The sequence below is a fragment of the Oncorhynchus tshawytscha genome, unplaced genomic scaffold (genome assembly GCF_018296145.1).
Source record: "Oncorhynchus tshawytscha isolate Ot180627B unplaced genomic scaffold, Otsh_v2.0 Un_contig_2135_pilon_pilon, whole genome shotgun sequence".
NCBI lineage: Eukaryota > Metazoa > Chordata > Actinopteri > Salmoniformes > Salmonidae > Oncorhynchus > Oncorhynchus tshawytscha.
The window spans coordinates 1-72,089 of NW_024608950.1; the positions used below are offsets into that span (position 1 = coordinate 1).

Genomic DNA, 72,089 nt, shown 5'->3' on the forward strand with positions numbered 1-72,089 from the left:
TAGTATGCAGCGAAACTAGGCAAATAAGCAAGGACATACATAAGGTGGTGCTTCTAACCTTGTCTGGTGTGCATGGTGGGTCTGTAGGTGTAGTGCTATGTTTGGTGCGTGTGAGATTGAAGGGAGTGGTGCTAGGAATGTTATCAGGGATAGGGGTTGGGGTGAGAGGGGTTGATGCTTTAGTATGTGTTTGTTGTTCTATTAACCATGTGAAAGTGCCCAGGGACACCCCAAATATCAGTAGGAATATCACAAACAGTGGTTCAGATATTCCTAGCCTCACCCAGGGGGAGAAATGTCCCTCTAACTGGGCGAGGTTCCTTTATCAGGGTTAGAGGGGTTTGATGCCCCATTACCTGAGTCAGGAATATCTTCATTTGGAATCAAATTTAGGCTGTTCAAATCAGCTCTGACTTCAGTCAGTGTTCTAGAAGGAATTGGGGCTGGAGTGCAATGTGTAAGGTGGTGCCAAGGTGCGCCTGATTTACCTTTGACCTGGACTGAGTGTGAAGTAACCTCCTTCACTTCGTATGGTCCAGTCCACCTGGGTTCCATCCACTTTCTCTTGTGGACTTTAACCCTCACCCAGTCACCAACCTTTACCTTCAGTAGTGGCGTGTCCCCCGGCAGCTCCCCCTCCTGGACCTTGTGAACCTGGGTAGAGAGTGCTGCAGAGAGAACAGTCAGTTTTTTCACATAATTAGACATTACAATTTGTTGTACATCAAGAGCGGGCATATGACCTCCCTCCCTTGGTGGACCAGGCATGACTCTTCCAGACACTTTTGCTATCTTAGCTTTCAGCTTTTGGTTTAACGTTCCACCAGATTTTGGGACCGGGAGTGGTACACAGAACCAAATCTGTGTGTTATGCCAAATCTTTCTTCCACCTGTCTCAGGTGTTTGTTATTGAAATGTGAGCCATTTGTCAAATTTGATTTGTCTTGGGATGCCATACCTGGGTATTAGTTTGGTTTGTTAGCCACTTAACGACTGACCTAGCATCCCTCTTTGCTGTTGGTATTGCTTCTACCCATTTGGAGAACCTATCTACCATAACTAGGAGATAGCGTTTGTCTTTAGATACATTTTCGGGGCCCATGTCGGTGTAGTCTATACTAATGTCCTGAAAACATGCATTAGGTACTAAGTATGAGCCCATTGGTGTTTGATATGGTTTCTTTGGGTTGTGTCTGTCACAAACATTGCATTCGTCATAAAATAAGTCATCGTCATAAAAAAATAAAAATAATAATAATAATGAAAATCAGTCATATTTTCATGTGAGGGTGCCACTAGATGTGCGAGACCTTTTGAAGGGTCTTTAGTTTTCCTTCATGTGTGGGGCCATGTGCTTCTCGTAAAAGTTCTGGGTCCATCAGTGTGGACTCCTCCATGGGCATAGGCTGGGTCTGTATAGATATTCACAGTCTTTCCTTTTCCTCTGATGAGGGCCTGCGTCAATCCGATGATTTCAGCTAATTGGGCCGATGCTGGTTGAGGGATGATGGCTGATTGAAGGGTGACATCACGAGGTGAGCTGTTTTTTCAATAGCTTTTGCTACTGCAGGAACGTATCTGGAGCATGTTGTCTGTCCTACCTCAATGTGGTCAAGTTTGGAAGAGTGGTACATCAAGACCCTTCTCTCCCCCTCTTGTTTCTGGAATAGGACGGATGAGGTGAATCCTTCCTTTTCAGAAACATCCAAATGGAACTTGTTCTTGTGGTCAGGTGCAGTCAGAGCTGCTGCCGCTGATAGATCTGTTTTCAGGAGTGCTATGGCTGTTGATGCTTCAGCCGTCCAGGCCAGGGGTGCATGGAGGTTCCTTGATCGTAGGATGACCGGTGCTGCCACTCCCTCTGGGCCACACACAATGGTACAACACCTGATAGGTGGGGTCAGGTGCATCATGTCTTCGTCCCAGTCTTCAGTATAGGGACAGTCATCAGTGTCTCAGCTTGGGGAGTCTTATACGGGTGCAGAGTGTAGATTTGAGCTTTCAGTTGGTTGAACTTAAACTGGATGTGAGGGGTGGCAGGCCCTGTGGGTAGGCATTTTAGCCAGTACACTTCTTGGGTTTCAGACAGCGTGGGCGTCGGCAGGAGTGGCATCATCATAATTCTTACTGGGCGATCAGGTGTTGAAGAGGGAGGGTTGGTGGATACTTCCACTCCACTTTCAGTAAGATATCTGGTGCACCCCATTTTGCATAAGAGGTTCCGTCCTAGTAGATCGATCGGGCATTTTGGACAGTACAGGAACTGGTGTTTCAACTGAGATTTCTCCCAGGAGAATGTTAAAGGGATAGTGCGGCTTTGAGCCTCAGGTGATCCCGTGACCCCTACCACCAATATGGAATCAGATGACAGCATTTGAGGGAACTTGATAGTAGAATAGGTGCATCCTGTGTCTACCAGGAACTGATGGGGAACACCCTCAACTTCACATATCATAGTTGGTTCAGTGTGTAGTTGAAAATATCGGCTCCCTTCTCCTGCCGTGGGTGGTGGGCATCTTTATGGCCAGGGCATGGCGTTCCCTGCCATACCTTGGAACTGTGGTTGGTTGTAATCTTGCTGTTGGTTGTAATATAGATGAGGAGGGGGTCCTCCTCTTCCTCTCCCTCTTCCTCTTCCTCTCCCTCTTCCTCTTCCTCTCCATTGCTGTTGCTGCGGGGAGAGTGGTTTCCTGCAATCTCTGGCAAAGTGACCGGGAATTCCGCAGTTATAACACTGGTAGTTTCCCCCTCTGTATGGTCCAGTGTAGGGGCCCCGTTGAGCCCGTTGTGGCTGTTGCTGCTGCAGGGTATACTGCTGAGGGGGAGGGTATTGGGGTGGTGGGGAGTTGCTCACACACAATCTGTATGGCGGAGGTTCTGCTCTCTCTCTCTCTTTTCCCCTTCTTTTTGAACATGTATATCTTGTTCCTCTCAGTCTCACTTGCTTTTGCTCCCTCTAGCTCTCTCTGCATAATTTGGAGTTCCCCCCCTGTAGGAGGTCTCCCGCTAAAGTAACCTGCTTGTGTCCATTTTACTCTTATCACCTCCCACACTTCGTTCACTTTCCTGTACTGTTCCTTTCCTCCCGCTCTATCAGTCATGCGCTGTTCTAAATATTCATTGAACTTGAGTTTGGGTGTATTTGGGCCAGACATGTTATCACAAAATAATTACGTGAACTGCTAAGGTAATTATTAACGCGGTTAGGTAAGATATAACTAAGGCAGTGATTATCTGAAAAAAGGTCTTATTTGGCTCCTAATTCCTGTTCTAGCTCATCTGGTAATGTCTGAAATGTGTCCTCTAGGTTTGAGTCAGTCCTGTACTATGTCCTGTGTAATATGTGTTAATTTCCATCTTTGCATACTTAGCCCGTCCTTGGTCGAAACCAAGGATGTATTCGCGGTATCGGGACAGACTCAACTCTTGTACCCCACCCTCGTATTCAAAGGTTCTATCGGTATGTGATTACAGAATAGCTGTGTTTTCTCCGGTCAGTTTATTTGAATTTGTTAAAAGCATTTATTTAGGTATTTTCTAGAAATGATTCACGGTTTCTGGTTTGGAACAAATATTTGAATATATGCGTTCTATAACAATTGTCAGAGTAATTCTAGCTCTGTAGGAAATATAGATAGAAATTTAGAGAGCTAAAAGTTGTTCAGTGAATATTTAAATACTTTCTGCAAATAATTCAGTAACATATCCATTTGGAACTTAGTCAGTAAATGGAAGCAGTCTTAACAATTGTCAGAATAATTTTATCTCCTGGGGAATACCAACAGCGGACAGAGAAAAAAAGAAACTGTACTCAATATTTTGCATCCTTGGGTTACATGTATCACTAGCCACTTTAACTATGCCACTTTTTGGCTACTCATCTCAATCTTATATATGTATTCAGATACCATCCACTTATCTTGCAAATGTTTTCCTCTGAATTACCATCACTCAAAACTGGTTATATTATGTTATAGTGTGATGTGCAATGGTCACATCATTCCCGATCTCTGTCTTGTGGAACGCTAAATTCATAGTGGCATGGTTGCCAACTTCAATTGCATCATTTTCAAAAACTGAAGTTCATGGGTTAGATGACTGTCCATACTTGCTTGTATTTAGAATTGCTGCTATCATTTCATTGTAGTTTCAATGGAGTGGTGTATATAAAAAGTACATTGTATTAATATTGCATTTTATCTGCAAATAAAATTGGATCGAAGCTCAGAGGGGGAGTGCATGCTATTTTAGTATGAGGTCCTTGGTTCAATCCCAAGGTTCTCCACTGAGTATTTGTGTGCCAAATTCACATTACACAACTCCTACTTTCCAGAATGTTGAAATTCTCACAGGAAACTGAGATGTTATTTGTGTGCCAAATTCACATTACACAACTACTACTTTCCAGAATGTTGATAAATATCTTGCAGCATAGAGTGGCATGGTGGCCAAGCGGTAAGGCGTCAGTCTTGGAAACTGAAGATCATGGGTTCAAATCCCATCTGTACCTTACTGAAAGATAGCTGGTACCATGTGAAGGTTCTTTCACTGGAGGACTTTGAAAAAAAAAGATTTTTCAAAATGGTCAACCATGGTAGCCAACTTCAATTGCATCATTTTCAAAAACTGAAGTTCATGGGTTAGATGACTGTCCATACTTGCTTGTATTTAGAATTGCTGCTATCATTTCATTGTAGTTTCAATGGAGTGGTGTATATAAAAAGTACATTGTATTAATATTGCATTTTATCTGCAAATAAAATTGGATCGAAGCTCAGAGGGGGAGTGCATGCTCATCTGTTTTTTTAGTATGAGGTCCTTGGTTCAATCCCAAGGTTCTCCACTGAGTATTTTGTGCCAAATTCACATTACACAACTCCTACTTTCCAGAATGTTGAAATTTCAAAAAACAGAGATGTTATTTTTGCCATTACATTACACAACTACTACTTTCCAGAATGTTGTTCCATCTTCCAGCATAGAGTGGCATGGTGGCAAGGAAGGCTCGGTCTTGTAAACTCAGAAGATCATGGGTTCAAAGCCCATCTGTGCCTTACTAAATAATTTGCTCTTGTAATCTGAAGAACATGTGTTCAATCACTGGAGTACATTTTGTAACAAAGTGGCATGGTTGCCAACTTCAATTGCATCATTTTCAAAAACTGAAGTTCATGGGTTAGATGACTGTCCATACTTGCTTGTATTTAGAATTGCTGCTATCATTTCATTGTAGTTTCAATGGAGTGGTGTATATAAAAAGTATTGTATTGTATTAATATTGCATTTTATCTGCAAATAAAATTGGATCGAAGCTCAGAGAGGGGGAGTGCATGCTATTTTAGTATGAGGTCCTTGGTTCAATCCCAAGGTTCTCCACTGAGTATTTGTGTGCCAAATTCACATTACACAACTCCTACTTTCCAGAATGTTGAAATTCTCAGCAGGAAACAGATGTTATTTGTTGCCAAATTCACATTACACAACTACTACTTTCAGAATGTTGATAAATATCTTCAGCTGAGTGGCAGCCAACAAAGCCCGGTCTTGTAAACCCACCCAATCTGGTCCCCAAATCCCACATGCCTTACTGCTCTTAGCTGGTACCATGGGAAGGTTCTTTCACTTGCACTTTGAAAAAACTTTTTGTTCATGGTTGCCAACTTCAATTGCATCATTTTCAAAAACTGAAGTTCATGGGTTAGATGACTGTCCATACTTGCTTGTATTTAGAATTTGCTGCTTTCATTGTAGTTTCAATGGAGTGTGTATATAAAAAGTACATTGTATTAATATTGCATTTTATCTGCAAATAAAATTGGATCGAAGCTCAGAGGGGGAGTGCATGCTATTTTAGTATGAGGTCCTTGGTTCAATCCCAAGGTTCTCCACTGAGCAAATTTGTGTGCCAAATTCACATTACACAACTTCTACTTTCCAGAATGTTGAAATTCTCACACGAAACAGAGATGTTATTTGTGTGCCAAATTCACATTACACAACTACTACTTTCCAGAATGTTGATAAATATCTTGCAGAAGAGTGAAATTCTCAGCAGGAAAGCAGCGTCGGTCGTGCTAAATCATTTCCCATCTTGTAATCTGAAAGAACACCATGGGAAGGTTCTTTCACTGTTCGTACATTTATGTAACAAAAGTGGCATGGTTGCCAACTTCAATTGCATCATTTTCAAAAACTGAAGTTCATGGGTTAGATGACTGTCCATACTTGCTTGTATTTAGAATTGCTGCTATCATTTCATTGTAGTTTCAATGGAGTGGTGTATATAAAAAGTACATTGTATTAATATTGCATTTTATCTGCAAATAAAATTGGATCGAAGCTCAGAGGGGGAGTGCATGCTATTTTAGTATGAGGTCCTTGGTTCAATCCCAAGGTTCTCCACTGAGTATTTGTGTGCCAAATTCACATTACACAACTCCTACTTTCCAGAATGTTGAAATTCTCACACGAAACAGAGATGTTATTTGTGTGCCAAATTCACATTACACAACTACTACTTTCCAGAATGTTGATAAATATCTTGTTGATAAATATCAGCATTAAATATCTTGCAGCATAGAGTGGCATGGTGGCCAAGCGGAAAGGCGTCGGTCTTGTAAACCGAAGATCATGGGTTCAAATCCCATCTGTGCCTTACTGAAAGATAGCTGGTACCATGGGAAGGTTCTTTCACTGGATGACTTTGAAGAAAACTTTTTTGTGGCATGGTTGCCAACTTCAATTGCATCATTTTCAAAAACTGAAGTTCATGGGTTAGATGACTGTCCATACTTGCTTGTATTTAGAATTGCTGCTATCATTTCATTGTAGTTTCAATGGAGTGGTGTATATAAAAAGTACATTGTATTAATATTGCATTTTATCTGCAAATAAAATTGGAAAGCTCAGAGGGGTGTGCATGCTATTTTAGTATGAGGTCCTTGGTTCAATCCCAAGGTTCTCCACTAGATCATTTGGAAATCAACTTTCATTAATTTTTACACAACTCCTACTTTCCATGAATGTTGAAAACAGGCCAGAGATGCTCTTTTCTTGTAATCTACACTGGTTAGTCATTTTTACATTTATGTAGTAAGTGGCATACTGCCATCTATCTCAGCTCACTGGTCACGATAAAAATGAAGTTCATCCAGCAGGTATATCTCAATGGTCATCCCCATAGCCAACACCTCCTTTAGATTGCCTATCCTTTCAGTTCTCTGCTGACTTGTGACTGGAATAAATTGCAAAAATTGTTCAAAAGTGATTGTTTTAATCTGCAGTCGCTGATATTTAGTAAAGTATTCAGATGCATCTGAATACTGTGCAGACATTTTTATTTTACTCACTTTTTGTCTCTTCCACAATGTTATTCCTCACTCCTACAGTGTCCATCACAATTACATGCACATGGACAATTATGCAAATTCCAGAATGTGTTGACATCATTTAGCAACTTCTAGTGACTTTTAGGACAGCCAATGCTACTTTCCTTACTGAGGTGATAGCAACACTGCTAACTTTAAACAGGCTATCTGAGCAGGTCCCAGCTGTAAATTTGATCCCCATATTGTTTTAATTACTTTCTGCTCTTTGCACACCAGTATTTCTACTTGCACATCAGGCACAATTTGCTAAATTATAAATTTATCCTCAATCTACCTACCTATCCCCATATTGTTTTAATATACTTTCTGCTCTTTGCACACCAGTATTTCTAATGCACATCATCATCTGCTCATCTATCACTCCAGTGTTAATTTGCTAAATTGTAAATGGCTACTATGGCAGATTTATGGCCTTCCATGTGCATTGTATATAGAGTCTTTCTTTTTTTTTCTTGGGTTTATTTCACTTGCGTTTTATTCCATCTGTACACTTTGTGTTGTTGTTTGCATTGCGCAAAGGCTTTATCTTGGCCAGGTCAGTTGAATATCTGAGAACTTGCATTCTGCAACTAGAACCTGATTAATATTCAGTCTTTAAAAAATAAGAAAAAACAAATTCTTTTGCAGAATGGGGATCTGCTTTCCAGAGAATTCATTTGCATCTATGAGGTCCTGTTCAATTGAGCTTGTGAATCTTAAATTTTTGCAATGGCCAATCTCCTACTTTCCAGAATGTTGAAATTCTCAGCAGGAAAGGGATGTGCTAATTTTTCAAAAACTGAAGAACATGGGTTCAATCCTGTTGACAGTCCAAAGCAATCATTTTTAGTTTTGTTATCATTGTCCTATTGTAGTTTCAATTCAATTGTATTGCATCTGTCTATTTGTGTGCTATCATTTCATTGTGTTCAATTGGATTGTTGCATTTTATGTCAGGTCTGCAAATAAAATTCGAAGCTCAGAGGGGGAGTGCATGCTATTTTAGTATGAGGTCCTTGGTTCAATCAAGGTTCTCTCAAAGCACTGTGCCAAGTTCATGGGTTAATGGACTCCTACTTTTGTAATTTAAATTGCTGCTATCATTTCATTGTAGTTTCAGATCAGTGGTGTATATAAAATTGTATTAATATTGCATTTTATCTGCAAATAAAATTCAATAGAACAATACTGGTTTCAGGCCTTTTTGTGATGAATATGTCTGTTCAATCCTGGTTCTCCACTGGTCTGGTTGCCTCTACACAATGGCACAACTCCTACTTTCCAGAATGCCTGAAATTCTCAGCAGGGTTAAGACGTTTAAATATTTCTCACTTGTATGAAGAAGAACTGCTATGTTTCCGTTGCATTTTTCAGTGAGCACTGTATTGTCCTCAATTGTATTAAAAAAAGTTATTTAGTCTGCCAAAATAAAAGCAAGAATCCTGGTCCGTATTGCACTGTAAGGCTGGGTTTCTTCCTGTAGTCCGTGATTGACTGAAACATGCAACTTCACATTTTCTGTGCAACTTCTTTCACTGGAGCACTTTGAAATGTTGATTTGTTTTTCAAAATGGTGCTATTATTTGATTTTCAGCTAATTGAAATGCATTAAAAAGTAATCTTGTATATTTAGTTGTGAAATTAGCTTTTGCACAAGCTACTTTCCAGGGAATGTTGCATTTTTTTATTCAGGTCCATAGTTGCTAAGTCATCTGTTTTTGTAAACTGAAGCACATGGGTTCAATCCTGGCTTTTCACAGCCTTGTTGCCATTTATGGAAGGTAGATGATTATGGAAATGTACTTTCATTTGAACAGTGTAAAGAAATCTTCAATCATTGTATTGAACTGGCACACCTATCACCTGTATTCTCTATGTTGCTTGCCCTCGCATACATATTGTCGCCAGTCCACTGGTTCCAAGTCATCTTTTAGTCTATGCTAGGTAAAGCTCAGCCGTTTATCTCAGCTCACTGGCTTCTTGATAAAACACCTCTGTAGCAGCTTTCCAACAAAATATCTCACTGGTCTGTTTTCATCAAAGCCAACACATGGGGCAGGGCATCATTTTCCTTCCAGTTTATTGCGCTTGTTTCGCGGAAGTTGAGTAACAATGATCCAGGGTCTTTCCACCCCTCTTGCTGCAATCGATATGAATTGATAAAATTTTCTGAGTTCCAGTTTTAACTGAAGATTAGCGCTTATTTCACCCCTCTGAATACTTGCAGACATTTTCATTTTACTAAATTTTTGTCTCAGTTTCCACAATGTTATTCCTCACTCCTACAGTTCCATCACAATTACATGCACATCTGACAATTATGCAAAATAGGTGATGACATCATTTAGCAACTTCTAGTGATTTTAGTAGAGGTCCTTGGTTCAATACTGAGGTCTCCACAACATTGCTAATTTAAACATCGGCTTTCAGAAGTTGAAATTCTCAGCACAAAGCCCATCTGTAAATAGCCCACCCAATCTACCTACCTCATCCCCATATTGTTTTAATAGAACTTGTTCAATCCCTGTTCGTACAGTATTTGTAACAGAAGTGGCTGGCTGCATCATCTTCAATTTGCATCATTCCAGTCAAAGCCTGTTTTGCTAAATTTAAAGCTGCTACTGTTCAGTCTACTGATGTCTAAATAACTTTGCTATTTATTGCCTTACCTCCATTTGCACGCACTGTATATAGACTTTCTTTTTTTTCTTCGATTGTGTTATTGATTACGCTTGTTTATTCCATCTGTAACTTTGTGTTGTTGTTTGTGTTGCGCTGCTTTGCTTTATCTTGGCCAGGTCGCATAGTTGAATATGAAAACTTGTTCTCAACATTTACCTGTACTTTTAGAATGTGAAATTTTAAAAAAATACATTGTATTAAAAAACATTTTATTTTGCAAATGAAAAGGGGATGCAGCTCAGTGGCATGCATGCTATTTTAGTATGAGGTCCTTGGTTCAATCCCCAGCTTCTCCACTGAGTAGATCAAATTCACATGACACATCTCCTACTTTCCAGAATGTTGAAATTCTCAGCAGGAAGCAGAGACGTGCTAAATAATTTGCTCTTGTAATCTGAAGAACATGTGTTCAATCCCTGTTCGTACATTTATGTAACAGAAGTGGCATGGTTGCCAACTTCAATTGCATCATTTTCAAAAACTGAAGTTCATGGGTTAGATGACTGTCCATACTTGCTTGTATTTAGAATTGCTGCTATCATTTCATTGTAGTTTCAATGGAGTGGTGTATATAAAAAGTACATTGTATTAATATTGCATTTTATCTGCAAATAAAATTGGATCGAAGCTCAGAGGGGGAGTGCATGCTATTTTAGTATGAGGTCCTTGGTTCAATCCCAAGGTTCTCCACTGAGTATTTGTGTGCCAAATTCACATTACACAACTCCTACTTTCCAGAATGTTGAAATTCTCACAGGAAACAGAGATGTTATTTGTGTGCCAAATTCACATTACACAACTACTACTTTCCAGAATGTTGATAAATATCTTGCAGCATAGAGTGGCATGGTGGCCAAGCGGTAAGGCGTCGGTCTTGTAAACCGAAGATCATGGGTTCAAATCCCATCCTGTGCCTTACTGAAAGATAGCTGGTACCATGGGAAGGTTCTTTCACTGGAGCACTTTGAAGAAAAAAAAGTTTTTCAAAATGGCATGCTATTGCAACTTCAATTGCATCATTTTCAAAAACTGAAGTTCATGGGTTAGATGACTCCAACTTGCTTGTATTTAGAATTGCTGCTATCATTTCATTGTAGTTTCAGAATGTTGTATATAAAAAGTACATTGTATTAATATTGCATTTTATCTAAACTGAAGCACATGGGTTCAATCCTGGGTTCAAGCCTTGTTGCGTTTATGGAAGCTAGATGTATTATGGAAATGTACTTTCATTAGAACAGTGTAAAGAAAGGGTCAATTGTATTTGTATGCCACTGCACGACCTGTATGCTCTTTACCCTCGCTCACATATTCGTCGCCAGACCCACTGGTTCCAGGTCATTTTCCTGGAGAGTCTATGCTAGGTAAAGCTCCGCCTTATCTCAGCTCACTGGTCACGATAAGAACACCCACCCACCCGAGCACGCGTTCCAGCAGGTATATCTCACTGGTCATCCTGTGCCAACACCTCCTTTGCGCCTTTCCTTCCCTTCCATGACTGGGATTGATGACTTCCAGTTCCCTCTGCTGCTTGTATTTAGAATTCACAGTTTTCTTACTAAAGTTTTTTCTTCCACAATGTTATTTTCCTGACAAAGTGTCCATCCCTCACATGTTCCATGTAGGCAATTATGCAAATTGTTGGTGATCAATCCTATTCACTGACCCCTTTGTGACAGCAGCTACTTTCATTGAGTTACTCACTTTTTGTCTCTTCCACAATGCTAACTGAGCTCCTACAGTGTCCATCACAATTACATGCACCTACTTTCCCAATGTTGAGGATCAAATTAGGAATGACATCATTTAGCAAGTATTTCTACTTGACATTAGCACAGCTATACTACTTTCCACTGGGTGTTGTAACACTGCTAACTTTAAACATGGAGGCTATCTTTGGCAGCTAACTGATCGTAAGCTGCAGCTGTACAAAGCCCATCTGTAAATAGCCCACCCAATCTACCTCTCATGGGTTGTTTTAATATACTTTCATTGAACCAGATGCTCTTGCACATCATCATTATCACATCAGTGTGTAATTTGTTGTAAATATTGCTACATGCTCTGTGGACCTATTTGCCAGGTTGCAAATGGACTTGTCAAGGGTTCAGCCTAGGGTGGAGGTGATATGGAAAAGATGACTGTTCTTTTTCATGATGACGGATGTGTTATTGACTGAGGCTTGTTTATTCCATCTGTAACTTTTGTTTGCTGGCCCACCTCCTTTGCTTTCAGAATGTTGGCATTCTTGAAAACTTGTTCTCAGCTAGACCTGCTTAGGTTATCTGTGAAAATAAATAAGAAAAAACCTGGTCTCGTACATTTGCAGAAAGGGGATGTAGCTCAGGGCCTGCATCATTGCGCATGTTGACACTGGGTTCAATTAAATGTCCATTAACTTCGGCTTGTATTTGCAATGGAGAGATTGCATGCTCTTTCATTTCATTGTCAGTTTCAATTCTCATGGAAGCAGTATAAAAAATAATTTTGCTATGTAATCAAGAATTTTATGTTGGTCCGTGACTGGTTCGCTCAGAATTTATTAACAGAAGTTGATTGGTTCCAGGTTCTTCACTGAGTGCCAGTTTGCATATGTTTGCCAAAATATCTTTTCTGAGCCGTTGTTAGATTCTACTTTGCTTGTACTTTAGAATTTGTATCATTTCATTGTAGTTTCAAGGAATAGCTGCAGTACATTACATGTATTCATCATGCATTAGCCAGACATCTGATTAAATCAAAATTCAACTTCAGTTTCTCAGAAGGGGAGTGCCATCAATTTCCAGTATGTTTCCCATTGTGTTTTGGTTGCAATCCCTGGGTTTCCATTTCAAGCAGTAAATTCTATTAACATTTCACTTTCCAGATCTCATGTTATTTCTCAGAACTGATGTTATTTGTCAATTTGCTAACATTGTAAACAATCCACTACTATCAGCAGAATGTGACATAAGCAGTACTTGCCCATGCAAGTCAGCAATTCCACCAGCGTTGTAACAGAAGTCATTGTTTTAGTTTCTGCTCTGTAGGCAAAGATAGCTCACTGAATGTGCAAAATTCATGGAGTTGTCAGCTGAGGACTTTGTCAAAAACTGGGGCAACCCTTTTTATATTGTCGCGGAATTCCCACTTTAGAGTAACAATGATCCAGGGTCAGGTATTTCACTTTTCTTATCACAAGTGGAACCTGGCAGCTGTACAAAGCCCATGCAAATAAAATTTGAAGTCTTGTTTTCAGATGATAATCCCCAATTTTTTAAATATTTAGTCAATTCCACATTTGCACAACTCTCTTTCCAGAATTTGACATCAGTTCCAAAAAATTAGAGCCATTGACATTGTTTTGTAAACTGAAGATCATTAGTGCAATGCCTGAGGTCCTTGGTTCAATGTTCAGGTTTCCACTGATGATTTATGGAAATGTACTTTCATTAGAACAGTGTAAAGACTTTCAGAATGTTGAAATTCTCAGGAAGCAGAGACGTGGCCTAAACATAATTTGCCCACTAATTCCAGAACATGTGTTCAATCTGTTGTACATTTATGTAACAGAAGTGTTTTATCTGCACAACTTCAATTGCATCATTTTCAAAAAGTGAAGCCATGTTAGATTCCGCAGGTATATTGACTGGTCATCAATAGTTTCAACGTTACAGTCTCTGATTCCATTTCTGGGGAGTGCAGTGAATGCTACCCTTGCTCGAATTTCAGAGGGTATTTGTGTGCCAAATTCACATTACACAACTCCTACTTTCCAGAATGTTGAAATTCAAGTTATTTGTGTGCCAAATTCACATTACACAACTCCTACTTTCCAGAATGTTGAAATTTAAAAAAGTACAGTAAAAGATGTTTTTATTGCAAATAAACATTACACAACTCACTACTTTGCATGAATTTTGTATGAGGTCCTTGGTTCAATCCCACAGGTTCTCCACTCAGAATTTGTGTGCTTCACATTACCCAACTCCTACTTTCCAGAATGTTGAATCTGTGCAGGAAGCAGAGACTGCTAAATAATTTGCTCTTGTAATCTGAAGAACATGTGTTCAATCACTGTTCGTACATTTATGTAACAGAAGTGGCATGGTTGCCAACTTCAATTGCATCATTTTCAAAAACTGAAGTTCATGGGTTAGATGACTGTCCATACTTGCTTGTATTTAGAATTGCTGCTATCATTTCATTGTAGTTTCAATGGAGTGGTGTATATAAAAAGTACATTGTATTAATATTGCATTTTATCTGCAAATAAAATTGGATCGAAGCTCAGAGGGGAGTGCATGCTATTTTAGTATGAGGTCCTTGGTTCAATCCCAAGGTTCTCCACTGAGTATTTGTGTGCCAAATTCACATTACACAACTCCTACTTTCCAGAATGTTGAAATTTAAAAAACACGAAACAGAAATGTTATTTGTGTCAGCAGGAACTAGACTTGCAAATAATTTGCAGCATAGAGTGGCATGGTGGCCAAGCGGTAAGGTGTCGGTCTGAAGATCATGGGTTCAATCCCATCTGCCTTACTGAAAGATAGCTGGTACCATGGGAAGGTTCTTTCACTGGAGGACTTTGAACAAAACTTTTTTGTGGCATGGTTGCCAACTTCAATTGCATCATTTTCAAAAACTGAAGTTCATGGGTTAGATGACTGTCCATACTTGCTTGTATTTAGAATTGCTGCTATCATTTCATTGTAGTTTCAATGGAGTGGTGTATATAAAAAGTACATTGTATTAATATTGCATTTTATCTGCAAATAAAATTGGATCGAAGCTCAGAGGGGGAGTGCATGCTATTTTAGTATGAGGTCCTTGGTTCAATCCCAAGGTTCTCCACTGAGTATTTGTGTGCCAAATTCACATTACACAACTCCTACTTTCCAGAATGTTGAAATTCTCACACGAAACAGAGATGTTATTTGTGTGCCAAATTCACATTACACAACTACTACTTTCCAGAATGTTGATAAATATCTTGCAGCATAGAGTGGCATGGTGGCCAAGCGGAAAGGCGTCGGTGGCCAAGCGGAAAGGCGTCGGTCTTGTAAACCGAAGATCATGGGTTCAGATCCCATCTGTGCCTTACTGAAAGATAGCTGGTACCATGGGAAGGTTCTTTCACTGGAGGACTTTGAAGAAAACTTTTTTGTGGCATGGTTGCCAACTTCAATTGCATCATTTTCAAAAACTGAAGTTCATGGGTTAGATGACTGTCCATACTTGCTTGTATTTAGAATTGCTGCTATCATTTCATTGTAGTTTCAATGGAGTGGTGTATATAAAAAGTACATTGTATTAATATTGCATTTTATCTGCAAATAAAATTGGATGAAGCTCAGAGGGGAGTGCATGCTATTTTAGTATGAGGTCCTTGGTTCAATCCCAAGGTTCTCCAAATCTTGTTCAAATCAAATTTTTATTGTCACATAAGATGATGGTTATGCAGATGTTTTCCAGAACAGTGTGAAATCTTGTGCTTCTAGTTCCGACTGTATGCAGTAATATGGCTTTCGATATTGCAAGTATGGTTCTAACTAACAATTAGTCTATGCTAGGTACTACTGTCTCAGTGTGGGGATAAAGAATATGTACATAAGGAGCACGCGTGAATGAGTGATGGTACAAGCAACACCTCATGGGCAAGATACAGTAGATGATATCGATTGTACAGTATATACATATGAGATAATGCATGTAAACCAAGTGGCATAGTTAAAGTGGCTAGTGATACATGTATTACATAAGGATGCAGTCGATGATATAGAGTACAGTATCAACGTATGCATATGAGATGAACAATGTAGGGTAAGTCATTTTTATGTCTCTTACATTGTTTAAAGTGGCTAGCAATCCTACAGTTTACATCAATTTCCCATCAATTCCAATGATTAAATTGGCTGAGTAGAGTCAGTGTCAATTGACAGTGACTTTTGGCAGTAGCTACTTTGTTACTGTGGTGGCTGTTTAACTTGATGGCCTTGAGATAGAAGCTGTTTTTCAGTCTCTCGGTCCCAGCTTTGATGTAAACTGCCCAGCCTTCTGGATGGCAGGGGTGAACAGGCATACTTTGGCTTTTGTGGTTGATGTCCTTGATGATCTTTCATGGCCTTCCTGTAATTTGCATCGGGTGGTGTAAAAAGGTGTCCTGGACAGGTATTTTTGCCCCCGGTGACTGCGTTGTGCAGACCTCCATCTGTAACTTTGTGTTGTTGTTTGTGTTGCGCTGTTTTGCTTTATCTTACCCTCTCTTGAAAGAGAGCCTTACGGTTGAGGGCGGTGCAGTTGCCATACCAGGCGGTGATACATCCCGCCAGGATGTCTCGATTGTGCATCTGTAGAATTTTGAGTCTTTTGGTGACAAGCCCAATTTCTTCAGCCTCCTGAGGTTGAATGGCGCATGCTGCGCCTTCCTCAGAATGCTGTCTTGTCAGTGGACCAATTCAGTTTGTCTAAATGTGTTTGCCTTGGAACTTAAAACTTGCTACCCTTCACTACTGTTCCATCGATGTAACAGAAGAGGGGGGGTGCATTCCCTCTGCTGTTTCCTGAAGTTCACAATCATCTGAAGTTTTGTTGGTTGAGTGTGAGGTTATTTTCCTGACACCAACTTGAGGGCTATCACCTTTCCCTGTAGTCTTCAATGTTGTTGTGTAATCAAGCCTACCACTGTTGTGCATTTTATCTGCAAACTAACTTTGATTGAAGTTGGAAGAGTGCATGGCCATTTTAGTATGAGTCGTGGGTGAACAGGGAGCCAAATTCACATTACACAACTGAGTATCTTTCATTTGAAATTTCAATGGAGTTTATATAAAAAGCTGGTACAGGAGAGGGCTCAGATTAGCACCCTACTTGGGGCCCCAGTGTTGAGGATCAGCAGGGGAGGAGATGTTGTTGCCAAATACTTTTCACCACCTGGGGGCGGCCTTTCAGAAGTCCAGTACCCAGTTGCACAGGGCATGGTCGAGACCCAGGGTCTCGAGCTTGATGACAGTCTTGGAGAAGGTACTATGGTGTTGAATGCCGAGCTGTAGTCGATGAACAGCATTCTCACAAGGTATTCCTCTTTCCAGATGGGTTAGGGCAGTGTCTCAGTGTGGTTGAGATTATATAGTCTGTGGACCTATTTGGGAGCTAAGCAAATTGCAGTGGGTCAAGGTAATCAGGTTTTCTGGAGGTGATATGGTCCTGAAATTAGTTTTCAAAGCACTTTCATGTTGACGGATGTTTAAGGGGGCGAAATAGATGTTTAGCTCATACCTGCTTTCTGGGAACAGGAACAATGGTGGCCCTCTTGAAGCTTTCCAGAATTGGGAAAGCAGAACATTGTGTCGCCAGAAAGGTCATCTTTTTAGTCTATGTGGCTGGTAGGGATTGATTGAATATGTCCGTAGCCAACACCGGCCAGCTGGTATGGAAATGCGCATGCTCTGAGGGCGCGGCTGGGGATGCCGTCTGGGCCTGCAGGTCCTTGCGAGGGTTAACAGTTTAAATGTCTTACTCACTTCTGGCTGCAGTGAAGGAGAGACGCATGTTTCCGTTGCAGGCCGTGTCAGTGGCACTGTATTGTCCTCAAAGCGGGCAAAAAAGTTATTTAGTCTGTCCATCAAGACATCCTGGACAATGACTGGGCAAATTGGGTTTCTTCCTGTAGCAACGTGATTGACTTAGACCCTGCCAATAGCTTGTTCTGAGCCGTTGAATTGAGATTCTACTTTGTCTCTGTACTGGCGCTTTTTGTTTGATAGCCTTGCGGAGGGAATAGCTGCACTGTTTGTATTCAGTCATGTTACCAGACACCTTGCCCTGATTGTAAAGTGGTTCGTGCCTTCAGTTTCACACGAATGCTGCCATCAATCCACGGTTTCTGGTTTAGGGAATGTTTTAATCACTGCTATTTAACGACATCTTCAAGCAGTTCTAATGAACTGCACAGCCGTATCAGCCCATCTGTTGCCCACCCAATCTACCTACCTCATCCCCATTGTTTTCCACTCTGATGGAAGCAGTCTTGGAGTGTGCACATCATCATCTGCTTCTGCTCGGACCAGTGTTAATTTGGACAACATCAGCTACTGGGGCCTTTTTTGCCTTTCTGTCATTTGCAGGCACTGTCAACAAAATAGAAGTTTCTTTTTTTTTTCCGATTGTGTTATTGGCAGGGCTTTTTATTCCATCTGGAAGTTTGTGTTGATGTTTGTCTTTCCTGCTTTGCTTGTATTTTATCTTGCTGCTATCATAGCTTAAATATTTCAATGGAGTCTTGTTTTCAATTAGCTTACATTGTATTAATATTGAAATTTTGAAAAAAATCCGGAAAAATCAATTTCAGTTTGCAGAGAGGGTTAAATAAAGTTCGCATTTTCAGAGCTTGGTTCATCGATGTGTCTGCTTATATATACGGCTGTGATTATAATCGAAGAGAATTCTCTTGGTAATCCCCAGCGGTCTCCATTTGATTTGAAATCTCTACTTTCAGAATGTTGAAATTCTCAGCAGGATTTGACGTGCTAAATAATTTGCTCTTGTAATCTGAAGAACATGTGTTCAATCCCTGTTCGTACATTTATGTAACAGAAGTGGCATGGTTGCCAACTTCAATTGCATCATTTTCAAAAACTGAAGTTCATGGGTTAGATGACTGTCCATACTTGCTTGTATTTAGAATTGCTGCTATCATTTCATTGTAGTTTCAATGGAGTGGTGTATATAAAAAGTACATTGTATTAATATTGCATTTTATCTGCAAATAAAATTGATCGAAGCTCAGAGGGGGAGTGCATGCTATTTTAGTATGAGGTCCTTGGTTCAATGTTGAAAGGTTCTCCACTGAGTATTTGTGTGCCAAATTCACATTACACAACTCCTACTTTCCAGAATGTTGAAATTCTCACACGAAACAGAGATGTTATTTGTGTGCCAAATTCACATTACACAACTACTACTTTCCAGAATGTTGATAAATATCTTGCAGCATAGAGTGGCATGGTGGCCAAGCGGAAAGGTCATCATTTTAGTCTATGCTAGGTAAAGCTCCGCCTTATCTCAGCTCACTGGTCACGATAACAACACCCACCCGTAGCACGCGTTCCAGCAGGTATATCTCACTGGTCATCCCCAAAGCCAACACCTCCTTTGGCCGCCTTTCCTTCCAGTTCTCTGCTGACAATGACTGGAACGAATTGCAAAATTCGTTCCAGTGTTGCCAACTTAGCGACTTAGTCGCTGTATTTAGCAAGTATTCAGACCCCTCTGAATACTTGCAGACATTTTCATTTTACTCACTTTTTGTCTCTTCCACAATGTTATTCCTCACTCCTACAGTGTCCATCACAATTACATGCACATGGACAATTATGCAAATTAGTGTGAACATCATTTAGCAACTTCTAGTGACTTTTAGGACAGCCAATAGCTACTTTCCTTACTGAGGTGTTGGCAACACTGCTAACTTTAAACATCGGCTATCTGAGCAGCTAACTGATCGCTGCAGCTGTACAAAGCCCATCTGTAAATAGCCCACCCAATCTACCTACCTCATCCCCATATTGTTTTAAAATACTTTCTGCTCTTTGCACACCAGTATTTCTACTTGCACATCATCATCTGCTCATCTATCACTCCAGTGTTAATTTGCTAAATTGTAAATACTTCGCTACTATGGCCTATTTATTGCCTTACCTCCATTTGCACGCACTGTATATAGACTTTCTTTTTTTTCTTCTATTGTGTTATTGACTGTACGCTTGTTTATTCCATCTGTAACTCTGTGTTGTTGTTTGTGTTGCGCTGCTTTGCTTTATCTTGGCCAGGTCTCAGTTGAATATGAAAACTTGTTCTCAACTAGCTTACCTGATTAATCATAGGTAAAATTTAAAAAAATAAGAAAAAACAGTTTCTTTCTTAGAAAGGGGATGTAGCTCAGTGGTAGAGTGCATGCTTTGCATGTATGAGGTCCTGGGTTCAATCCCCAGCTTCTCCATAAAATTTTTGCAATGGCCCATCTCCTACTTTCCAGAATGTTGAAATTCTCAGCAGGAAACAGAGATGTGCTAAATAATTTGCTCTTGTAATCTGAAGAACATGTGTTCAATCCCTGTTCGTACATTTATGTAACAGAAGTGCAGCCAGCGGGTTTCTCCACGCATCACGCCGACAGAAACAAACATCTTTCTGGTAAGAAGAGGGGCGGGGGCGTATGCCTTATGGCTAACGAGACTTGGTGTGACGAAAGAAACATACAGGAACTCAATCCTTCTGTTCACCTGATTTAGAATTCCTCACAATCAAATGTAGACCGCATTATCTACCAAGAGAATTCTCTTCGATTATAATCACAGCCGTATATATCCCCCCCAAGCAGACACATCGATGGCTCTGAACAAACTTTATTTGACTCTTTGCAAACTGGAATCCATTTATCCGGAGGCTGCATTCATTGTAGCTGGGGATTTTAACAAGGCTAATCTGAAAACAAGACTCCCTGAATTTTATCAGCATATCGATTGCGCAACCAGGGGTGGAAAAACCTTGGATCATTGTGACTCTAACTTCCGCGACGCATATAAGGCCTTGCCCCGCCCTCCTTTCGGAAAAGCTGACCACGACTCCATTTTGTTGATCCCTGCCTACAGACAGAAACTAAAACAAGAGGCTCCCACGCTGAGGTCTGTCCAACGCTGGTCCGACCAAGCTGACTCCACACTCCAAGACTGCTTCCATCACGTGGACTGGGATATGTTTCGTATTGCGTCAGATAACAATATTGACGAATACGCTGATTCGGTGTGCGAGTTCATTAGAACGTGCGTTGAAGATGTCGTTCCCATAGCAACGATTAAAACATTCCCTAACCAGAAACCATGGATTGATGGCAGCATTCGCGTGAAACTGAAAGCGCGAACCACTGCTTTTAATCAGGGCAAGGTGACTGGTAACATGACCGAATACAAACAGTGCAGCTATTCCCTCCACAAGGCTATCAAACAAGCTAAGCGTCAGTACAGAGACAAAGTAGAATCTCAATTCAACGGCTCAGACACAAGAGGCATGTGGCAGGGTCTACAGTCAATCACGGACTACAAGAAGAAATCCAGCCCAGCCACGGACCAGGATGTCTTGCTCCCAGGCAGACTAAATAACTTTTTTACGCCCGCTTTGAGGACAATACAGTGCCACTGACACGGCCTGCAACGAAAACATGCGGACTCTCTTTCACTGCAGCCGAGGTGAATAAGACATTTAATCGTGTTAACCCTCGCAAGGCTGCAGGCCCAGACGGCATCCCCAGCCGCGCCCTCAGAGCATGCGCAGACCAGCTGGCCGGTGTGTTTACGGACATATTCAATCAATCCCTATACCAGTCTGCTGTTCCCACATGCTTCAAGAGGGCCACCATTGTTCCTGTTCCCAAGAAAGCTAAGGTAACTGAGCTAAACGACTACTGCCCCGTAGCACTCACTTCCGTCATCATGAAGTGCTTTGAGAGACTAGTCAAGGACCATATCACCTCCACCCTACCTGACACCCTAGACCCACTCCAATTTGCTTCCCGCCCAAATAGGTCCACAGACGATGCAATCTCAACCACACTGCACACTGCCCTAACCCATCTGGACAAGAGGAATACCTATGTGAGAATGCTGTTCATCGACTACAGCTCGGCATTCAACTCCATAGTACCCTCCAAGCTTGTCATCAAGCTCGAGACCCTGGGTCACGACCCCGCCCTGTGCAACTGCGTACTGGACTTCCTGACAGGCAGCCCCCAGGTGGTGAGGGTCATCTCATATGCATACGTATATACTGTACTCTATATCATCGACTGCATCCTTATGTAATACATGTATCACTAGCCACTTTAACTATGCCACTTTGTTTACATACTCATCTCATATGTATATACTGTACTCGATATTATCTACTGTATCTTGCCTATGCTGCTCTGTACCATCACTCATTCATATATCCTTATGTACATATTCTTTATCCCCTTACACTGTGTATAAGACAGTAGTTTTGGAATTGTTAGTTAGATTACTTGTTGGTTATTACTGCATTGTCGGAACTAGAAGCACAAGCATTTCGCTACACTCGCATTAACATCTGCTAACCATGTGTATGTGACAAATAAAATTTGATTTGATTTGATGTTTTTTCCACTATAGAATCATATTGCAAATGCACGTGCATTGTTGTGCAACTGGTGATTGAAAATAGGCACCTAGGAACCCAAAAATACACAATATGGTTGTAAATGCATTTACCGGGACTCCTATTGTCCATGCCCGCTATGGGAGTACCCTACTACGGCCCTCTATCCATGGGGGTCGTCCTGAGCGCTTTATGGACAGTTTAAAATATTCTGATGGATACGCATTGTTGTGCAACTGGTGATTGAAAATAGGCACCTGGTAACCCAAAAATAAAAATATGGTTGTAAATGCATTTACCGGGACTCCTATTGCCCATGCCCGCTATGGGAGTACCCTACTACGGCCCTCTATCCATGGGGGCCGCCTGAGTGCTTTATGGACAGTTTAAAATATTCTGATGGATAAAGATCATACTTTTTAACTATTAGGGTTAATGCCACACGGTCTAACGTTAGGCTTAGGAACAGGACCTTGAAATGAAACCACCTGAGGTCAAATGTGCTTCTCACCTAAAATCTTACCAGTCATACAAAATTTGCAAATGCATTGTGTCTGAGGCTTCATTTTGGGCCTACTTTGACAATGTAATCCAGACTGGTGTTTGTATCATCGAGCAACTACGGTCAAGCGGGATATCACTGATTTCAAAACTCGGCGCCCCTAGGGATTATGGTAATGCCATTGCCTGATCTCTGTGTCTTTAAGCCAGCCAGCCACTTTATCTTCCATCCTTCCTTTGTGTGTGAGGGAGTTTTCTTTGAGATCTTTGGGAGAAATGAAAAAAAAGTTCAAGGGCCGTAGTCAACATTGAAGTTTTGGAAACATACTGACTTTTCTAACCCTTCAAAACAGACAGTGTGACCAATGAAAGTCATCTTCCGGTTGTCCAGGAAGCCATTATCTCAGCCAATCATGTCTTGAAAGGTAGCCTTTTTCTTGGCAGAACCTGAGTTTTAAGTCTTTACGTTAACCTCTTGAGCTTACTTGAGACGCAGACGTCCCACCTAGAGCTCTAGAAATGCACATGCGCGACGCTACATGCTAATAGTATTAGTTAAAACGCAAACGTTCATTAAAATACACATGTTTGGTATTAAAATAAAGCTACAGTCATTGTGAATCTAGCCACCGTGTCAGATTTTTAAAATGCTTTTCGGCGAAAGCATGAGAAGCTATTATCTGATAGCATGCAACACCCCAAAAGACCTGTAGGGGATGTAAACAAAAGAATTAGCATAGTCGGCGCTACACAAACCGCACAATAAAATATAAAACATTAATTACCTTTGACCATCTTCTTTCTTTGCACACCTTGATGTCCCATAATCAATACTGGGTCTTTTTTTGGATTAAATCGGTCCATATATAGCCTAGATATCGATCTATGAAGACTGTGTGGAAAACGGAAAAAAGAGCGTTTCATAACGTAACGTCATTTTTAAAAGTTAAAAATTCGACGATAAACTTTCACAAAACACTTCGAAATACCTTTCTAATGCAACTTTAGGTATAACTACACGTTAATAAGCTATAAAAATCATCAGGAGGCGATGTAAATTCGATAGCCTGCCGTGTGGAAAAATGTCCGGAGAAAAAGACAGACAATGCCTCGGGTCGGTGGTCGGAGAGAATCGGTTCCCTTTGGGCGGATCTACCAAGAATCAATTCAGATTCAAATGAGGAGACTCTATAGATCCTGTGGTAGCTGTAGGTACTGCAAGCTCGGCCCCATATATTACGGTTCACCTTTAACAATTCATGGGAGTGGCGCATGGATACTTTTTTCCATCTCCAGTGATCAGATTTTCCTGCGCTTTTCGATGAAACAGACGTTCTGTTATAGTCACAGCCGTGATTTAAACAGTTTTGGAAACGTCTGAGTGTTTTCTATCCACACATACTAATCATATGCATATACTATATTCCTGACCTGAGTAGCAGGACGCCAAAATGTTGCGCGATTTTTAACAGAATTTCCGAAAAAGTAGGGGGGAAGCTTAACAGGTTTTAACAATTTTATTTCTATTTACAGATGGCATACAAGTTTGATTTTAAGGCACATGAAAGTTCACCTGTTTAAGAAGGAATTTCTGAAAAAAACCCGCATTTTGATAAAAACATTTTTTTTTTTACATTCAAACAGCTCTCCTGTGAAGTTGTGATTTATGATATATGCCTAGTTTCCCGAATCGGGTCAAATTTGAACAAAATGATGTAATCTTAGTGACAAACAAGAAACCTAAATTCAAAGTAGAACATACAATTATCAACAAAACAACCATAAATTAATGCTTAAGCTAAATGAATGGGCCTAATCCCATACCTATCCACCCCATCCTAAAATGTATTGTAAAATTAATCACGCAAACCAACAACAATCAAGAAATGCTAAACAAGTGGTGCAGCTGTACTTAACAAACATCACTAATGCTCACATGCAGTGTCTCACAAAATTATATTGCTACATGCCACAAAAAAATAAAATAATAATAATCAAATGAAAAATAACAAAATGTATTAAACAACCATGTTGCAGGTATTAAGAAGTTAGGCTGCGCCACGGTATTGGTAGGACAATTTTTTATTATTAAATGCGTATTTAACAAAGCGCTCTACCATAATTTAGTGATAGTTTGTCACAAAAACCTGTACTTTCAGTGCCCACAATTGTAAGTCTAACGTATCTCTGGCCCTCTATGGCATTGCAGCCTTCCCTCTCAGTAGAGGTGCATCAGGGGTGAGACCAGGACACTGAAGATGTTAACCATCACTAACAAGGGGAAGACCTTGCAGTAAAGGTCAAGACTAGATAACAGAGCGGTCCAACCAACAACCACCGGGATGGAGCTCGCCAAGATGATCACCAGGTTGATTAAGACGATCCCAAAAGCTCTCATCTTATGTGGATTTGTCGTTCCCTGTTTCTTCTCTCCCCCTCTGCCCCCCTCTATCTCTCCTGGACCAGGCTGCTTCAGCACACGCAGGATGAAGAAGCAACAGAGAGAAATGACGGCCAACCCAAAGCAATAGACACAACTGATTACATATATTCCAGCTTCATCATGACCCATTGAAGTGATAGGAGAACATGCAAATGCGAGAGACAACACCCAGATCAACGTTGAACTTGCCACCCTGTACCTCCGGAGTCTGTACTTGAGGAAAGCCACAGGTTGGACCACCGCTAGGTAGCGCTCCACACAGATGCAGCTCTGGAGCAGGGGCCTGCAGGTCCAGGAGAGGTAATACAGGACATTATTATTATTCCATAACATGACGTCCTTCGTGAATAAGTAGGTGGTCACCTCAAGGAGACCCTCGACACAGAACACCAGCTCCACTGCAAACAGGTTAATAGGGAACACCTGGGTGGATTTGAGACTTCCAGAGAGACTTCCACTCAGAGAGAGCCAGAGGCACCAGACCAGAGCTGGCGTCCCCAGTAGGAAGCACAGGGCCTGGACAGCATGGGCAAGCACTGGCGCAACATAGCCCTGGTCCAAGCAAACATCCCATCTGTCAAAGTAAGTGTGATTTCCTGAAGAGGCATTCATCCTTTTGGAACAAGAGATATGAGAGAGGGGAGATCACACTATTCATGACTTTATTTCAATATATTGTAGGCAAAAAAAACAGATTTAATATATTGATGCAAACATACATAAAAATACTTTTATATATGTAAGTCTACTCTCATGTCAGTCTAGACATTGTAGTTTGACTCAGAAAGTCTGAAAGACAACATGAAGAGGAGATGTAAAACAATTAGCCTGAGATAACATACTCAGAGATGTTAAAATGTAAAATAACTAACCTTAGTTGTTTTGGTAAGTCAGACCTTGCTATTGGATATTCGTGGTTCTCTCTCCTGCAGAAGGCTTAGTCCAACCCAATGGAATAACATCTACATGTATGAGTGATTGTGTCCAAAGCTCTCTGTCCTGTTTTCTTCCTAACAAGTCACGTGTTGTGTTATTTACATACACACACCTGTGGGCAGTGATGAATTGAGTTCTATTCTATGATAAGTTTACAGCAAGTCATTGTATTTGACTAGAAATCCTATCAAAGCGTATCATGAACAAAACACAGATGAACAAAATGCATATGCACACACACACACACACACACACACACACACACACACACACACACACACACACACACACACACACACACACACACACACACACACACACACACACCTGCTCAGGGATTTGCATTCTGGCATTGTCGGAAAAAAGAAGCATTATCACTCATTTCACTCAGCACCTGTCTTTCCCAGCCACAAGTCAGTCCAGCCAGCTGCAAGGACTGACTCTTTCACCTTACATAATCAAATCATATGGGCTTCAGATATACACAGTAATAGTGTTGTCTGGATTCAGGGTCTCTCTCTCTTTGCATAGTCAATCAAATCAATCAAATGCATTTATAAAGCACTTCTTACATCTGCTGATGTCACAAACTGCTGGACAGAAACCCAGTGTCACGCCCTGACCTTAGAGATCCTTTATTCTCTATTTTGGGTGGTCGGGGTGTGACTAGGGTGGGCATTTTAGTTTTGTTATTTCTATGTTGGCCTGGTATTGTTCCCAATCAGAGGCAGCTGTCTATCGTTGTCTCTGATTGGGGATCATATTTAGGCAGCCTTTTCCCAACTGTTTGTTATGGGATCTTGTCTATGTATAGTTGCCTGCGAGCACTACATTAGCTTCACGTTTCGTTTTTGCGCTTTATTGTTTTCTGTGTGTTTCACTTCTAATAAAAGATGATGGAACCATACCACTCTGCACTTTGGTCCGAGTCTTATAACAACAATCGTGACAGAAGATCCCACCACCCACAGACCAAGCAGCGTGCCCAGGAGGAGCAGGGATCCTGGGCCTGGGAGGACATCCTGGACTTGGGACGAAATAATGGCAGGAGACAAAAGCCTGCCATGGAAGCAGGCGGAAGCAGCGAAGGAGGGACAGCAACGACATCGGGTTAGGTGGCCACGACGTAGGTCCAAGAAGCAGCCTCAAAAATTTGGGGGGCACACGGGGTGGTCTGCGGAGCCGAGGGGTGAACCAGAGCCAGTCTGGGAGAGGAAGGTGAACTTGGAGGGGAGTGAAGGGAGTGAAGGGAGTGAATCAGAGACAGTCAGTGAGTTGATGGGGAAATTGGAGGAGAGAGTTATGAGACAGCTGTTGTGTTGGTGCATGAGGCACGACATTCGCCCTAAGGAGTGTGTCCTCAGTTTAAGGATACTAGAGACACGACACCACATTATTATTTCCTCATTAATGACGAGACTGCAACTGGAAATGTCAGAAATGTTAGAATGTTAGAAATGTTGACGTAGTTGGATGTGATTGAACACTTGTTCATGAAAGCGTCCTTAATAAACAGAAGTTAAAGCTCACCATCTACCAATCGAAGTTACTAAAACACGAGCCACATTTCAACTGGACAAAGGGTAGAGATCCTGGCTCTGGAAGGTATTACTGTGTGTGTCAAGTTCAAATCCGAGTTGAGATATATGTTTTTCCTTTGAAATGTAGAATTACATTTATTACAAAGAAAAGTGAAACCAAAACCTTGCAAAATTTAATGAGGAGCTTCCTGGAGTCCGTCTTTCAGATGGACACATAGGCTACTGCTTCATTAGTAATTGTCGCTACATCAAAGCATCAAAGCTGGGACCAAAATACTGAAAAACAGCTTCTATCCCAAGGCCATCACTGTGAAATAGACATCACTAGCTGGCTACCACCTGGCTACTAAACACCTTAGAGGCTTTAATAATGGAACACAAGTCACTTTAATAGTGGTTACATGCTGCTTTACTCATCTCATATGTATATACTGTATTCTATTCTATTGTATTTTAGTCAATGCCACACTGACATTGCGTGTCCTAATGTTAATATATTTCTTAATTCCATTATTTTACTTACAGATTTGTGTGTATTGTTGTGAATTGTTAGATTTTTGTAGCTCTGAGTCTCTACTTTTATCAATTGCAAAAAAACACCATTTAAAATGGTTCTACATAAGATTCAGCACAACATTCCTGGATGCAGAAATCTCTCTGTTGTATGTGTGTAGGGTTCATAGACTGAGATTGTGATTTCCGGACAGTGGCTTTGTCCGCTGGCTTGTACGACCAGGCCCCGTTGACGGTTTTCCACAGCAGGCTACAGGCAGACGTCCATACCGAGCTGGCCTGTCGTGATGAGGACCTCACGCTGGACAAGCTCATCGCCATGGCCTTCCGCCTGGATAATCTTATGCGTGATCATCGTTGCCCATCACAGGGGTTCAACGCCGCCGTTAACAGGGTCTTTCCTCCTACTGCTGGAGGTCGGACCACCTCTGGAGCACCTGTCTCAGAAGGAAAACCAGGCGAGGAAGCGACAGGCCGAGGAGTGCTCCTGCACCTTCCCAGGTAGGCATGGATGTGCCAAGCTCTTCTCTGTCCAGCCAGGCCATCCTCCTCCCTGTCACCTTCCCTGACTATTCTGGCCCCCACTGAGTCCTGCCCTAGTAGAGACAATCTCCTAGACCGGTCAGTGGCCTTATCATTATGCATTCCTCTAGTCCCTTTACAACCCCCTATCCCAGTCCTTGCTCTAGTCAACCGTCCTCTAGGAACATGACTGGTTTGCCAGACCACGATTCCCATTTCCCTCACAGTTACTAACAACTACCAAAAACGCATCACTTTCCTCATCTTACACTCTCTTGCACACCCTGTAGTTTTATGTACCCCTGGCTACAGTTGTCTCCCGCCGGACAGGCGGGAGCACCTGTAGGGAGTAGACAGAGAGACAGCCTGGTGCGTGGGGCTGCCAAAGGGCCCACCAGGCTGGGGAGACCTACAGGAGGCCTGGTGCATGGAGGAGGCACCGGATGGACCGGGCTGTGGGGGAGCACTGGAGCTCTGGTGCACAGCCGTGGCACCACTCCTCCAGGCTGGATGCCCACTTTAGCCCGGACCCTCCCGAGTGCAGGCACAGGTTGAACCGGGCTGTGGGTAAGCACTGTAGCTCTGGTGCATACCACTCGCACCTCTCCCTTCGGCTCAATACCCACATTCACCCGGCACGGGCGCAGCGCAGGCATAGAATACACTGCACCCTCCCAGCGCCCTGGAGACACAGCATGCAGTACCGGCGCAGGATACCCTGGAAACGGCGTACTGGAGACCAAACGCGCTGGGCTGGCACAACACGCCCTGGCTGGATGCCTACTCTCGCATGGCACTTGCATGGCACTTGCATGGCACTTGCAGGGGGCTGGGCGCGTACTGGCGACACCGTGCGTTTGACCGCATAATACAGTGCCTGACCAGTACTGCGCTTCTTCCGATAAGCACGAGGAGTGGGCTCAGGTCTCCAACCTGACTCTGCCCCACTCCCCGTGTGCTCCCCCCAAATCTGTTGGGGGGCTGCCTCTCGTGCCTGTCGCGCTGCCATGCTGCATTCCCCTTTTCACCGCCGCTCAGCTTTCGCTGCCTCCAGCCTCCAGCTCTGCCTTGGGGCGGCAATAATCCCCAGCCTGGGCCCAGGGTCCCTTGCCGTCAGTTATCTCCTCCCATGTCCAGGAGTCCGGAGATCGCTGCTGCCCGATACCACGCTGCTTGGTCCTTGGTTGGTGGGTGTTCCTGTAACGGATCTCGTCCTCTTCTGAGGAGGAGTAGCGAGAAGGATCAGAGGACCAAACCGAAACAGTCCTGTCTGGCGACATACACAAAGACAGAAAATAAACACCCACAAAACACAGGTGGAAAAAGGCTACCTAAGTATAATTCTCAATCAGACAACTAACGATACCTGCCTCTGATTGAGAACCATACAAGGCCGAACACAGAAACCAACATAGAAAAACAAACATAGACTGCCCACCCCAACTCACGCCCTGACCATACTAAAAGAAAGACAAAACAAAGGAACTAAGGTCAGAACGTGACAAGGAGGTTGTTGGGTTGGTAGCAGGAGTGCCAAGTGATGTATCTCTCTGTGTCAATCTGTGCGGGGACCTGTTCCGGGACCACAGGTGGCCTTTTTGAAGACTTGTGCCAAGTGCCTGCCCCCTTATCACCTATGGGACTGCACTATTGACCTACTGTCTGGTTCCACCCTCCCACGGGGGCACATTTACCCATTCTCTAATGCAGAGACCGTCAACCTCTCTGGCTGCCTCCAGCTTCTTTTTCGAGAAGAAGCAGGGAGAAGCAGGGAGGTCTACGCCCCTGTATCGATTACCGGACACTGAATACGGCTACTGTTCAGTTATCTCCTGCCTCTCATACCCAATGTGATCGTACAGGTGCTAAGTACTTTACTAAATTTGGGTATGACTGGAAGACAGTATGAGAGAGGTATGACTGGAAGACAGCCTTCAGCATCAGCACCCGTCTCCTTCATGGGCCATCGAAAATCCACAACGGGAGTGGTGATGGAAGAGCAGAGGGTCAGTGCGGTATGGTCGTGGCCTGTTCCACGACCAAGCGTTGCCTCGCTTCCTTTGTTTTGCCAACTATTTCAGGGGCTTCATTAGGGGTTTCAGTACAGTGGTGGCCCCTCTCACCTCCCTCCTGAAGGGAGGTCCTCAATAGCTGCGCTGGACTGGGGAGGCCAATGAAGCCTTCCATGCACTCAAGGAACGTTTTACTAACAGTCCTGTTCTGACTCACCCTGACACGTCTCTGCACTTCATCGTGGAGGTGGACGCCTCCGAGGTTGGAGTAGGGACTGTTCTCTCCCAACGCAACGGATCGCCTCCGAAACTCCATCCATGCGCCTTCTACTCATTTGAAGCTGTCTCCCGTGGAGCATAATTTAAGATATGGGGGATCGTGAGTCAAGAAGGCACTGAAAGCATGGTGACACTGGCTAGAGGGTGCTAAACACCCACGAACTTGGAGTACATTTAAAGAGGTGAAGAGGCTGAACCCGCGTCAGACCAGGTGGGCCCTATTCTTTGCCAGGTTTGACTTTATCCTCTCTTACAGGCACGTGACCAAAGAACGTTAAGCCCAATGCGTTGCATGACTCAGAGGATCGGAGGGAGAAAGTGACACCCATTATTCCGCTGTCAATCATTGTGGCTCCAGTCGTGTGGAATGTGGACGCGGACATTCGTCAAGCCCTGCGACAGGAGCCCTCAACTGCCCACTGTTCTGAGGGGTGAATATATGTTCCCTTTGATGTGCGGACCGTCTCCCCGCCTGGGCACACACAGCACCTGTGTCGGGGCACCCGGGTATAGCTCGTACTATCGACTGTCTCTCCACCAAGTACTGGTGGCCCACCTTGGCCGGGACATCCGGGTTTACGTATCTTCCTGCTCCACCTGCGCACAGAGCAAGACACCTAGACACCTCCGCTTTGGCAAACTCCACCTGCTGCTGGATCCACAACAACCCCGCTCCCATCTCTCCATGGACTTTGTCACTGACCTTCCCCATCAGAGGGTCACACCATCATCCTGGTCATTGTGGACCGGTTTTCCAAAGCCTGTCGTTTAATTCCTCTGCCTGGTCTCCGTAAGGCCCTGCAGACTGCGGAGGCTCTTTTCTCTCACACCTTCCAGCACTACGGGATCCCAGATGTCCTCAGTTCACCTCCCCGTGTCTGCAAGGCCTTCATGGAACGACTGGGGGGTCATGGTTAGCCTCACCTCTGGGTACCATCCCCAATCTAATAGGAAGGTGGAAAGGGTAAATCAGGGACTGGGTAGGAACCTTCATAGTTACTGTCAGTACCAGCAGGGGAGTGGTCTGTGTTTCTGCCTTGGCTATCAGCTGGGCCTGGCACCCTGGCACTGGAGTCAGATCGAGGCTCCTACGGTGGACAATTGGTTCTGGCTTGCCGAGGAAGTATGGAACCCAACGCACAATCGTCTCCAACGCATCATTCTCTGGCAGAAGGAGCAGGCCGATTATCACCGCAATGTGGCCCCAGTCACGCCGGTGACAGAGTCTGGCAGAGTCTGGCACACCAGCCTTCACTTTGGCTGGGAATTTTGGTTTACTAACTGAATTGACTAAATTTGCCCCACCTCTGATTGTCAAAATGTTCTTGATGATTGGTGGTTGATTTTTCAGTGTTGTGGCTGGTTGGTTGTTTGGGGCGCTCACCTCCAGGTCCTGGTGGTTTTTGTGGCTCCTGCTGAGGTTATTCTTTTCCTCATAATTTTTGCTGTAGAACTTAGAATACACCTTGCAGAAGAAGCATGTCTTGGGAACCAGAAACTCCATGCTTGATAGTGATCAAACAGACCAGAAACAAAACAAGCTTCAAGTATACAAATTACGTGATTATACTATTGGCCCTACTGTATGTAAACATATACACACCACACATAGCACCACACCTGATAATAGATCATCTTAACTATTTTATCATTAGAAATGCCCTAATCAATTTGAACAATTTGTTGATTGTCAATAGCAGCATTCTTTGTGTCTCAACGACAGGGCTGTGAGGGTTGAAAGGAGGGATGCTGCACTCTTTATAAAAGAAAGGGTTCTCGCTGTCTCCTCCTCCCCCTCCTGAGATCTCCTACTTTGCTTCGACGCCACTGAGAGATGAAAGAAAAGATGAAGGAAGGTGCAGGGTCTTCACTGAGTTGTGACTGATCTGTTTGTTGCTGTGTGATTAGTGTGTGTGTGTTTTCCTACTTTATTATAATGTCCTGACAAGGTAGGAAAATAATATATACTTTTAAAAAGTCAGGACTTTGTTTGTGTGTGGGTTAGTGTTAGGGTTAGAATTACATTAAGGGCTAGTGTTAGATTTAGGGTTAGGGTTAGGAGATAGATTTAGGTTTAAGGTTAGGAGCTAGGGCTAGATTTAGGGTTAGGGTTAGGAGCTAGGGTTAGGCTTCCCACAAGGTTAGTTGTACAAGACTGAGTGTGTATGTGTGTGTGAAAACTCAACAAAACATTAATCCCCCAAAAAATCACTGACACATTAAAAACTACCCAACTAATTCATCTTTACTACAACCTCTCAAAAAAACACAGCTTTGTGTGCAGATAAGCCACTCCTTGCCATGTTTAGATGACGAAGAGTGGAAACATTGGAATAAGAGCACAAACAGACTGGAACCCAGGCTAACATGAGCTGCTTTATGTATTTCATTCTTATCTACAATACCAGCCTAGGAACAGTGGGTTAACTGCCTAGTTCATTACAACAGATTTTTACCTTGTCAGCTCGAGGATTCGATTCACCAACCTTTCGGTTACTGGCCCAAAGCTCTAACCACTAGGGTACCTGCCGCACCTGCTTAGGAATATGGTTCTACCAAGAACTGTTTTGATCAGAATAATCCTTTTTGGAAGACAAGGGTTCTTTGTAAGGCAAAAGGTTCTAACTAGAACGTTTAACATCCTATAACCATTTTTTTGGAAGAAAGTGTTTTTTGATTATTCTTAGGAAGGCAAGAAAGGTTCTATATAATATTTCCCATGATGCTCTACTGCAGGGAGATATTCAGAATTGTTTGTTTTATTGTAATATCTGTGTTTTTGCATTGATTGGTCGATTAATTTTATGCTATACAAAGATAAATAACATAACATCTCCTAAACTAATCCAATCTGTTAGTAATTTGATTTATTGCACCCCTTACTGAGAGTTGTTCCAGCTAAGACTATTGAAGTAGTCTCAATATTCAATCTTCCCTACCCTGGCAGTCATCTAGTCATCTAGTGATTACCATATCTTCCACAGTTTAACATCTAGCCATCTAGTGATTACCATATCTTCCACAGTTTAACATCTAGTAATCTAGTGATTACCATATCTTCCACAGTTTAACATCTAGTAATCTAGTGATTACCATATCTTCCACAGTTTAACATCTAGCCATCTAGTGATTAACATATCTTCTACTGTTTAACATCTAGTCATCTAGTTGTTACCATAGCTACAACTTATCTAGATGCCGTTGGTTATCTGACCTCACAACAACCACTCATCTACAATGACCACAACCACTAATCTATGTAAACCAGGTTAGCATTCATTGACCACTTATCAACAAAAAGCGGGTGGCCACCTCAACCACTACTACGCATATGCAGTGGGCTGGCTACCATATCTCAACCACTACTATGCATATGCCGTGTGCTGGCTACCATATCTCAACCACTACTATGCATATGCAGTGGGCTGGCTACCATATCTCAACCACTACTATGCATATGCCGTGTGCTGGCTACCATATCTCAACCACTACTATGCATACAGTGGGCTGGCCACCATATCTCAAGCACCATTCTACCTAAGAGCTGGCTAGACTGTTGCCTTTCCTCCTGTGGCAAGGAAGAGGCTAGTTACATCAGAATAAAGGGCTCATCAGGGTGGTTTTCATTGGGCACCAAATGGAAGGAAATGAACTGAATAAGGGAAGGACAACCTGGACTTGTCCTGTAAGACACAATCCTGACTGACATAGAAAGTCCTCCTGTTTAGTATCGACCCCTGTCCATGTCTCTCCCTTAAAACTGATTGAGACAGTGAGTCCTTCTGTTCAGTATCGACCCCTGTCCCTGACTCCACGTTTAATACTGATTGAGACAGTGAGTCCTTCTGTTTAGTATCGACCCCTGTCCCTGACTCCACGTTTAATCCTGACAGAGACAGTGAGTCCTTCTGTTTAGTATCGACCCCTGTCCCTGACTCCACCTTTAATACTGATTGAGACAGTGAGTCCTTCTGTTTAGTATCGACCCCTGTCCCTGACTCCACGTTTAATCCTGACTGAGACAGTGAGTCCTGTCAACCAGAGATCGTAGTTACAACAGTCTGTCCTTGCCACCAATTGTAGTCGTAGAGCCGGCCGATGAGATGTCAAGTTTCGGTCTATCAGTCTTAAGATTAAGCTTAGGATCAGGTTTACACCCAATCAAGTCACCTGTGTTTCTCCTGTCTGTAAACTGATGCTGCTCATCACCTCACCAGATGGAACACACCTGACAAGCAAATGTTTTCCACTGGTTATGACAACACTAAGTGATGATCAGTATGGTTGAAGAGAATATGCGTTGGAGATTGTGTTGTGGATAGATAGGGCACTGAGTTTCTCAAATCAGCTAAGGTTAAAAGTTCATGAAAAACTCTATTACTCTGCTAACTCTATTACTCTATTACTCTACTAACTCGATTACTCTACTAACTCTACTATTTAATGCAATTTTTTGACACCATAATAGTTGGACCTGATCATTGACTTTAATAATAAGTATGTTGAATATTACTGTTTCATTTGTTAATGTAATTTGTATTATTATTCATTATAAATATACAGACATATAATTTATGTATCATCTTTAAAGTAATCAGATAGACAGGGAGCACCTTAATAAGTGTATTTAATCACATCAACACAACAATATCTACATTGTAACTTTCAACACAATCATCATCCATCATTTCAAAAGAAAATACATGTAAATGTTTGGTGCCAGTCTGTTTCTGCATTAGCCAGCAGAATGGTATATCTTTCTGACAATAAAACATCACGCAAATATTAAAACAGAATGACACCAGCTCAATTTACAAACAATATTATGCAAAACCATAATATTGACATTGAAAGGTAATTTCAGTGTAGCCGACATGTGCAGCGATTACAATGAACCCGATCTCTGTGAACATGGTTCCGTTGCCTTTATAATCTGCATTGTGTACAAGCTAGATCGGTTTGAATCTTGGCCTATATATCTAAATATTGACAATTTGAGAAGTTTGTGTGCTGGTTTACACTGTGTGAGTAAATAAACTGCAGACTCAACATTATCAAAACTAAATCTACAGCGGGAGGAATCTAACCATAATTTTCGAGCAGGGGTTGGTACCGAAATCATTTTCCAATTGTTTCATTCTGAATAGAATCATACTTCTTTTGTTCCTGTTCCACTTTTCCGACCATCAAAATAAAGTTCTTAGCAGGTTGGACTAAAAAAAAGTGATGTTTTTTATTGTTCATTTATTTTTTTAAACCTCTGATTTGTATAGTTGTTTTACATTTAGATCGACATTAAACGACTAAACCAATCAGTGCGGAGAGAGCAGCTTGCTATGGAGCAGGCAAACATCTGACATGTATTGGACAAATGTGTGTGGAAGGCTTGAGATAAATCTGACATTTTGCGGGTATGGAGAGAGCGAGAAATGTTGCAGCAGGAGGAAGCTTGGCTTTAAGCGCTGTGCATCTTTTTGTTAAGACATGCATTATCTGAAATAGACCCACAGAATTATACCTATGGAGGAGAGGCTTCTATGAAGGAATTGTGAATGTCTTTGAACTAACCAGAGAGTTAGCTTAATGATGCACCAGCTAGCTAACAAACTTGTGCATTCAAAGCACCACCCGAATTGATTATAAAACCCTACAAACCCTTTGGTAGTTAATGAATCCAATGTGAAACGTGATATCTACAGTATTCTTAACTAGCATTGAAATAGTTCATTCATTGTTCTCTAATTAAACATCTCTCTCCCTAAGCTTTGTTTTGGTTTTGCGGACATAAAAAAGAATATCGGAATGTGAAAGAGCATTATTAATCAGTTCTCATGCTTTTCAAAATAATGTTTCTGTTCTAGAACAATATAGATCAGTTTCATTCCCGGTTTGGATTCTTATTCTTCTGTTCTGTTCTATGAACTGGTTCCAACCCCTGCTATTAAGGCCACTGATTACATTGGAAATACATTCAGACACCAGGAATTGGAAAACAATCAAATCCATATGTGAAAAAAATCATACATTTAAAATCACAAATGATTATGGAAAAACATAAAACATAAATACAATGACATTTCCTACATTTTTAAAGGCACTAATGGGGTGACGAGATTTTACTTTTTTATCTTAGAGTCCTTTGATACAGGGCAGCTTTCCAACCCTTTGGAGGTAGAGGAAGGGCTGCACAAACCCAGAGATGACATGGAGGCAGAAACAAATGGCCATACCTGAATAAAAGTCCATTACAGTAATGTAACTTTGAGTCAGTGCCATCAATGCCAGTGGGAGTTGAGACACCACAGCATAAACCAGGATAATCAAAATGATCTTAAAGGCCTTCATCTTAATGCTGTTTGTTCCCTCCCTGTCCCCATCCCCTGGCCCTGGACGTTTCAGAGCCCAGAGAACTGAGAGGCAGCAGAATGACATCAGAGAAAAATAGATAATTGTCTGGACAAAGAGAGAGTAAACAAAAGGTGGTGAAAACAACTCAAACAAACATAGACAGCAAGACCCAAGAACCATCAGCCAGACAACACTACAACACCCCACCCTGTATCTCAGGGGTTTGTACTTCAGGAAGACCACAGGATGGACCACCGCCAGGTAGCGCTCCACACAGATACAGCAGTGGAACAGGGGACGACCAGAGAAAATTAACCCAAAAGAAAAATGAGAAGTTTTGTTGACAAAATCAGACTGGGTGTAGAGATCAGCCATGCTGACGGTATTAAAGAGGCAGAAGATGATCTCAGACACGGTCAGGTTGAGAGAGAAGAACTCTGAGGCCATTGTGCCTCCAGCTCCAGTCAGTATCAGCCACAGGATGTAGACATTGGTGGGGAGACCCAGGATGATGTTGATGGCATAGGAAGCAGTTAGGATGGGGACAAAATGTGCCACATGTACACCCTGTACACCTGGTTCAATGAGGGAGATAGTGGGAGGGGTGGACCTTTCATTGACTTCAGAAACATTCATCTGAATGATACATCTAAAAAAAGTTATTTTGAAAGTTCTTGAGATCTGTAAGGGAAAGAGCCAAAGAGAGTGAGAGGGAGAGAGAGATAGAGGGATGGGGATAGAGCGAGAGAGAGAGAGAGGGTGAGTGAGACAGAAACAGAGAGAGAGATAGGGGAGAGAGAGAAGCAACATGATCATGCAAAGTACTTATTCTCGATATATAATATCAGTCTTTATACATCCTATAAATGCACATATAATCATTATGTAACCACTGCAAAATCAAATCAAGTTTTATTTGTCACATACAACAGGTGTAAACCTGACAGTGAAATGCTTACTTACAAGTCCTTAACCAACAGTGCTGTTTTAAGAAGTGTTAACTTCTTGAGGCTAAGCGAGACGTTAACGTCCCATCTAGCCTCTAGCACAGGGAAATGCGTAGCGCCAAAATCATATAGTACCTGTTAAAACTCAAACTTTCATTAAATCACACATGCAGGGTACTCAATTAAAGCTACACTCGTTGTGAATCGAGCCAACATGTCAGATTTTTAAAAATAAGAAATAATAAAATAACAGTAACAAGGGGTTACGGGTACAGAGTCCATGTGATGAGTCACAAGTTAGTGGAGGTAATTGAGGTAATATGAACATTTAGGTAGAGGTAAAGTGACTATGCATAGATAATAAACAGAGAGTAGCATAAAAATGGGGGACACACACACATTGCAAATAGCCCAGGTAGCCATTTGATTAGCTGTTCAGCAGTCTTATGGCTTGGGGGTAGAAGATGTTAAGAAGCCTTTTGGACCAATACAGAGTAAAAATAAAAGTGTTAATTTAACTCCTGTAGAGTTGAATTCAACACTTTTTCAGACAACATTTGGTCCCAGCCTACATAGTGTTAAAGTTACTCTACAGGTATTGTCACCTTTTCAGAGTTAATTTGACTCAAAATGGTGTTAAAATTCCACTGAATTGAGTTGGATTTACACTGCAATGACTGCATAATTTTACTTTCTGATTTATTTCCGACACAAGAGCTCATTGACTCCTCACATGGTTGAAAATACTCATCCTGGGTTAAAATAAGTCAACCCTGTCATTTTTACATACCCTTTTTTACTGTGTAGGGTGTTAGGTGTGTCACCGCTGGTAGAAGAATACATGTAAAATGCTGAGTACCATAGGCAGCTGGAACCTGTAAAGCTAAATTAAGAAACACACAGAGAGAGAGAGAAGCAACATGATCATGCAAAGTTTTTATTCTCAATATATAATATCAGTCTTTATTCATCTTATAAACGCACATAAAATCATTACAATCTTACAATCCTTTGTAGATAATATATTCAATAGAGATGATCACTTTGTCAATATCACAAAATATCACAATTTGTCCATATATGTGCATAAATTGCCAAAATTCAAATAAAATATATACTTGTTTTACATCTAATGTATTTGACCATAAACCACATAATTCTATATCAATTGGGGTTTACATTTGAATTTAAAACGTTTTTAAATATGATTATTTTTTGCACAAAAGAAAGGTTTAGCTAACCTGTATTGACGCAGCGTCCCTCTCCCCTGGGTGTGGAGTGGTTGTGTCTGTCACTGGTGCTGTAATAATACTGTATATTCAAATCTCTGCCTGACCTGCCCTGCTCTGACACACCTGAGACACGTGAACGTGGTAATTTAGACTACGATGCATCCAAATTGGCACCCAGTTCCATATGGGCCCTGGTCAAAAGAAGTGCACTATAGAGGGTATAGGGTGCCATTTCAGACGCTGACTAGAGCACCAACAAGAGGAGTGTCAGTTTGTAGGCAAATAAGATGCACTCTTGGTTTAAAGCAGGTATGTGACAACTAGTTCAGCCAAGACCCTCTTAAAAACCTACAAATAATAATAAACTAAAGAAGAAACAACACATTTCACTCCAATTAACAAATGAACAGTTAGAAAGGTTTGGTTTTGAGAAACAGTAACAAAGGGACATCCTTTAGGTAACAAACTACTGTGATACAAAATGAACACTTGGGGGTATTTTATTGTAAGTATAGATTAAACAAGCTGATAAAAATCTAAATTGATTTACAATCAACGATTAAAGATAAACATCTTCAGTTTCTATCTGCTCTCGTTTGGCCTGATTAGAGATTAGACTCAGCTTCCCAACAGACCTGGGTTCAAATGCTAATTTACATATTTGACATGTTTTGAACTTTGCTCTAAAAGAGGGCTGTTCATTTCTGGTCCTGGAAGACAGAAACACGTCTGTTCCTCCTTTCTACCTGGTAGTTAATTGCACTCAACTGGTGTCCCAAGTCTGAAATAGTCCCTTATTAGAAGGTGATGATGAAAACCAGAAGTGTTTAGTTCTTCCAGGACCGACATTGAAAAGCCCTGATCTAGATGAAGGTGGGAGGAGGGTAAATTTGCTCCTAAACACTAATCTTGGCTCAGTTTATAATTTTTCCCCAAAAAGGTTAAGGTTAGGATTGGGGTAAGGCATGCTTCTCAGATTTCCCAATCTAAGTTTCTGTCTATGAAAATAATGAAGAGGTTCAAATAAATGTGAGACCTTGTGTCACCTCTTCCTCAGATACCTCTGATACAGGGCAGTTTCCCAGTCCTGTGGAGATAGGGGAGGGGCTGCACCAACCCACAAGCACAAGAGAAGAACATGGAAACACTGTCGATGACACAGTATACATAATCCTTTACGTTTCCAAACAGGAAGTGCATGATGATGAACGGGAGCAGGCACATTCTTCCGCTGAGTCCACTCTCCTCCTCCCCTTCATCCTCCTTTTCTCTCCATCTCTCCCTGCCCGGACTCCGGGTGCTTCAAGATGAGGAGGATGGAAAGGCTGCAGAACAGATCAACTATCACCAAGAGGATGTTGTATCCAGAAACAGGAACTCAGGGAGGTAAGTGTCAATAACAGGTTAACGCTGCTACATCTCTTTAGACCATTGTCACTGACCCCACCGTGTACCTCATGGATATGAACTTCTGGAAGACCACAGGGTGGACCTCCTCCAGGTAGTGCTCAAAACATATACAGCAGTAGAACAGGGGGCGGCTGCAGTAGACGACGGCATAAGGGAAGACGATGGTTTCAACCTAGTGTAGAAGGTCAGAGACGAGAAGTGGACAGTGGTTACAACCAGAAATCACAGGCAGATGACGAGCTCGGTGGCGACCATGTTTAAAATGAAGATCTCAGTGACAAAGAGTTGACAGTAGCGGTCAGCTACATGACGCATAAGAAGATGGGTATGCCGAGCACAAAGTAGACCATGCTGATGGATACTTAAACAGGATGATGGGTATGCCGAGCACAAAGTAGACCATGCTGATGGATACTTAAACAGGAAGGTTACTGGCACGGAAATCCCAGCGTTTTCAGAGGAATAGGAGGAGGCATTTCCACTTGGGTATTAATATCTTCAGAGGAAGGACTGGAGAGAATGAAAGATGACTTTAGTTTAGTTTCAGTATGCATGGCAGCTAAATGCTGAATACGTTTACATCAGGAAATCTAAGAAAACTAAATAAATCAAGAAAGGAAAGCAGATAGCTAATCAATGAAGTTCAGAAGTCATGGATGGATCATGGATCAGGGATGAAGATGGAGAGAGATAGCAAGTGAGAATTCTATACCATGATCTATTAGTGAGAATTCATATCACTGAAATTGTTTATTGGTGGAAGAAAATATCCCCCTTCCTTCTCTGTAGTATGAAGATAATTTAACCCTTGTGTGGTGTTCGGGTCTGTGGGACCAATTTTCAATGTTTGCTAAAATAAAAATGAGACAATTAATATTTTTGTTCAACCTGAGACTCATTGGCCTTGGCTCATTTTATGTGAAGAACATGTCAAATAACACATTTTCATTGAGGACACACTGTGAACCCTCCTACACATTTATATTACATATGTTGTCTTTGGGTCAACATATAGACCCGAGGGTATTAAAAGTGGAGAAAAGTATGTGTGTAGGTGAAAACTAGTGAAAATGAAAAAAAAGGTTTGCTGTGTGCCTTCACTCTGTCTTCCTCCTTCCTGGTTCTGCTGTTTCAACACCAAGAACATGTCTGTCTCCCTGCTTGTCTGCCTGTCTCACACTTTTCTCGCGCTCTTTACCCTTTGTAGGGTGTAAAACTACAAAATGTCTTGCGGGAACCTGCACAATGTTATTACAATAAATTATGTCGACACATTATATTGATATATTGTATAAAACAATCTGTATATTCCCTCACTCTACCCCAGCCAGGTGCAAATTGGGTGAGGGACAAAACAGTTAAATAACTTTGCATGTGTAATGAATTTGGCAAGAATTTTCTCAGCTCTGGGGGCCCTAGAAATAACTTTTGCAGAGAGGGAAGCAAGTGTGGAAGGAGGGTCTTCCACTTTGGAAGATGAAGAATTTTCAGAATATGAGAATCATGTCTCTTTCAATTCGGATTCTGACAGCGAGTTAGAACAAGAGGATGAGATTGACCCTCAACCAGCTCATCAGCAGCCTGCAGGAGGAGGAATATGGATGGTGAAATAGAATGGTCATCTTGCTCCAGGAAAGAGCCACCTCGCATGGCTGCCAACATGATAAGGATGCAACCAGGGCCATCGCGGATGGTGGTTAATCATGTGAGGACATAAAGTCTTCTTTTGAACTGTTCATCCCAGGCAACATCCAGAAACAAATTCTGGACCTCACTCATTTGGAGGGGCGACTGCAGGATGCTGGCCTTTAAGGCAGAGTTCCTCTGTCCAGTGGCTGTGTTCTTTTGCCCATCTTAATCTTTTATTTTTATTGGCCAGTCTAAAATATGGCTTTTTCTTTGCAACTCTGCCTAGAAGGCCAGCATCCCGAAGTCGCCTCTTCACTGTTGACGTTGAGATTGGTGTTTTACGGGTACTATTTAATGAAGCTGCCAGTTGAGGACTTGTGAGGCATCTGTTTCTCAAACTAGACACTTCTATGTACTTGTCGTTTTGCTCTGTTGTGCACCGGGGCCTCCCACTCCTCTTTCTATTCTGGTTAGGGCCAGTTTGCACTGTTCTATGAAGAGAGTAGTACACAGCGTTGTACCAGATCTTCAGTTTCTTGACAATTTCTTGCATGGAAGAGCCTTGATTTTGCAGAAGAAGAATAGACTGACGAGTTTCTGAAGAAAGTTAATTGTTTCCTGGCCAATTCAAAAATAAGGACATGTCTAAGTGACCATAACCTTTTGAACAATGGTATATACAGTGCCTTGCGAAAGTATTCGGCCCCCTTGAACTTTGCGACCTTTTGCCACATTTCAGGCTTCAAACATAAAGATATAAAACTGTCTTTTTTGTGAAGAATCAACAACAAGTGGGACACAATCATGAAGTGGAATGACATTTATTGGATATTTCAAACTTTTTAACAAATCAAAAACTGAAAAATTGGGCGTGCAAAATTATTCAGCCCCTTAAGTTAATACTTTGTAGCGCCACCTTTTGCTGCGATTACAGCTGTAAGTTTGGGGTATGTCTCTATCAGTTTTGCACATCGAGAGACTGAATTTTTTTCCCATTCCTCCTTGCAAAACAGCTCGAGCTCAGTGAGGTTGGATGGAGAGCATTTGTGAACAGCAGTTTTCAGTTCTTTCCACAGATTCTCGATTGGATTCAGGTCTGGACTTTGACTTGGCCATTCTAACAACTGGATATGTTTATTTTTGAACCATTCCATTGTAGATTTTGCTTTATGTTTTGGATAATTGTCTTGTTGGAAGACAAATCTCTGTCCCAGTCTCAGGTCTTTTGCAGACTCCATCAGGTTTTCTTCCAGAATGGTCCTGTATTTGGCTCCATCCATCTTCCCATCAATTTTAACCATCTTCCCTGTCCCTGCTGAAGAAAAGCAGGTCCAAACCATGATGCTGCCACCATCATGTTTGACAGTGGGGATGGTGTGTTCAGGGTGATGAGCTGTGTTGCTTTTACGCCAAACATAACGTTTTGCATTGTTGCCAAAAAGTTCAATTTTGGTTTCATCTGACCAGAGTACCTTCTTCCACATGTTTGGTGTGTCTCCCAGGTGGCTTGTGGCAAACTTTAAACAACACTTTTTATGGATATCTTTAAGAAATGGCTTTCTTCTTGCCACTCTTCCATAAAGGCCAGATTTGTGCAATATACGACTGATTGTTGTCCTATGGACAGAGTCTCCCACCCCAGCTGTAGATCTCTGCAGTTCATCCAGAGTGATCATGGGCCTCTTGGCTGCATCTCTGATCAGTCTTCTCCTTGTATGAGCTGAAAGTTTAGAGTGACGGCCAGGTCTTGGTAGATTTGCAGTGGTCTGATACTCCTTCCATTTCAATATTATCGCTTGCACAGTGCTCCTTGGGATGTTTAAAGCTTGGGAAATCTTTTTGTATCCAAATCCGGCTTTAAACATCTTCACAACAGTATCTCGGACCTGCCTGGTGTGTTCCTTGTTCTTCATGATGCTCTCTGCGCTTTTAACGGACCTCTGAGACTATCACAGTGCAGGTGCATTTATACGGAGACTTGATTACACACAGGTGGATTGTATTTATCATCATTAGTCATTTAGGTCAACATTGGATCATTCAGAGATCCTCACTGAACTTCTGGAGAGAGTTTGCTGCACTGAAAGTAAAGGGGCTGAATAATTTTGCACGCCCAATTTTTCAGTTTTTGATTGTTAAAAAAGGTTGAAATACCCAATAAATGTTGTTCCACTTCATGATTGTGTGCCACTTGTTGTTGATTCTTCACAAAAAAATACAGTTTTATATCTTTATGTTTGAAGCCTGAAATGTGGCAAAAGGTCGCAAAGTTCAAGGGGGCCGAATACTTTCGCAAGGCACTGTATACTAAAGTAGAGGTTTATTATTATTATTATTGCTAAAGGCAAAGCATAGGTGATTTTTGTTGTTGTTGCAAGAGATAGCACTTGTATATCCTAATAAAGAATCAGACATGTGCAGAAAGTAGTTTTGAATGCATTTTATTGAAGGGAAACAATAACAGCCTTGAACTTACTTGACAAAATAGTGATATATTCTTATATACTGTGCAATGAGGAATTCAACTATGAAATACTAGTATTCTCCCATTTATTGAACCATTGCCCCCACCCACAAGGTGTATAAACAACAACATTAAACCATAATAAAATAAGATAATAGATACAAAACAAAAACATGAAAAACATAAATCAATCAACTCTAATTAGCACATGTAGGACAGTATGCAAGTGTGTGTGCATGGACTTTGCAGATGTATTTCTCACATGTGCAGCACATAGTATTTGTTTTACAGTCCTTCTTTGGGGAGCAGAATTGGCATCTACTCCTCTTGCCTGCCCCAGCTGCAGCTTCAGGTGGATCAGGACAAGATTCAGCCCCCTGAACCCTGAACAGCTTTCACAAGCGCTGCAGAGGCTGCTGTGCGGGGGAGGCTCTCCCGTCTTTGAATGTGTGTGGTTACAAGTGCCTTTCCCAGCTGCTCCAGGAACACCCTCCTTTTGTTCTGCTCATCAGGCATCAAGATAGGGTTGTTCCCCATCTTCTTCATCAGATACATCCTCCTCTTCTAAATCATTGTTCTCTTGTTCCTCCTGGACATGTGAAAAAATTAGATATACAACCTGTTGGGCACTAAAACGTGTACTCATGGCTTCAGCAAAAAGAGACCAGGGGCGACTGTCATCTGCAGCACCTTTATAGCCTCTGACTGAATTCCCCATTAGTAAACAATGCTTTCCACAAATGTTTATTTTGGCAGACCTTTTACATTTTTTGAGATGCTGCTCATGCACAAAAAAGTTTTAGTTTTGTCTGAGTTCATTCAGTAGCACACATAATGTGTGTGTGTGTGTGTGTGTGTGTGTGTGTGTGTGTGTGTGTCTGTGTCTTTGTGGTTTTTGTGGTGTGTAAATTATTTTATATCTGCCGGGTCAAAAATGACCCTACGACAATCTTTGTACCCTGGTGGTGTACAGCTTTCATGGAAATATACACAAAGGTGATGTTTCACTTTCTCTAATTTTGGGGTCCCTCTAGGAAAAGTCATCAAATTTTAAGTTGATAAAAAAACCATCATTTTCTCAGGTGGTAAATATGGTGGTGGGTCATTTTTGACCCTTTAGACAACAGAAGGGAAACTTTTTGGGATAGGGGGCAGCATTTTCACTTTTGGATGAATAGCGCGCCCAGAGTGAACTGCCTCCTACTCTCTCCCAGATGCTAATATATGCATATTATTGTTAGTATTGGATAGAAAACACCCTGAAGTTTCTAAAACTGTTTGAATGATGTCTGTGAGTATAACATAACTCATATTGTGGTGAAAACCTGAGAAAAATCCAACCAGGAAGTGGGACATCTGAGGTTTGTAGTATTTCAAAGCTTGGCCTACTGAATACACATTGAGATATGGATATCGTTGCACTTCCTAGGGCTTCCACTAGATGTCAACCGTCTTTAGAAACTTGAAGTTGCATGTTAGTGCAGGTAGAGTCAGTACAGGTAGTCTGTGGGTGTATGTAGACAGACATTGATTATCTCTTCAGCAGTTTTATTTTTTGGAGAATGAAGCTGTCTTGGATCCTGTTGGTCTGAGACCTGATGCTCCTGTATCGCCTGCCAGACTGTAGTGGAGAGAATAGTCCTTACCTGGGGTGGCTGAACTCATTATATATGTCCTGAATGGCTGGGAGCTCGCCCCCAGTGATAGACTGGGCCGTCCGCACCACCCTTTGTGATCGAGAGCAGGGCATTTACCATTCGCTGTAATCAGAGGGCTCATATAAATACTATGCCTGCCAGACACTCTTGGCTAATAGTTGAGGAGAGACTGACTGTATCACTTCTTGTTTTTCTAAGAAACATTCAAGTGTTGGAAATTCGAATTGTTTACATAGTCAATCTACACAAGGCACTGAGACACAAACTTACCCCACCAGACATGCCACAATGGGTATTTTCACAGTCCCCAGGTCCAGAGTCATCGAAATGTACAGTATTATACGGAGCCAAGAGAGCATGGAACGCCCTTATATCTCATATAGTGAACGAGCAAACCTGGTTTAAAAACAACAAATTAAGCAACACCTCACAGTACAACCCTTTTCCCCCGTGTGACGTACTTGTGTAATTGTACTGACATGTATGTGCAATTGATAGATGCACACACACACACACACACGGCTCCGGCCGCTCCTGGTTGACTGGCGGCTCCGGCCGCTCCTGACTGACTGGCGGCTCCGGCGACTCCTGGCTGACTGGCGTCTTCGGCGGCTCCGGAGTGACGGGAGACTCTGGCAGATCAGGACAGATTGGAGACTCTGGCAGATCAGGACAGACGGGAGACTGGCATCTCCGGAGTGACGGGAGACTCTGGTAGCTCCAGAATGATGGAGACTCTGGCAGCTCCGGAGTGACGGGAGACTCTGGCAGCTCCGGAGTGATGGGAGACTCTGGCAGAGCTGGGCAGGAGGAAGGCTCTGGCAGTGCTGGACAGGCGGGAGCACCTGTATGGAGGAGACGGAGAGAAAGCCTGATGCGGGAGGCTGCCACCGGAGGGCTGGTGCGTGGAGGTGGCACCGGATAGACCGGACCGTGAAGGTGCACTGGAGCTCTTGAGCACCGAGCCTGCCCAACCTTACCTGGTTGAATGCTCCCCGTAGCCCGGCCAGTGCGGCGAGGTGGAATAGCCCGCACTGGGCTGTGCTGGCGAACCGGGGACACCATGCGTAAGGCTGGTGCGATGAACGCCGGCCCGAGGAGACGCACTGGAGATCAGATGCGCAGAGCCGGCTTCATGGCACCTGGCTCGATGCCCACTCTAGCCCGGGCCGATACGAGGAGCTGGGATGTACCGCACCGGGCTAAGCACGCGTACTGGGGACACTGTGTGCTCCACCGCATAACACGGTGCCTGACCAGTACGACGCCCTCTCTCTCCACAGTAAGCACGGAAAGTTGGCGCAGGTCTCCTACATGCCTTAGCCACACTCCCCGTGTGCCCTCCCCCAAGAAATTTTGGGGCTGCCTCTCGTGCTTCCTTCTGCGTCGCCGTGCTGACTTCATTCGCCGGTATCCCTCCTCACACTGCTCCAGAGAATCCCAGGCGGGCTCTGGCACTCTCCCTGGGTCGACCAACCACCTTTCCATCTCCTCCCTAGTAGTGACATAGTCCAGATCTCGCTCCCATGTCCAGGAGTCCTGATATCGCTGCCTCTCCTGCTGCTGCTGCTGCCCGTTACCACGCTGCTTGGTCCTTTGGTGGTGGGTGTTTCTGTAAGGGTTGTCGTCAGTGGAAGAAGGTGAGGACCAAGGTGCAGCGTGGTATAATGTTTATTTAAAGACATAAACTGAACACTGAAATACAAAACAATAAAGTGAACGAACGAAAACCGAAACAGTACCGTGTGGCCCAAACACTGACACGGAAACAAACACCCACAAACCAACAGTGAAACCCAGGCTACCTAAGTATGATTCTCAATCAGAGACAACTAACAACACCTGCCGCTGAACCATACTAGGCCGAACACAAAAACCAACATAGAAAAACAAACATAGACTGCCCACCCCAACTCACGCCCTGACCATACTAAAACAAAGAATAAAATAACAGAACTATGGTCAGAACGTGACAATCATATAGATTTTATAGGTTAAAATAAATGTCAATTCAGCCAGTTTTTGTCCAGTGGGTTACTCCTTCAGAGACAGTTACAATAACTAAAATACTATGTTGGCTGTCATGCAAACGACCAATACAAACATCAGGCAGGTCCCAATAATCATGGAAGCTAATGTTTTAATGCAATGGGTCCTGTTTGGGTTTGAATGTTTCATAGTGGTTAAACAATTAGCCAAGCCATGTGCATTCATCACTGAAGGGGGACACATATTTGTTGATATTGTGTCATCATAAGTGAGGGACAGACAAGGACCTGAACTGTTGAATCAGATTTGCTTTATTCCACACTTCTTTTTAAAACATACAGAAATACATTTCAATATACAACAGTTAGAGAAGCAACTGCTATCCAAGATGTAAAACAAGTTCAAAGATTATTTAGAAAGATAAAATAGTGGTATATACAGTAATTAGGGGTTTACAATGTGTCAAAACAAGCAAAATAGTCAGGAATAGCATATAACTGTGAGCATGAGGTTATAGTAAAATCTCACAATTTGTCTCCCTAATTTCACAGAGATTAACAGCTATACAACAACAATTGAAAGGCAATTTCACACACACATCAATCAACCCATTGACCCTTCTGTGCACACTGTTTAATTGAACCATAAACAACTTATTACAAATGTCAAAACCTCTAAATAGCATGAACAATATGATTAAAGGGAATGGAACAGAATGGTAACTTGATAAATTCAAGACAACCTTTCCCCTACAGTGTAGGTATCCTTCTATTTATCACCAGACGAAGGGCAGTTTTCCAAGCCCTGCGGATGGAGACGAGGGGCTGAGTAAAGCTAACCAACACACTGAAATTAAAAGTAAGAGGGGTCACAATTTAACTTAAGGAGATCAAAGAAGTTTAGTTTAGTTCAGCATCAAGGTCAGCAGGATGATCTGGATGGAAGGGAAGGCTCTCTTCTTCATCATTTTACCTCCCTCCTCTGTTTCACCCTCTCTCTCCTTCCCTCCATCCCCTGGACCAGTCCTGCTCATCATCGTCAGTAAGAAGACACTGCAGAACATGTCGATAAACAGAACCGGGGTGAAGATACCAGCATTGGATTTGATGTTGCTATGGGTAGCACCCTTTGACACAAGGAAGCAAAGTGTCAGCAACCATGCCATGATCACACATGCCACCCTGTGCCTTAGGAGTCTGTACTTGAGGAAGACTACAGGCTGGACAACAGCCAGGTAATGCTCCCCACAGATGCATCACTGGAAAACTGAAACCTTATGGGATCAGGTGGAGTTTGGTTCCTTCATTGCTGCATGTCCTCTGTTACTTTAGTCTCTGAATAACAGGAAGAGCTGCATTGTAAGATAAAGAGGGAGAGAGAAAAACAAAAGGAGAGATAATTAGTGGATCTGAAGAAGTAGAACAATTAGAAAAATAAGTTTAATCATCACAGAAATAGAGGTGAAATACTCAGAGATAGACAATGTTATTGTTACGAACTGATAGAAGTTACTGGGGGATTTCAAGAAAAGGTAAGACAAAGAGTTTTCACTGTACCTGCTGTGGATTCATCTTATCGGAGAAGAATGAGTGTGTATACCTCTGTCCAGGGGTTAGGGTTTGGCTTCTACAGTATGCTATGAAGATCACTCCAAACAACATTATACTTATCTAGACTAGATCATAGTTGACTGATGTATTGACTTGGTATTGACGTGCATCTGCCATTAAAATAGCCACAATTAAAGGGATAGTTCATGATGTTCTTTTGCTAGTTCCCGGGAGTGACATGAACTCATGGATAACATTTTTATATATCTGAGTCCAATATGAAGGAATTTAGAGCTAGTTCGGCAATCCAATGCTAACTTGCTAAACAAAAATATGGGAAGTCATAAAAATGGTATCCACGAGTTCATCTGACTCTCGGGAAGTAGATAAAGAGCCTCATTACCACAGTCCTGAACTATCTATTTAACATCAGGGTGGTTCATGTTTTTACCAGTCTGGATGGAACATAATGTCTTTCTAGGAGTGTGACTGTCTGGGTTAGGATGTTGAGCAACGATGACAGTATTAGCCAAGTCTCATGCACTTTCAGTCCCCATACAATTGAAAAACATTTTGTAATCTTTGTGACAGACAAGGAACCTAAATTCAATAGAAAACATACCATGATGAACAAAACAATCACGACTTAACGCTGATGCTAAATGATTGGGCCTAATTAAAAACCTACCCACCCAATCCTAAAATAAATGTTATAATTCATCAAACGAACCACATTCAATATAAATGCTAAATGAATTGTCCTAATCCCCCATCTAGCCATCCCTTCCTAATACTAATTGTATAAACCCAACATTCACTTTAAATGCTAAACAATATGAAGCTATAGTTAACAACAACTCTAATGGTGACGTACAGTATCTCACAAAATGATATTGTTACATGCCACCAGATAAAATAAACAAAAACAAAAAAGTACAATGTATTATGCGCCTATGCCTTGTCTACAGTATGTATGTTTAACCTACAGTTGCAGGCACAAAGAAGTTAGGGTGCGCCTCGGTGTTGCTAGAAGAATTGTAGTTAAATGTGTATTTAACACAACGCTCCACCATCATTTAGCCATTTAGTTTGTCACAAAAACCTGTACTTTTAGTGCCCACAACTGTCAGTCTAACGTGTCTCTGTCCCTCTTGGACATGGCAGCCTTCCCTCTCTGTAGAGGTGCATCAGGGGTGAGACCATGACACTGAAGATGTTAATGATTATTAACAAGGGGAAGACATTGCAGAAGTAAACAAGACTAGATAACAGAGCGGTCCAACCAACAACCACCAGGATGGAGCTCGCCAAGATAATCACCAGGTTGGTTAAGATGATCCCAAAAGCTCTCATCTTATGTGGGTCTGTCGTTCCCTGTTTCTTCTCTCCCCCTCTGCCCCCCTCTACCTCTCCTGGACCAGGCTGCTTCAGCACACGCAGGATGAAGAAGCAGCAGAGAGAAATGACGGCCAACCCAAGGCAATAGACACTACTGATTACATAACTTCCAGCTTCATCATGACCCATTGAAGTGATAGGAGAACATGCAAATGCAAGAGAAAACAGCCAGACCAGGGTTGAACACGCCAGCCTGTACCTCCGGAGCCTGTATTTGAGGAAAGCCACAGGTTGGGCCACCGCCAGGTAGCGCTCCACACAGATGCAGCTCTGGAGCAGGGGCCTGCAGGTCCAGACGAGGTAAAACAGTACATTAATATTATTCCGTAACATGACGTCCTTGCTGAGTAAGTAGGTGGTCACCTCAAGGAGACACTCGACACAGAACACCAGTTCCACTACAAACAGGTTAATAGGGAAGATCTGGGTTGGTTTGACACCTCCAGTGAGACTTCCACTCAGAGAGAGCCAGAGGCACCAGACCAGAGCTGGCGTCCCCAGTAGGAAGCATAGGGCATGGACAGCATGGCCAAGCACTGGCGCAACATAGCCCTGGTCCAAGCAAACATCCCATCTGTCAAAGTAAGTGTGATTTCCTGAAGAGGCATTCATCCTTTTGTAACAAGAGATATGAGAGAGAGGAGATCACACGATTTATGACTTATTGATTCAATATATTGTTGGCCCCCAAAAAATATTGATGCAAACATACATAAAAAATATTTTGATACATGTAAGTCTCCTCTTATGTCAGTCTAGACATTGTGAATTATCTCAGAAAGTCTGAATGAAAACATGAAGAGGAGATGTAAAACATTTAGGCTGAGAAAACATACTCAATAAGGTTAAAATGCAAAATAACCTACCTTAGTTGTTTTGGTAACTCAGAACTTGCTTTGTGATATTTGTACTTCTCTCTCCAGGAGAACTCTGAGACCAACCCGATGGTACAACACCTAAATGTATGAGTGATTTTAGCCAAAGCTCTCTGTCCTGTGTTCCTCCTAACAAGTCACGTGTTCTGTTATTTACATAAAAACATTGATGGGAGTTGATGTATTGACCACCATTGTATAACTCGTTTACTGCAAGTCATTTTTATTTGACTAGAAATCCTATCAAAGCGTGTCATTAACAAAACAAAGAAATGCATATGCTGCACACACACACACGCACACACACACACACACACACACACACACACACACACACCTGCTCAGGGATTTGCATTCTGGCATTGTAGGAAATATAAGCATCATCACTCATATCAATTAGCACCTGTCTGTCCCAGCCACAGGTTAACCCAGCCACCTGCAAGGCCTGACTCTTTCACCTTACACAATCAAGTCATATGGGCTCCAGACATACACAGTATTAGTCTGTTGTTTTGATTCAGGATCTCTCTCTAATTGCATCGTGTAAACAGCATAGGTCAGCATTCCCCAATAGGTGGCCCAAGGCCCATGTTCTTTATTTGTAAATATATTACGATTATCCCACATATTCCCAATTACAAATAGAGAGACATATTTGATCCTATCCCAATCTAATCAAGATTTGAAATGACTGGGTACAATTTTCTTTAGACGTCTTTCTCAAAATCCACATTAAAATATTTGACATAGTTGCACGCTATGGATCGCTACATGTTAGCTGTCCTCAAAAGATAACCTGACCAGCTGGCCACATTATTATTTCCTATAAAAAAATTCTGCATCAGCAAATTAGAAATGTTGATGTAGTTGAACGTGATAGAACACTTGTTCATGAAAGTGTCCTTATTAACATTAGTCAAACCTCACCATCTAACAATGAAAAGTTACTAAAACACAAATCAAATCAAATCAAATTTTATTTGTCACATGCACATGGTTAGCAGATGCTAATGCGAGTGTAGCGAAATGCTTGTGCTTCTAGTTCCGACAATGCAGTAATCAACAAGTAATCTAACTAACAATTCCAAAACTACTGTCTTATACACAGTGTAAGGGGATAAAGAATATGTACATAAGGATATATGAATGAGTGATGGTACAGAGCAGCATAGGCAAGATACAGTAGATGGTATCGAGTACAGTATATACATATGAGATGAGTATGTAAACAAAGTGGCATAGTTAAAGTGGCTAGTGATACATGTATTACATAAGGATGCAGTCGATGATATAGAGCACAGTATATACGTATGCATATGAGATGAATAATGTAGGGTAAGTAACATTATATAAGGTAGCATTGTTTAAAGTGGCTAGTGATATATTTACATCATTTCCCATCAATTCCCATTATTAAAGTGGCTGGAGTTGAGTCAGTGTCAGTGTCAGTGTGTTGGCAGCAGCCACTCAATGTTAGTGGTGGCTGTTTAACAGTCTGATGGCCTTGAGATAGAAGCTGTTTTTCAGTCTCTCGGTCCCAGCTTTGATGCACCTGTACTGACCTCGCCTTCTGGATGATAGCGGGGTGAACAGGCAGTGGCTCGGGTGGTTGATGTCCTTGATGATCTTTATGGCCTTCCTGTAACATCGGGTGGTGTAGGTGTCCTGGAGGGCAGGTCGTTTGCCCCCGGTGATGCATTGTGCAGACCTCACTACCCTCTGGAGAGCCTTACGGTTGTGGGAGGAGCAGTTGCCGTACCAGGCGGTGATACAGCCCGCCAGGATGCTCTCGATTGTGCATCTGTACAAGTTTGTGAGTGCTTTTGGTGACGAGCCGAATAACTTCAGCCTCCTGAGGTTGAAGAGGCGCTGCTGCGCCTTCTTCACAATGCTGTCTGTGTGAGTGGACCAATTCAGTTTGTCTGTGATGTGTATGCCGAGGAACTTAAAACTTGCTACCCTCTCCACTACTGTTCCATCGATGTGGATAGGGGGGTGTTCCCTCTGCTGTTTCCTGAAGTCCACAATCATCTCCTTAGTTTTGTTGACGTTGAGTGTGAGGTTATTTTCCTGACACCACACTCCGAGGGCCCTCACCTCCTCCCTGTAGGCCGTCTCGTCGTTGTTGGTAATCAAGCCTACCACTGTTGTGTCGTCCGCAAACTTGATGATTGAGTTGGAGGCGTGCGTGGCCACGCAGTCGTGGGTGAACAGGGAGTACAGGAGAGGGCTCAGAACGCACCCTTGTGGGGCCCCAGTGTTGAGGATCAGTGGGGTGGAGATGTTGTTGCCTACCCTCACCACCTGGGGGCGGCCCGTCAGGAAGTCCAGTACCCAGTTGCACAGGGCGGGGCCGAGACCCAGGGTCTCGAGCTTGATGACGAGCTTGGAGGGTACTATGGTGTTGAATGCCGAGCTGTAGTCGATGAACAGCATTCTCACGTAGGTATTCCTCTTGTCCAGATGGGTTAGGGCAGTGTGCAGTGTGGTTGAGATTGCATCGTCTGTGGACCTATTTGGGCGGTGAGCAAATTGGAGTGGGTCTAGGGTGTCAGGTAGGGTGGAGGTGATATGGTCCTTGACTAGTCTCTCAAAGCACTTCATGATGACGGAAGTGAGTGCTACGGGCGGTAGTCGTTTAGCTCAGTTACCTTAGCTTTCTTGGGAACAGGAACAATGGTGGCCCTCTTGAAGCATGTGGGAACAGCAGACTGGTATAGGGATTGATTGAATATGTCCGTAAACACACCGGCCAGCTGGTCTGCGCATGCTCTGAGGGCGCGGCTGGGGATGCCGTCTGGGCCTGCAGCCTTGCGAGGGTTAACACGTTTAAATGTCTTACTCACCTCGGCTGCAGTGAAGGAGAGTCCGCATGTTTTCGTTGCAGGCCGTGTCAGTGGCACTGTGTTGTCCTCAAAGCGGGCAAAAAAGTTATTTAGTCTGCCTGGGAGCAAGACATCCTGGTCCGTGACTGGGCTGGATTTCTTCTTGTAGTCCGTAATTGACTGTAGACCCTGCCACATGCCTCTTGTGTCTGAGCCGTTGAATTGAGATTCTACTTTGTCTCTGTACTGACGCTTAGCTTGTTTGATAGCCTTGCGGAGGGAATAGCTGCACTGTTTGTGTTCGGTCATGTTACCAGTCACCTTGCCCTGATTAAAAGCAGTGGTTCGCGCTTTCAGTTTCACGCGAATGCTGCCATCAATCCACGGTTTCTGGTTAGGGAATGCAACAGTTCAACTGGACAAAGGGTTGACAGATGGGACGGTGTAGTCTTTATAAAATAAAGGTTACATCTTCATCTTCCTCCTTGACGTTGTGGTGGTTCATTTCTGTGTTATCAAATGAGGAGAGACAAACTTATCACACAAGTCAGAGTCATAATTGAACTGAATCTTTATTAACCCTCCCGTGGTCCTGGTACTGTGTCTAGTCCCCGCGTCCTCCGGGTCACCCTGTCCCGTCCTGGCTAAAGGCCCAATGTGCGCAAGTGTGACAGTAGGCGTGTGAACAGCCTTTGCAGATGTATTTCTTACACCTGCAGCACACCGTGTGTGTCTTGGAGTCCTTCTTGGGTGGGCAGAGCTGACACCTCTTCCTCTTACTTGCCCCGGTGGTGGCCGGGGCAACGAGCGGGCAGCGGCCGTGCCAGCGGCGGGGCCCTGGAGCTGTTGATCAGGAGGCGCCGCCTAGCACTCTGTAGGACTTTGACAAGGGCTGATGCAACGGTGCGGGGCAGATGCTGCCTTCTTTGGATCAGCGGCTTTCACGAGTGCCTTTCCCAGCTGCTCGAGGAACACCCTGCGCTTGTTCCGCTTGCCAGGCATCCAGTCAGGCTTGATCTCTCGCCATATGACAAAGGCGTTGTAGGAGGACATGTCGAGGATGTTGTGGAAGACGACCCCCGGGGCCAGCGGGCAGTCATCCGTCTGCAGCTGTAGGTGCCCACCACCTTGTATAGGTTGTCCACGCCGCCCTTGTTGCAGTTGTAGTCTAGGATGACGGCTTCTTGTCGCGACGATCGCTGATGTGGCCCTCTGTGTGCAGCGTGCTCAAGAGTAGCACGTTCTTGTTTCTCTTTGCCAGGTAGGACACCAGAGTGGCGGTGGGCGTGAAGGCGAACCTGGAGGACAGGACCTGTCTGCCCCTGGACTCGAGCAGCGCGGGCGGGAGCTCGGCCTTGTTCTTTCTCACCGTGCCCACCATGGTGAGGTTCCTCTCGAGGCCGCTGGCCCAGGTTTAGGAGGTGAAGAAGTTGTCGCAGGTGACGTTGCGACCGCTCAGGCCCGTTGTCAGATCGAGGACGACGCGCATCCCCTGGTTCTTCTCGGGGCCTCCGCCATGCCGCCTTGCCGGTGTACACTTGCATCTTCCAAGCATAGCTGGACTTGGCGTCGCAGGCCACCCACGACTTGATGCCGTATTTGGCCGGCTTGCTGGGGATGTACTGACGGAAAGGACAGCGGCCTTTTTGGAAAGGGGACAAGACATTAGTGTGGTTACCGTGTGCAACGGGGTAGACAAAAGGGCCAACCGTTGTGTCACACACGCTCTGTATAGACATGTAAGCACACGCGTTTACGCGCACAAGCGCAAGCACAGTACCTCTGAACGGGACCAGTTGCTCGTCCACCGTCACGTCGGCCCCGGGTTTGTAGAGGGCCGGCAGCCGCACCTCCCACAGGTCCCAGACCTCCCGTATGGCTGCAGTTTGTCCGTGGCGAGTCTGGCGGGTCTCGACTGGCGGTTTCGAATCGCAGCAGCCTCGAGTACCTGTGAAAGACCTTGAGCGACATGCTGGCTCGGAACACGGTCCTGCCGCTCTCGGCGTCCCACAGGCTTGCCGCGGCCTCGCCCGGGACCTGTAGACGCCCGCTAGGATCAGCAGCCCTAGGTAGGCGCGCAGGTCCGTGGCGTCCATGGGTCGCCAGCCGTCGCCGTATTTTCTGGCCCCGTGCAGGTTCGTCATTTCCACAATTATCCTTTCTATCGCCGGTGTGACAAACAGGTGGAAGGCGGACGCGATGTCGCGGGCCTGTGTCGCGGCATAGGCCGTGGGGCCCGGAGTCTGGTCCGGCCCGGCGTGGCAGATCGCCAGGGGCCCGCGGTGGTAAAGACACAGGCCACGGGGACCACTCGATTGGTTTGCCGTTCTTCGACAGCAACGGCGGCTCCCGTCGGTCCGGGGCCGAGGAGAGCTCTTCCTCGTCGCGGTCCTCGCGCTCGTCCTCGGGCGGCTCATCCTCGGGCTGCTCTTCCTCGGGCTGCTCTTCCTCAGAAGAGGGAGAAGAGGCATCGTCGACCTCGCGGCGCTCGGGGTTGTATTCCTCTCCGTCTTCGTCTTCCGAAACCTCTTCCTCTTCCTCCTCCTGGCAATCCGAGTAGTCTTCTTGGTCCACGCTGGACAAGATCTGTTCTAGAACCTGCGCGGCCGTGGTTTAGAAACGTGCGGCCATGGCCGATTGGTGGAGCGAGCAGGTCCGCTGAGAATAGGGAAGAGCGCACTTGGCACGGGTGGGGCGCCGGTCACTTTGTGGGGGTGTGTGTGTGTGTGTGTGTGTGTGTGCGGGTTGGTGTGGGTGGGCGCCGATGACAATATTAGTACATGGTTTCTCTACGTAGGGCCGGCCGGATGGTTTACGCGGGATACCGAGACCCGAAAATGCTCGAGGCTCATTGCGCGCACCTGTGTAGCCCTGTGCAGTCGACCCAAACCCCAGCCGAGCAACAAGAACACTCGCTGCTCTCTAGCACACAGCGGAGCACGTCCGGACCTGTGCAGCGGCTGGCTGGGTCGACTCTGAATCGCAGAGCGCAACTGCAACACTCGGCTGCTCTCTAGCACACAGCGGAGCACGTCCGGACCTGTGCAGCGGACGGCTGGTTTCTGACTCGCAGAGCGCAACAAGAACACTCGCCACACTTGCAGACACTCTAGTACGCTCCACGGCACACGCCTCGCCAGTGGCTGACAGGGTCGCTCGGACTCGCAGAGCACAGAGCGCAGAGGCCCAGCCCTGGAAACACAGGGCCTGTGTCGCAGAGCGTAACTGCAACACTCGGCTGCTCTCTAGCACACAGCGGAGCACGTCCGGACCTGTGCAGCGGCTGGCTGGGTCGCTCTGACTCACGAGAGCAGAGCGCAACTGCAACACTCGGCTGCTCTCTAGCACACAGCGGAGCACGTCCGGACCTGTGCAGCGGCTGGCTGGGTCGCTCTGACCTACGAGAGCAGAGCGCAACTGCAACACTCGGCTGCTCTCTAGCACACAGCGGAGCACGTCCGGACCTGTGCAGCGACTGGCTGGGTCGCTCTGACCCACGAGCACAGAGCCCAGAGCCCAGAGCGCAGAGCCCAGAGCCCAGAGCGCAGAGCGGTGAGCCCATAGCACAGCCTCGCCACACTCGCAGATACTCTACTACGCTCTACGGCACACGCCTCGCCAGTGGCTGGCAGGGTCGCTCTGACCCGAGAGCGCAGAGCGGCGAGGACAGAGCACAGGCGCAGATAGGGGAGCCGGGCACAACCTCGCCACACTCGCCACACTCGCAGACACTCTACTACGCTCAGAGGCACACGGTTTCGCCAGTGGCTGGCACGGTTCTGACCCGCCAGCGCAGAGGAAGCCCTGGAAACACAGGGCCTTGGTCGCTCTGACCCATGGCGCAGAGCGCAGAAAGGGGAGCCCTCCACACACAGGACCTGGGTCACACTGACCCCAGGACCACGGGAGGGTTAACGAGAGCTGTGCAATAGCGATTGCTGGTCAACGAACCTCCTTCAGATGATTAGTTGAGAGCCCTCAACAAAGGCTCCTAAAATCTTTTATAGCAAAGATCCACCCCCTAGTCCACATAACAGACCACAGATGTTTGGACTGTTTGTTAAATGAGAAAGGAGTATCCCACAGCCAGATAGCATTTGCTATAAATTCTGTTCTTATCGTTCAGTTTGTCCATTAAGACGAGGCTCCGATCTAGTTCCTGGTACTTCATAGCACAAAAACAGCAACTCATTCTATGACATAAATCAAATTGTCAACTCCAGATACTCCCATCTCAATAAAACCCCTTCTTGTCCCCACTCCTGGACAAGCTCACTGAGGAGAGTGAGCCTCTAGGTCACACACTATCCCAGGATAATTACAACATCAGAGATGACATACAATGGTTCCAGACACTAAGCCACACATATGTTCTCAAACCTCATCACCCCCAAGGCCAAAGGAGGGAGTGATAGGCGCAGAGACTTTGTGGAAACAAGTCATTTGTTCCCAATTAATCACACCATCCCTTCATCTGGTTTAGAATAGGTAAAGACACATGGTTTAGAATAGGTAAAGACACATGGTTTAGAATAGGTAAAGACACATGCACATGGTTTAGAATAGGTAAAGACACATGGTTTAGAATAGGTAAAGACACATGGTTTAGAATAGGTAAAGACACATGGTTTAGAATAGGTAAAGACACATGGTTTAGAATAGGTAAAGACACATGGTTTAGAATAGGTAAAGACACATTCACATGGTTTAGAATAGGTAAAGACACATGCACATGGTTTAGAATAGGTAAAGACACATGGTTTAGAATAGGTAAAGACACATGGTTTAGAATAGGTAAAGACACATTCACATGGTTTAGAATAGGTAAAGACACATTCACATGGTTTAGAATAGGTAAAGACACATTCACATGGTTTAGAATAGGTAAAGACACATGGTTTAGAATAGGTAAAGACACATTCACATGGTTTAGAATAGGTAAAGACACATTCACATGGTTTAGAATAGGTAAAGACACATTCACATGGTTTAGAATAGGTAAAGACACATGGTTTAGAATAGGTAAAGACACATGGTTTAGAATAGGTAAAGACACATGGTTTAGAATAGGTAAAGACACATGGTTTAGAATAGGTAAAGACACATGGTTTAGAATAGGTAAAGACACATGGTTTAGAATAGGTAAAGACACATTCACATGGTTTAGAATAGGTAAAGACACATGGTTTAGAATAGGTAAAGACACATGGTTTAGAATAGGTAAAGACACATGGTTTAGAATAGGTAAAGACACATGGTTTAGAATAGGTAAAGACACATGGTTTAGAATAGGTAAAGACACATGGTTTAGAATAGGTAAAGACACATGGTTTAGAATAGGTAAAGACACATGGTTTAGGATAGGTAAAGACACATGGTTTAGGATAGGTAAAGACACATGGTTTAGAATAGGTAAAGACACATGGTTTAGAATAGGTAAAGACACATGGTTTAGAATAGGTAAAGACACATGGTTTAGAATAGGTAAAGACACATGGTTTAGAATAGGTAAAGACACATGGTTTAGAATAGGTAAAGACACATGGTTTAGAATAGGTAAAGACACATGGTTTAGAATAGGTAAAGACACATGGTTTAGAATAGGTAAAGACACATGGTTTAGAATAGGTAAAGACACATGGTTTAGAATAGGTAAAGACACATGGTTTAGAATAGGTAAAGACACATGGTTTAGAATAGGTAAAGACACATGGTTTAGAATAGGTAAAGACACATGGTTTAGAATAGGTAAAGACACATGGTTTAGAATAGGTAAAGACACATGGTTTAGAATAGGTAAAGACACATGGTTTAGAATAGGTAAAGACACATGGTTTAGAATAGGTAAAGACACATGGTTTAGAATAGGTAAAGACACATGGTTTAGAATAGGTAAAGACACATGGTTTAGAATAGGTAAAGACACATGGTTTAGAATAGGTAAAGACACATGGTTTAGAATAGGTAAAGACACATGGTTTAGAATAGGTAAAGACACATGGTTTAGAATAGGTAAAGACACATGGTTTAGAATAGGTAAAGACACATGGTTTAGAATAGGTAAAGACACATTCACATGGTTTAGAATAGGTAAAGACACATTCACATGGTTTAGAATAGGTAAAGACACATTCACATGGTTTAGAATAGGTAAAGACAAATGGTTTAGAATAGGTAAAGACACATGGTTTAGAATAGGTAAAGACACATGGTTTAGAATAGGTAAAGACACATGGTTTAGAATAGGTAAAGACACATGGTTTAGAATAGGTAAAGACACATTCACATGGTTTAGAATAGGTAAAGACACATTCACATGGTTTAGAATAGGTAAAGACACATTCACATGGTTTAGAATAGGTAAAGACACATTCACATGGTTTAGAATAGGTAAAGACACATGGTTTAGAATAGGTAAAGACACATGGTTTAGAATAGGTAAAGACACATGGTTTAGAATAGGTAAAGACACATGGTTTAGAATAGGTAAAGACACATGGTTTAGAATAGGTAAAGACACATTCACATGGTTTAGAATAGGTAAAACACATTCACATGGTTTAGAATAGGTAAAGACACATTCACATGGTTTAGAATAGGTAAAGACACATTCACATGGTTTAGAATAGGTAAAGACACATTCACATGGTTTAGAATAGGTAAAGACACATTCACATGGTTTAGAATAGGTAAAGACACATTCACATGGTTTAGAATAGGTAAAGACACATGGTTTAGAATAGGTAAAGACACATGGTTTAGAATAGGTAAAGACACATGGTTTAGAATAGGTAAAGACACATGGTTTAGAATAGGTAAAGACACATGGTTTAGAATAGGTAAAGACACATGGTTTAGAATAGGTAAAGACACATGGTTTAGAATAGGTAAAGACACATTCACATGGTTTAGAATAGGTAAAGACACATGGTTTAGAATAGGTAAAGACACATTCACATGGTTTAGAATAGGTAAAGACACATGGTTTAGAATAGGTAAAGACACATGGTTTAGAATAGGTAAAGACACATGGTTTAGAATAGGTAAAGACACATGGTTTAGAATAGGTAAAGACACATGGTTTAGAATAGGTAAAGACACATGGTTTAGAATAGGTAAAGACACATGGTTTAGAATAGGTAAAGACACATGGTTTAGAATAGGTAAAGACACATGGTTTAGAATAGGTAAAGACACATTCACATGGTTTAGAATAGGTAAAGACACATGGTTTAGAATAGGTAAAGACACATTCACATGGTTTAGAATAGGTAAAGACACATTCACATGGTTTAGAATAGGTAAAGACACATCCACATGGTTTAGAATAGGTAAAGACACATTCACATGGTTTAGAATAGGTAAAGACACATTCACATGGTTTAGAATAGGTAAAGACACATGGTTTAGAATAGGTAAAGACACATGGTTTAGAATAGGTAAAGACACATGGTTTAGAATAGGTAAAGACAAATGGTTTAGAATAGGTAAAGACACATGGTTTAGAATAGGTAAAGACACATGGTTTAGAATAGGTAAAGACACATGGTTTAGAATAGGTAAAGACACATTCACATGGTTTAGAATAGGTAAAGACACATTCACATGGTTTAGAATAGGTAAAGACACATTCACATGGTTTAGAATAGGTAAAGACACATTCACATGGTTTAGAATAGGTAAAGACACATTCACATGGTTTAGAATAGGTAAAGACACATTCACATGGTTTAGAATAGGTAAAGACACATGGTTTAGAATAGGTAAAGACACATGGTTTAGAATAGGTAAAGACACATGGTTTAGAATAGGTAAAGACACATGGTTTAGAATAGGTAAAGACACATGGTTTAGAATAGGTAAAGACACATGGTTTAGAATAGGTAAAGACACATGGTTTAGAATAGGTAAAGACACATTCACATGGTTTAGAATAGGTAAAGACACATGGTTTAGAATAGGTAAAGACACATGGTTTAGAATAGGTAAAGACACATTCACATGGTTTAGAATAGGTAAAGACACATGGTTTAGAATAGGTAAAGACACATGGTTTAGAATAGGTAAAGACACATGGTTTAGAATAGGTAAAGACACATGGTTTAGAATAGGTAAAGACACATGGTTTAGAATAGGTAAAGACACATGGTTTAGAATAGGTAAAGACACATGGTTTAGAATAGGTAAAGACACATGGTTTAGAATAGGTAAAGACACATGGTTTAGAATAGGTAAAGACACATTCACATGGTTTAGAATAGGTAAAGACACATGGTTTAGAATAGGTAAAGACACATTCACATGGTTTAGAATAGGTAAAGACACATTCACATGGTTTAGAATAGGTAAAGACACATCCACATGGTTTAGAATAGGTAAAGACACATTCACATGGTTTAGAATAGGTAAAGACACATTCACATGGTTTAGAATAGGTAAAGACACATGGTTTAGAATAGGTAAAGACACATGGTTTAGAATAGGTAAAGACACATGGTTTAGAATAGGTAAAGACACATGGTTTAGAATAGGTAAAGACACATGGTTTAGAATAGGTAAAGACACATGGTTTAGAATAGGTAAAGACACATGGTTTAGAATAGGTAAAGACACATGGTTTAGAATAGGTAAAGACACATTCACATGGTTTTGAATAGGTAAAGACACATGGTTTAGAATAGGTAAAGACACATTCACATGGTTTAGAATAGGTAAAGACACATGCACATGGTTTAGAATAGGTAAAGACACATTCACATGGTTTAGAATAGGTAAAGACACATGGTTTTGAATAGGTAAAGACACATTCACATGGTTTTGAATAGGTAAAGACACATGGTTTAGAATAGGTAAAGACACATGGTTTAGAATAGGTAAAGACACATGGTTTAGAATAGGTAAAGACACATTCACATGGTTTTGAATAGGTAAAGACACATGGTTTAGAATAGGTAAAGACACATTCACATGGTTTAGAATAGGTAAAGACACATGGTTTAGAATAGGTAAAGACACATTCACATGGTTTAGAATAGGTAAAGACACATGGTTTAGAATAGGTAAAGACACATTCACATGGTTTAGAATAGGTAAAGACACATGGTTTAGAATAGGTAAAGACACATGGTTTAGAATAGGTAAAGACACATTCATGGTTTAGAATAGGTAAAGACACATTCATGGTTTAGAATAGGTAAAGACACATTCACATGGTTTAGAATAGGTAAAGACACATGGTTTAGAATAGGTAAAGACACATGGTTTAGAATAGGTAAAGACACATTCACATGGTTTAGAATAGGTAAAGACACATTCACATGGTTTAGAATAGGTAAAGACACATTCACATGGTTTAGAATAGGTAAAGACACATGGTTTAGAATAGGTAAAGACACATTCACATGGTTTAGAATAGGTAAAGACACATTCACATGGTTTAGAATAGGTAAAGACACATGGTTTAGAATAGGTAAAGACACATTCACATGGTTTTGAATAGGTAAAGACACATGGTTTAGAATAGGTAAAGACACATTCACGTGGTTTAGAATAGGTAAAGACACATTCACATGGTTTAGAATAGGTAAAGACACATTCACATGGTTTAGAATAGGTAAAGACACATGGTTTAGAATAGGTAAAGACACATTCACATGGTTTAGAATAGGTAAAGACACATTCACATGGTTTAGAATAGGTAAAGACACATTCACATGGTTTAGAATAGGTAAAGACACATGGTTTAGAATAGGTAAAGACACATGGTTTAGAATAGGTAAAGACACATGGTTTAGAATAGGTAAAGACACATTCACATGGTTTAGAATAGGTAAAGACACATTCACATGGTTTAGAATAGGTAAAGACACATTCACATGGTTTAGAATAGGTAAAGACACATTCACATGGTTTAGAATAGGTAAAGACACATTCACATGGTTTAGAATAGGTAAAGACACATTCACATGGTTTAGAATAGGTAAAGACACATGGTTTAGAATAGGTAAAGACACATTCACATGGTTTAGAATAGGTAAAGACACATGGTTTAGAATAGGTAAAGACACATGGTTTAGAATAGGTAAAGACACATGGTTTAGAATAGGTAAAGACACATGGTTTAGAATAGGTAAAGACACATGGTTTAGAATAGGTAAAGACACATGGTTTAGAATAGGTAAAGACACATGGTTTAGAATAGGTAAAGACACATGGTTTAGAATAGGTAAAGACACATGGTTTAGAATAGGTAAAGACACATGGTTTAGAATAGGTAAAGACACATGGTTTAGAATAGGTAAAGAGACATGGTTTAGAATAGGTAAAGACACATGGTTTAGAATAGGTAAAGACACATGGTTTAGAATAGGTAAAGACACATGGTTTAGAATAGGTAAAGACACATGGTTTAGAATAGGTAAAGACACATTCACATGGTTTAGAATAGGTAAAGACACATTCACATGGTTTAGAATAGGTAAAGACACATTCACATGGTTTAGAATAGGTAAAGACACATTGTTTAGAATAGGTAAAGACACATGGTTTAGAATAGGTAAAGACACATGGTTTAGAATAGGTAAAGACACATGGTTTAGAATAGGTAAAGACAAATGGTTTAGAATAGGTAAAGACACATGGTTTAGAATAGGTAAAGACACATGGTTTAGAATAGGTAAAGACACATGGTTTAGAATAGGTAAAGACACATTCACATGGTTTAGAATAGGTAAAGACACATTCACATGGTTTAGAATAGGTAAAGACACATGGTTTAGAATAGGTAAAGACACATTCACATGGTTTAGAATAGGTAAAGACACATTCACATGGTTTAGAATAGGTAAAGACACATGGTTTAGAATAGGTAAAGACACATTCACATGGTTTAGAATAGGTAAAGACACATTCACATGGTTTAGAATAGGTAAAGACACATTCACATGGTTTAGAATAGGTAAAGACACATGGTTTAGAATAGGTAAAGACACATGGTTTAGAATAGGTAAAGACACATTCACATTGTTTAGAATAGGTAAAGACACATGGTTTAGAATAGGTAAAGACACATGGTTTAGAATAGGTAAAGACACATTCACATGGTTTAGAATAGGTAAAGACACATGGTTTAGAATAGGTAAAGACACATGGTTTAGAATAGGTAAAGACAAATGGTTTAGAATAGGTAAAGACACATGGTTTAGAATAGGTAAAGACACATGGTTTAGAATAGGTAAAGACACATTCACATGGTTTAGAATAGGTAAAGACACATGGTTTAGAATAGGTAAAGACACATGGTTTAGAATAGGTAAAGACACATTCACATGGTTTAGAATAGGTAAAGACACATTCACATGGTTTAGAATAGGTAAAGACACATTCACATGGTTTAGAATAGGTAAAGACACATTCACATGGTTTAGAATAGGTAAAGACACATTCACATGGTTTAGAATAGGTAAAGACACATTCACATGGTTTAGAATAGGTAAAGACACATTCACATGGTTTTGAATAGGTAAAGACACATGGTTTAGAATAGGTAAAGACACATGGTTTAGAATAGGTAAAGACAAATGGTTTAGAATAGGTAAAGACACATGGTTTAGAATAGGTAAAGACACATGGTTTAGAATAGGTAAAGACACATGGTTTAGAATAGGTAAAGACACATTCACATGGTTTAGAATAGGTAAAGACACATGGTTTAGAATAGGTAAAGACACATGGTTTAGAATAGGTAAAGACACATTCACATGGTTTAGAATAGGTAAAGACACATGGTTTAGAATAGGTAAAGAAACATTCACATGGTTTAGAATAGGTAAATCCACATGGTTTAGAATAGGTAAAGACACATGGTTTAGAATAGGTAAAGACACATGGTTTAGAATAGGTAAAGACACATGGTTTAGAATAGGTAAAGACACATGGTTTAGAATAGGTAAAGACACATGGTTTAGAATAGGTAAAGACACATTCACATGGTTTAGAATAGGTAAAGACACATTCACATGGTTTAGAATAGGTAAAGACACATTCACATGGTTTAGAATAGGTAAAGACACATGGTTTAGAATAGGTAAAGACACATGGTTTAGAATAGGTAAAGACACATGGTTTAGAATAGGTAAAGACACATGGTTTAGAATAGGCAAAGACACATGGTTTAGAATAGGTAAAGACACATTCACATGGTTTAGAATAGGTAAAGACACATGGTTTAGAATAGGTAAAGACACATGGTTTAGAATAGGTAAAGACACATGGTTTAGAATAGGTAAAGACACATTCACATGGTTTAGAATAGGTAAAGACACATGCACATGGTTTAGAATAGGTAAAGACACATGCACATGGTTTAGAATAGGTAAAGACACATTCACATGGTTTAGAATAGGTAAAGACACATTCACATGGTTTTGAATAGGTAAAGACACATGGTTTAGAATAGGTAAAGACACATTCACATGGTTTAGAATAGGTAAAGACACATTCACGTGGTTTAGAATAGGTAAAGACACATGGTTTAGAATAGGTAAAGACACATGGTTTAGAATAGGTAAAGACACATGGTTTAGAATAGGTAAAGACACATGGTTTAGAATAGGTAAAGACACATGGTTTAGAATAGGTAAAGACACATTCACATGGTTTAGAATAGGTAAAGACACATGGTTTAGAATAGGTAAAGACACATGGTTTAGAATAGGTAAAGACACATGGTTTAGAATAGGTAAAGACACATTCACATGGTTTAGAATAGGTAAAGACACATTCACATGGTTTAGAATAGGTAAAGACACATTCACATGGTTTAGAATAGGTAAAGACACATTCACATGGTTTAGAATAGGTAAAGACACATTCACATGGTTTAGAATAGGTAAAGACACATTGTTTAGAATAGGTAAAGACACATGGTTTAGAATAGGTAAAGACACATGGTTTAGAATAGGTAAAGACACATGGTTTAGAATAGGTAAAGACACATGGTTTAGAATAGGTAAAGACACATGGTTTAGAATAGGTAAAGACACATGGTTTAGAATAGGTAAAGACACATGGTTTAGAATAGGTAAAGACACATGGTTTAGAATAGGTAAAGACACATGGTTTAGAATAGGTAAAGACACATGGTTTAGAATAGGTAAAGACACATGGTTTAGAATAGGTAAAGACACATGGTTTAGAATAGGTAAAGACACATGGTTTAGAATAGGTAAAGACACATGGTTTAGAATAGGTAAAGACACATGGTTTAGAATAGGTAAAGACACATGGTTTAGAATAGGTAAAGACACATGGTTTAGAATAGGTAAAGACACATGGTTTAGAATAGGTAAAGACACATGGTTTAGAATAGGTAAAGACACATGGTTTAGAATAGGTAAAGACACATGGTTTAGAATAGGTAAAGACACATGGTTTAGAATAGGTAAAGACACATTCACATGGTTTAGAATAGGTAAAGACACATCCACATGGTTTAGAATAGGTAAAGACACATCCACATGGTTTAGAATAGGTAAAGACACATTCACATGGTTTAGAATAGGTAAAGACACATGGTTTAGAATAGGTAAAGACACATTCACATGGTTTTGAATAGGTAAAGACACATGGTTTAGAATAGGTAAAGACACATGGTTTAGAATAGGTAAAGACACATGGTTTAGAATAGGTAAAGACACATGGTTTAGAATAGGTAAAGACACATGGTTTAGAATAGGTAAAGACACATGGTTTAGAATAGGTAAAGACACATGGTTTAGAATAGGTAAAGACACATGGTTTAGAATAGGTAAAGACACATGGTTTAGAATAGGTAAAGACACATGGTTTAGAATAGGTAAAGACACATGGTTTAGAATAGGTAAAGACACATGGTTTAGAATAGGTAAAGACACATTCACATGGTTTAGAATAGGTAAAGACACATCCACATGGTTTAGAATAGGTAAAGACACATCCACATGGTTTAGAATAGGTAAAGACACATTCACATGGTTTAGAATAGGTAAAGACACATCCACATGGTTTAGAATAGGTAAAGACACATTCACATGGTTTAGAATAGGTAAAGACACATTCACATGGTTTAGAATAGGTAAAGAAACATTCACATGGTTTAGAATAGGTAAAGACACATCCACATGGTTTAGAATAGGTAAAGACACATTCACATGGTTTAGAATAGGTAAAGACACATGGTTTAGAATAGGTAAAGACACATCCACATGGTTTAGAATAGGTAAAGACACATTCACATGGTTTAGGATAGGTAAAGACACATGGTTTAGAATAGGTAAAGACACATGGTTTAGAATAGGTACAGACACATGGTTTAGAATAGGTAAAGACACATTCACATGGTTTAGGATAGGTAAAGACACATGGTTTAGAATAGGTAAAGACACATGGTTTAGAATAGGTAAAGACACATTCACATGGTTTAGAATAGGTAAAGACACATCCACATGGTTTAGAATAGGTAAAGACACATTCACATGGTTTAGAATAGGTAAAGACACATTCACATGGTTTAGAATAGGTAAAGACACATCCACATGGTTTAGAATAGGTAAAGACACATTCACATGGTTTAGAATAGGTAAAGACACATCCACATGGTTTAGAATAGGTAAAGACACAATCACATGGTTTAGAATAGGTAAAGACACATGGTTTAGAATAGGTAAAGACACATGGTTTAGAATAGGTAAAGACACATTCACATGGTTTAGAATAGGTAAAGACACATTCACATGGTTTAGAATAGGTAAAGACACATGGTTTAGAATAGGTAAAGACACATTCACATGGTTTAGAATAGGTAAAGACACATGGTTTATAATAGGTAAAGACACATTCACATGGTTTAGAATAGGTAAAGACACATGGTTTAGAATAGGTAAAGACACATGGTTTAGAATAGGTAAAGACACATTCACATGGTTTAGAATAGGTAAAGACACATGCACATGGTTTAGAATAGGTAAAGACACATGGTTTAGAATAGGTAAAGACACATGGTTTAGAATAGGTAAAGACACATGCACATGGTTTAGAATAGGTAAAGACACATGGTTTAGAATAGGTAAAGAGACATGGTTTAGAATAGGTAAAGAGACATGGTTTAGAATAGGTAAAGAGACATGGTTTAGAATAGGTAAAGACACATGGTTTAGAATAGGTAAAGACACATGGTTTAGAATAGGTAAAGAGACATGGTTTAGAATAGGTAAAGACACATTCACATGGTTTAGAATAGGTAAAGACACATGGTTTAGAATAGGTAAAGACACATGGTTTAGAATAGGTAAAGACACATTCACATGGTTTAGAATAGGTAAAGACACATTCACATGGTTTAGAATAGGTAAAGACACATGCACATGGTTTAGAATAGGTAAAGACACATGCACATGGTTTAGAATAGGTAAAGACACATGGTTTAGAATAGGTAAAGACACATGGTTTAGAATAGGTAAAGACAAATTCACATGGTTTAGAATAGGTAAAGACAAATTCACATGGTTTAGAATAGGTAAAGACACATGGTTTAGAATAGGTAAAGACACATTCACATGGTTTAGAATAGGTAAAGACACATTCACATGGTTTAGAATAGGTAAAGACACATTCACATGGTTTAGAATAGGTAAAGACACATGGTTTAGAATAGGTAAAGACACATGGTTTAGAATAGGTAAAGACACATTCACATGGTTTAGAATAGGTAAAGACACATTCACATGGTTTAGAATAGGTAAAGACACATTCACATGGTTTAGAATAGGTAAAGACACATGGTTTAGAATAGGTAAAGACACATGGTTTAGAATAGGTAAAGACACATGGTTTAGAATAGGTAAAGACACATGGTTTAGAATAGGTAAAGACACATGGTTTAGAATAGGTAAAGACACATGGTTTAGAATAGGTAAAGACACATGGTTTAGAATAGGTAAAGACACATGGTTTAGAATAGGTAAAGACACATGGTTTAGAATAGGTAAAGACACATGGTTTAGAATAGGTAAAGACACATGGTTTAGAATAGGTAAAGACACATGGTTTAGAATAGGTAAAGACACATGGTTTAGAATAGGTAAAGACACATGGTTTAGAATAGGTAAAGACACATGGTTTAGAATAGGTAAAGACACATGGTTTAGAATAGGTAAAGACACATGGTTTAGAATAGGTAAAGACACATGGTTTAGAATAGGTAAAGACACATGGTTTAGAATAGGTAAAGACACATGGTTTAGAATAGGTAAAGACACATGGTTTAGAATAGGTAAAGACACATGGTTTAGAATAGGTAAAGACACATGGTTTAGAATAGGTAAAGACACATGGTTTAGAATAGGTAAAGACACATGGTTTAGAATAGGTAAAGACACATGGTTTAGAATAGGTAAAGACACATGGTTTAGAATAGGTAAAGACACATGGTTTAGAATAGGTAAAGACACATGGTTTAGAATAGGTAAAGACACATGGTTTAGAATAGGTAAAGACACATTCACATGGTTTAGAATAGGTAAAGACACATCCACATGGTTTAGAATAGGTAAAGACACATTCACATGGTTTAGAATAGGTAAAGACACATTCACATGGTTTAGAATAGGTAAAGACACATTCACATGGTTTAGAATAGGTAAAGACACATCCACATGGTTTAGAATAGGTAAAGACACATTCACATGGTTTAGAATAGGTAAAGACACATGGTTTAGAATAGGTAAAGACACATTCACATGGTTTAGAATAGGTAAAGACACATTCACATGGTTTAGA

At 41.8% G+C, this 72,089-nt stretch overlaps 5 non-coding genes across 5 annotated transcripts; all 5 read left to right on the plus strand.

The window, feature by feature from the left end:
- Positions 1–4,438: 4,438 nt before the first annotated feature.
- trnap-ugg lies at positions 4,439–4,510 on the plus strand. Its single transcript has one exon. It is a non-coding gene; the product is annotated as a tRNA-Pro (tRNA).
- Positions 4,511–6,583: 2,073 nt separating this feature from the next.
- trnat-ugu lies at positions 6,584–6,655 on the plus strand. The gene has a single exon. It is a non-coding gene; the product is annotated as a tRNA-Thr (tRNA).
- A 4,237-nt stretch (positions 6,656–10,892) lies between these two features.
- Positions 10,893–10,965, plus strand: trnat-ugu. Its single transcript has one exon. It is a non-coding gene; the product is annotated as a tRNA-Thr (tRNA).
- A 4,094-nt stretch (positions 10,966–15,059) lies between these two features.
- Positions 15,060–15,132, plus strand: trnat-ugu. Its single transcript has one exon. It is a non-coding gene; the product is annotated as a tRNA-Thr (tRNA).
- A 4,827-nt stretch (positions 15,133–19,959) lies between these two features.
- trnaa-ugc lies at positions 19,960–20,031 on the plus strand. The gene has a single exon. It is a non-coding gene; the product is annotated as a tRNA-Ala (tRNA).
- Positions 20,032–72,089: the final 52,058 nt, after the last annotated feature.